The sequence below is a fragment of the Humulus lupulus genome, chromosome 1 (assembly GCF_963169125.1).
Source record: "Humulus lupulus chromosome 1, drHumLupu1.1, whole genome shotgun sequence".
Taxonomy (NCBI): Eukaryota; Viridiplantae; Streptophyta; class Magnoliopsida; order Rosales; family Cannabaceae; genus Humulus; species Humulus lupulus.
In genome coordinates this window covers 139,643,325-139,715,413 of record NC_084793.1, presented here as the reverse complement: position 1 = coordinate 139,715,413, position 72,089 = coordinate 139,643,325, and the positions used below count along the sequence as shown (strand labels likewise).

At 38.1% G+C, this 72,089-nt stretch overlaps 2 protein-coding genes and 1 long non-coding RNA gene across 4 annotated transcripts; 2 read left to right on the top strand and 1 right to left on the bottom strand.

Annotated features, from left to right (window-relative positions):
• Positions 1 to 40,357: 40,357 nt before the first annotated feature.
• LOC133798354 (uncharacterized) lies at positions 40,358 to 41,056 on the top strand. Its single transcript, XR_009875830.1, has 2 exons — positions 40,358 to 40,724; positions 40,820 to 41,056. It is a non-coding gene; the product is annotated as an uncharacterized LOC133798354 (long non-coding RNA).
• A 1,850-nt stretch (positions 41,057 to 42,906) lies between these two features.
• On the bottom strand, positions 42,907 to 47,047 carry LOC133822654 (uncharacterized). The gene is made up of 3 exons (XM_062255062.1): positions 46,117 to 47,047; positions 45,314 to 45,505; positions 42,907 to 42,965 (listed from the first exon to the last, which is right to left on the bottom strand). The coding sequence occupies exons 1-3, from the start codon at positions 47,045 to 47,047 to the stop codon at positions 42,907 to 42,909; spliced, it is 1,182 nt and encodes a 393-aa protein (XP_062111046.1).
• Positions 47,048 to 48,061: 1,014 nt separating this feature from the next.
• LOC133798346 (probable CoA ligase CCL6) lies at positions 48,062 to 59,295 on the top strand. 2 transcript variants are annotated; one of them, XM_062236588.1, is made up of 20 exons: positions 48,062 to 48,227; positions 48,324 to 48,472; positions 48,918 to 48,981; positions 49,082 to 49,171; positions 49,720 to 49,776; positions 50,066 to 50,114; positions 50,260 to 50,336; positions 50,545 to 50,584; positions 50,678 to 50,772; positions 50,905 to 51,069; positions 51,261 to 51,371; positions 51,499 to 51,586; positions 51,689 to 51,755; positions 51,840 to 51,915; positions 52,004 to 52,121; positions 57,703 to 57,948; positions 58,294 to 58,433; positions 58,513 to 58,695; positions 58,784 to 58,903; positions 59,018 to 59,295. In XM_062236588.1, exons 2-20 carry the CDS (start codon positions 48,330 to 48,332, stop codon positions 59,063 to 59,065), a joined length of 1,977 nt encoding a protein of 658 aa, XP_062092572.1. In that variant the 5' UTR covers positions 48,062 to 48,227; positions 48,324 to 48,329; the 3' UTR covers positions 59,066 to 59,295. The 2 variants fall into 2 exon arrangements, with proteins under 2 accessions (XP_062092572.1, XP_062092581.1); XM_062236597.1 differs by lacking the exons at positions 48,062 to 48,227; positions 48,324 to 48,472; positions 50,066 to 50,114 and having other exon boundaries at positions 48,932 to 48,981.
• Positions 59,296 to 72,089: the final 12,794 nt, after the last annotated feature.

The window sequence follows — 72,089 nt, the reverse complement described above, 5'->3', positions numbered from 1 at the left end:
ACCTAATGGATATATTGATTTGCATCAACCTACTATTGTTTGTCGCCTAAATTGAGCACTCTATGGACTCAAATAGGCTCCACGTGCCTAATTGGATACTTTACGTTCCTTCTTGATTTTATTTGGCTTTCAGAATTCTAAGTCCGACACCTCCTTGTTCATTTACAAGCATGGCACTACAGTTCTATATCTTCTAGCTGATTATAAAGATGTTATTTATTATACTATAAGGTTTAGATAGAACTAATAAGATCATGACACTTGTCATGTGCATGTTTGTTGGGAAATTAAGTATATTTTAGGAATAGTTTTATAAGAGAGATATTTGAAAACCCCAGAATATGCCAGCAGCTTTAAAAATGTTATATGACTCAGTCAAAGTTGTTTACCCAATTCAAATTAAGCTGAAAAAGTGCAATTACGTGTATAATATTTCAGCATATGCCGATATATCGCAGCTCTAGGGGCGATATATTGCCACAAGGGGAATACGAAAAATACGTAACTTCGCACAAATGCATCGACAAACCCTCGCGATATAGGCCCAGGCGATATATCGGCCCTAGGGAAAGTTTTTCAAATTTTTTTGAAACCGAGCTCAATTCAACACTCAACCTCTTAGCAAGCCTCTGAACCTTTTGACTGAGTCTTAAGCCTCTGCTGAACGAATATTCAAATGTTTTTCAATTACATGTGCATGTTTGTTGGGAAATTAAGTATTTTTTAGGAATTGTTTTATAAGAGAAATATTCGAAAACCCCAGAATCTGCCAGCAGCTTTAAAAACGTTATATGACTCAGTCAAAGTTGTTTACCCAATTCAAATTAAGCTGAAAAAGTGCAATTACGTGTATAATATTTCAGCATATGCCGATATATCGCAACTCTAGGGGCGATATATTGCAATAAGGGGAATACGAAAAATATGTAACTTCGCACAAATGCATCGACGAACCCTCGGGATATAGGCCCAGGTGATATATCGGACCAAGGGCAAGTTTTTCAAACATTTTTGAAACCGAGCTCAATTCAACACTCAACCTCTTAGCAAGCCTCTGAACCTTTTGACTGAGTCTTAAGCCTCTGCTGAACGAATATTCAAATGTTTTTCAATTACATGTGCATGTTTGTTGGGAAATTAAGTATTTTTTAGGAATAGTTTTATAAGAGAAATATTCGAAAACCCCAGAATCTGCCAGCAGCTTTAAAAATGTTATATGACTCAGTCAAAGTTGTTTACCCAATTCAAATTAAGCTGAAAAAGTGCAATTACGTGTATAATATTTCAGCATATGCCGATATATCGCAGCTCTAGGGGCGATATATTGCAATAAGGGGAATACGAAAAATACGTAACTTCGCACAAATGCATCGACGAACCCTCGGGATATAGGCCCAGGCGATATATCGGCCCTAGGGCAAGTTTTTCAAACATTTTTGAAACCGAGCTCAATTCAACACTCAACCTCTTAGCAAGCCTCTGAACCTTTTGACTGAGTCTTAAGCCTCTGCTGAACGAATATTCAAATGTTTTTCAATTACATGTGCATGTTTGTTGGGAAATTAAGTATTTTTTAGGAATAGTTTTATAAGAGAAAAATTCGAAAACCCCAGAATCTGCCAGCAGCTTTAAAAACGTTATATGACTCAGTCAAAGTTGTTTACCCAATTCAAATTAAGCTGAAAAAGTGCAATTACGTGTATAATATTTCAGCATATGTCGATATATCGCAACTCTAGGGGCGATATATTGCAATAAGGGGAATACGAAAAATACGTAACTTCGCACAAATGCATCGACGAACCCTCAGGATATAGGCCCAGGCGATATATCGGCCCTAGGGCAAGTTTTTCAAACATTTTTGAAACCGAGCTCAATTCAACACTCAACCTCTTAGCAAGCCTCTGAACCTTTTGACTGAGTCTTAAGCCTCTGCTGAACGAATATTCAAATGTTTTTCAATTACATGTGCATGTTTGTTGGGAAATTAAGTATTTTTTAGGAATAGTTTTATAAGAGAAATATTCGAAAACCCCAGAATCTGCCAGCAGCTTTAAAAACGTTATATGACTCAGTCAAAGTTGTTTACCCAATTCAAATTAAGCTGAAAAAGTGCAATTACGTGTATAATATTTCAGCATATGCCGATATATCGCAACTCTAGGGGCGATATATTGCAATAAGGGGAATACGAAAAATACGTAACTTCGCACAAATGCATCGACGAACCCTCGGGATATAGGCCCAGGCAATATATCGGACCTAGGGCAAGTTTTTCAAACATTTTTGAAACTGAGCTCAATTCAACACTCAACCTCTTAGCAAGCCTCTGAACCTTTTGACTGAGTCTTAAGCCTCTGCTGAACGAATATTCAAATGTTTTTCAATTACATGTGCATGTTTGTTGGGAAATTAAGTATTTTTTAGGAATAGTTTTATAAGAGAAATATTCGAAAACCCCAGAATCTGCCAGCAGCTTTAAAAATGTTATATGACTCAGTCAAAGTTGTTTACCCAATTCAAATTAAGCTGAAAAAGTGCAATTACGTGTATAATATTTCAGCATATGCCGATATATCGCAGCTCTAGGGGCGATATATTGCCACAAGGGGAATACGAAAAATACGTAACTTCGCACAAATGCATCGACGAACCCTCGCGATATAGGCCCAGGCGATATATCGTCCCTAGGGAAAGTTTTTCAAACATTTTTTGAAACCGAGCTCAATTCAACACTCAACCTCTTAGCAAGCCTCTGAACCTTTTGACTGAGTCTTAAGCCTCTGCTGAACGAATATTCAAATGTTTTTCAATTACATGTGCATGTTTGTTGGGAAATTAAGTATTTTTTAGGAATAGTTTTATAAGAGAAATATTCGAAAACCCCAGAATCTGCCAGCAGCTTTAAAAACGTTATATGACTCAGTCAAAGTTGTTTACCCAATTCAAATTAAGCTGAAAAAGTGCAATTACGTGTATAATATTTCAGCATATGCCGATATATCGCAACTCTAGGGGCGATATATTGCAATAAGGGGAATACGAAAAATATGTAACTTCGCACAAATGCATCGACGAACCCTCGGGATATAGGCCCAGGTGATATATCGGACCTAGGGCAAGTTTTTCAAACATTTTTGAAACCGAGCTCAATTCAACACTCAACCTCTTAGCAAGCCTCTGAACCTTTTGACTGAGTCTTAAGCCTCTGCTGAACGAATATTCAAATGTTTTTCAATTACATGTGCATGTTTGTTGGGAAATTAAGTATTTTTTAGGAATAGTTTTATAAGAGAAATATTCGAAAACCCCAGAATCTGCCAGCAGCTTTAAAAATGTTATATGACTCAGTCAAAGTTGTTTACCCAATTCAAATTAAGCTGAAAAAGTGCAATTACGTGTATAATATTTCAGCATATGCCGATATATCGCAGCTCTAGGGGCGATATATTGCAATAAGGGGAATACGAAAAATACGTAACTTCGCACAAATGCATCGACGAACCCTCGGGATATAGGCCCAGGCGATATATCGGCCCTAGGGCAAGTTTTTCAAACATTTTTGAAACCGAGCTCAATTCAACACTCAACCTCTTAGCAAGCCTCTGAACCTTTTGACTGAGTCTTAAGCCTCTGCTGAACGAATATTCAAATGTTTTTCAATTACATGTGCATGTTTGTTGGGAAATTAAGTATTTTTTAGGAATAGTTTTATAAGAGAAATATTCGAAAACCCCAGAATCTGCCAGCAGCTTTAAAAACGTTATATGACTCAGTCAAAGTTGTTTACCCAATTCAAATTAAGCTGAAAAAGTGCAATTACGTGTATAATATTTCAGCATATGTCGATATATCGCAAATCTAGGGGCGATATATTGCAATAAGGGGAATACGAAAAATACGTAACTTCGCACAAATGCATCGACGAACCCTCGGGATATAGGCCCAGGCAATATATCGGACCTAGGGCAAGTTTTTCAAACATTTTTGAAACTGAGCTCAATTCCACACTCAACCTCTTAGCAAGCCTCTGAACCTTTTGACTGAGTCTTAAGCCTCTGCTGAACGAATATTCAAATGTTTTTCAATTACATGTGCATGTTTGTTGGGAAATTAAGTATTTTTTAGGAATAGTTTTATAAGAGAAAAATTCGAAAACCCCAGAATCTGCCAGCAGCTTTAAAAACGTTATATGACTCAGTCAAAGTTGTTTACCCAATTCAAATTAAGCTGAAAAAGTGCAATTACGTGTATAATATTTCAGCATATGTCGATATATCGCAACTCTAGGGGCGATATATTGCAATAAGGGGAATACGAAAAATACGTAACTTCGCACAAATGCATCGACGAACCCTCAGGATATAGGCCCAGGCGATATATCGGCCCTAGGGCAAGTTTTTCAAACATTTTTGAAACCGAGCTCAATTCAACACTCAACCTCTTAGCAAGCCTCTGAACCTTTTGACTGAGTCTTAAGCCTCTGCTGAACGAATATTCAAATGTTTTTCAATTACATGTGCATGTTTGTTGGGAAATTAAGTATTTTTTAGGAATAGTTTTATAAGAGAAATATTCGAAAACCCCAGAATCTGCCAGCAGCTTTAAAAACGTTATATGACTCAGTCAAAGTTGTTTACCCAATTCAAATTAAGCTGAAAAAGTGCAATTACGTGTATAATATTTCAGCATATGCCGATATATCGCAACTCTAGGGGCGATATATTGCAATAAGGGGAATACGAAAAATACGTAACTTCGCACAAATGCATCGACGAACCCTCGGGATATAGGCCCAGGCAATATATCGTACCTAGGGCAAGTTTTTCAAACATTTTTGAAACTGAGCTCAATTCAACACTCAACCTCTTAGCAAGCCTCTGAACCTTTTGACTGAGTCTTAAGCCTCTGCTGAACGAATATTCAAATGTTTTTCAATTACATGTGCATGTTTGTTGGGAAATTAAGTATTTTTTAGGAATAGTTTTATAAGAGAAATATTCGAAAACCCCAGAATCTGCCAGCAGCTTTAAAAATGTTATATGACTCAGTCAAAGTTGTTTACCCAATTCAAATTAAGCTGAAAAAGTGCAATTACGTGTATAATATTTCAGCATATGCCGATATATCGCAGCTCTAGGGGCGATATATTGCCACAAGGGGAATACGAAAAATACGTAACTTCGCACAAATGCATCGACAAACCCTCGCGATATAGGCCCAGGCGATATATCGGCCCTAGGGAAAGTTTTTCAAACATTTTTTGAAACCGAGCTCAATTCAACACTCAACCTCTTAGCAAGCCTCTGAACCTTTTGACTGAGTCTTAAGCCTCTGCTGAACGAATATTCAAATGTTTTTCAATTACATGTGCATGTTTGTTGGGAAATTAAGTATTTTTTAGGAATAGTTTTATAAGAGAAATATTCGAAAACCCCAGAATCTGCCAGCAGCTTTAAAAACGTTATATGACTCAGTCAAAGTTGTTTACCCAATTCAAATTAAGCTGAAAAAGTGCAATTACGTGTATAATATTTCAGCATATGCCGATATATCGCAACTCTAGGGGCGATATATTGCAATAAGGGGAATACGAAAAATACCTAACTTCGCACAAATGCATCGACGAACCCTCGGGATATAGGCCCAGGCAATATATCGGACCTAGGGCAAGTTTTTCAAACATTTTTGAAACTGAGCTCAATTCCACACTCAACCTCTTAGCAAGCCTCTGAACCTTTTGACTGAGTCTTAAGCCTCTGCTGAACGAATATTCAAATGTTTTTCAATTACATGTGCATGTTTGTTGGGAAATTAAGTATTTTTTAGGAATAGTTTTATAAGAGAAAAATTCGAAAACCCCAGAATCTGCCAGCAGCTTTAAAAACGTTATATGACTCAGTCAAAGTTGTTTACCCAATTCAAATTAAGCTGAAAAAGTGCAATTACGTGTATAATATTTCAGCATATGTCGATATATCGCAACTCTAGGGGCGATATATTGCAATAAGGGGAATACGAAAAATACGTAACTTCGCACAAATGCATCGACGAACCCTCAGGATATAGGCCCAGGCGATATATCGGCCCTAGGGCAAGTTTTTCAAACATTTTTGAAACCGAGCTCAATTCAACACTCAACCTCTTAGCAAGCCTCTGAACCTTTTGACTGAGTCTTAAGCCTCTGCTGAACGAATATTCAAATGTTTTTCAATTACATGTGCATGTTTGTTGGGAAATTAAGTATTTTTTAGGAATAGTTTTATAAGAGAAATATTCGAAAACCCCAGAATCTGCCAGCAGCTTTAAAAACGTTATATGACTCAGTCAAAGTTGTTTACCCAATTCAAATTAAGCTGAAAAAGTGCAATTACGTGTATAATATTTCAGCATATGTCGATATATCGCAAATCTAGGGGCGATATATTGCAATAAGGGGAATACGAAAAATACGTAACTTCGCACAAATGCATCGACGAACCCTCGGGATATAGGCCCAGGCAATATATCGGACCTAGGGCAAGTTTTTCAAACATTTTTGAAACTGAGCTCAATTCCACACTCAACCTCTTAGCAAGCCTCTGAACCTTTTGACTGAGTCTTAAGCCTCTGCTGAACGAATATTCAAATGTTTTTCAATTACATGTGCATGTTTGTTGGGAAATTAAGTATTTTTTAGGAATAGTTTTATAAGAGAAAAATTCGAAAACCCCAGAATCTGCCAGCAGCTTTAAAAACGTTATATGACTCAGTCAAAGTTGTTTACCCAATTCAAATTAAGCTGAAAAAGTGCAATTACGTGTATAATATTTCAGCATATGTCGATATATCGCAACTCTAGGGGCGATATATTGCAATAAGGGGAATACGAAAAATACGTAACTTCGCACAAATGCATCGACGAACCCTCAGGATATAGGCCCAGGCGATATATCGGCCCTAGGGCAAGTTTTTCAAACATTTTTGAAACCGAGCTCAATTCAACACTCAACCTCTTAGCAAGCCTCTGAACCTTTTGACTGAGTCTTAAGCCTCTGCTGAACGAATATTCAAATGTTTTTCAATTACATGTGCATGTTTGTTGGGAAATTAAGTATTTTTTAGGAATAGTTTTATAAGAGAAATATTCGAAAACCCCAGAATCTGCCAGCAGCTTTAAAAACGTTATATGACTCAGTCAAAGTTGTTTACCCAATTCAAATTAAGCTGAAAAAGTGCAATTACGTGTATAATATTTCAGCATATGCCGATATATCGCAACTCTAGGGGCGATATATTGCAATAAGGGGAATACGAAAAATACGTAACTTCGCACAAATGCATCGACGAACCCTCGGGATATAGGCCCAGGCAATATATCGTACCTAGGGCAAGTTTTTCAAACATTTTTGAAACTGAGCTCAATTCAACACTCAACCTCTTAGCAAGCCTCTGAACCTTTTGACTGAGTCTTAAGCCTCTGCTGAACGAATATTCAAATGTTTTTCAATTACATGTGCATGTTTGTTGGGAAATTAAGTATTTTTTAGGAATAGTTTTATAAGAGAAATATTCGAAAACCCCAGAATCTGCCAGCAGCTTTAAAAATGTTATATGACTCAGTCAAAGTTGTTTACCCAATTCAAATTAAGCTGAAAAAGTGCAATTACGTGTATAATATTTCAGCATATGCCGATATATCGCAGCTCTAGGGGCGATATATTGCCACAAGGGGAATACGAAAAATACGTAACTTCGCACAAATGCATCGACAAACCCTCGCGATATAGGCCCAGGCGATATATCGGCCCTAGGGAAAGTTTTTCAAACATTTTTTGAAACCGAGCTCAATTCAACACTCAACCTCTTAGCAAGCCTCTGAACCTTTTGACTGAGTCTTAAGCCTCTGCTGAACGAATATTCAAATGTTTTTCAATTACATGTGCATGTTTGTTGGGAAATTAAGTATTTTTTAGGAATAGTTTTATAAGAGAAATATTCGAAAACCCCAGAATCTGCCAGCAGCTTTAAAAACGTTATATGACTCAGTCAAAGTTGTTTACCCAATTCAAATTAAGCTGAAAAAGTGCAATTACGTGTATAATATTTCAGCATATGCCGATATATCGCAACTCTAGGGGCGATATATTGCAATAAGGGGAATACGAAAAATACCTAACTTCGCACAAATGCATCGACGAACCCTCGGGATATAGGCCCAGGCAATATATCGGACCTAGGGCAAGTTTTTCAAACATTTTTGAAACTGAGCTCAATTCCACACTCAACCTCTTAGCAAGCCTCTGAACCTTTTGACTGAGTCTTAAGCCTCTGCTGAACGAATATTCAAATGTTTTTCAATTACATGTGCATGTTTGTTGGGAAATTAAGTATTTTTTAGGAATAGTTTTATAAGAGAAAAATTCGAAAACCCCAGAATCTGCCAGCAGCTTTAAAAACGTTATATGACTCAGTCAAAGTTGTTTACCCAATTCAAATTAAGCTGAAAAAGTGCAATTACGTGTATAATATTTCAGCATATGTCGATATATCGCAACTCTAGGGGCGATATATTGCAATAAGGGGAATACGAAAAATACGTAACTTCGCACAAATGCATCGACGAACCCTCAGGATATAGGCCCAGGCGATATATCGGCCCTAGGGCAAGTTTTTCAAACATTTTTGAAACCGAGCTCAATTCAACACTCAACCTCTTAGCAAGCCTCTGAACCTTTTGACTGAGTCTTAAGCCTCTGCTGAACGAATATTCAAATGTTTTTCAATTACATGTGCATGTTTGTTGGGAAATTAAGTATTTTTTAGGAATAGTTTTATAAGAGAAATATTCGAAAACCCCAGAATCTGCCAGCAGCTTTAAAAACGTTATATGACTCAGTCAAAGTTGTTTACCCAATTCAAATTAAGCTGAAAAAGTGCAATTACGTGTATAATATTTCAGCATATGCCGATATATCGCAACTCTAGGGGCGATATATTGCAATAAGGGGAATACGAAAAATATGTAACTTCGCACAAATGCATCGACGAACCCTCGGGATATAGGCCCAGGTGATATATCGGACCTAGGGCAAGTTTTTCAAGCATTTTTGAAACCGAGCTCAATTCAACACTCAACCTCTTAGCAAGCCTCTGAACCTTTTGACTGAGTCTTAAGCCTCTGCTGAACGAATATTCAAATGTTTTTCAATTACATGTGCATGTTTGTTGGGAAATTAAGTATTTTTTAGGAATAGTTTTATAAGAGAAATATTCGAAAACCCCAGAATCTGCCAGCAGCTTTAAAAATGTTATATGACTCAGTCAAAGTTGTTTACCCAATTCAAATTAAGCTGAAAAAGTGCAATTACGTGTATAATATTTCAGCATATGCCGATATATCGCAGCTCTAGGGCCGATATATTGCAATAAGGGGAATACGAAAAATACGTAACTTCGCACAAATGCATCGACGAACCCTCGGGATATAGGCCCAGGCGATATATCGGCCCTAGGGCAAGCTTTTCAAACATTTTTGAAACCGAGCTCAATTCAACACTCAACCTCTTAGCAAGCCTCTGAACCTTTTGACTGAGTCTTAAGCCTCTGCTGAACGAATATTCAAATGTTTTTCAATTACATGTGCATGTTTGTTGGGAAATTAAGTATTTTTTAGGAATAGTTTTATAAGAGAAATATTCGAAAACCCGAGAATCTGCCAGCAGCTTTAAAAACGTTATATGACTCAGTCAAAGTTGTTTACCCAATTCAAATTAAGCTGAAAAAGTGCAATTACGTGTATAATATTTCAGCATATGCCGATATATCGCAACTCTAGGGGCGATATATTGCAATAAGGGGAATACGAAAAATACGTAACTTCGCACAAATGCATCGACGAACCCTCGGGATATAGGCCCAGGCAATATATCGGACCTAGGGCAAGTTTTTCAAACATTTTTGAAACTGAGCTCAATTCCACACTCAACCTCTTAGCAAGCCTCTGAACCTTTTGACTGAGTCTTAAGCCTCTGCTGAACGAATATTCAAATGTTTTTCAATTACATGTGCATGTTTGTTGGGAAATTAAGTATTTTTTAGGAATAGTTTTATAAGAGAAAAATTCGAAAACCCCAGAATCTGCCAGCAGCTTTAAAAACGTTATATGACTCAGTCAAAGTTGTTTACCCAATTCAAATTAAGCTGAAAAAGTGCAATTACGTGTATAATATTTCAGCATATGTCGATATATCGCAACTCTAGGGGCGATATATTGCAATAAGGGGAATACGAAAAATACGTAACTTCGCACAAATGCATCGACGAACCCTCAGGATATAGGCCCAGGCGATATATCGGCCCTAGGGCAAGTTTTTCAAACATTTTTGAAACCGAGCTCAATTCAACACTCAACCTCTTAGCAAGCCTCTGAACCTTTTGACTGAGTCTTAAGCCTCTGCTGAACGAATATTCAAATGTTTTTCAATTACATGTGCATGTTTGTTGGGAAATTAAGTATTTTTTAGGAATAGTTTTATAAGAGAAATATTCGAAAACCCCAGAATCTGCCAGCAGCTTTAAAAACGTTATATGACTCAGTCAAAGTTGTTTACCCAATTCAAATTAAGCTGAAAAAGTGCAATTACGTGTATAATATTTCAGCATATGCCGATATATCGCAACTCTAGGGGCGATATATTGCAATAAGGGGAATACGAAAAATACGTAACTTCGCACAAATGCATCGACGAACCCTCGGGATATAGGCCCAGGTGATATATCGGACCTAGGGCAAGTTTTTCAAACATTTTTGAAACCGAGCTCAATTCAACACTCAACCTCTTAGCAAGCCTCTGAACCTTTTGACTGAGTCTTAAGCCTCTGCTGAACGAATATTCAAATGTTTTTCAATTACATGTGCATGTTTGTTGGGAAATTAAGTATTTTTTAGGAATAGTTTTATAAGAGAAATATTCGAAAACCCCAGAATCTGCCAGCAGCTTTAAAAATGTTATATGACTCAGTCAAAGTTGTTTACCCAATTCAAATTAAGCTGAAAAAGTGCAATTACGTGTATAATATTTCAGCATATGCCGATATATCGCAGCTCTAGGGGCGATATATTGCCACAAGGGGAATACGAAAAATACGTAACTTCGCACAAATGCATCGACAAACCCTCGCGATATAGGCCCAGGCGATATATCGGCCCTAGGGAAAGTTTTTCAAACATTTTTGAAGCCGAGCTCAATTCAACACTCAACCTCTTAGCAAGCCTCTGAACCTTTTGACTGAGTCTTAAGCCTCTGCTGAACGAATATTCAAATGTTTTTCAATTACATGTGCATGTTTGTTGGGAAATTAAGTATTTTTTAGGAATAGTTTTATAAGAGAAATATTCGAAAACCCCAGAATCTGCCAGCAGCTTTAAAAATGTTATATGACTCAGTCAAAGTTGTTTACCCAATTCAAATTAAGCTGAAAAAGTGCTATTACGTGTATAATATTTCGGCATATGCCGATATATCGCAGCTCTAGGGGCGATATATTGCAATAAGGGGAATACGAAAAATACGGAACTTCGCACAAATGCATCGACGAACCCTCGGGATATAGGCCCAGGCGATATATCGGCCCTAGGGCAAGTTTTTCAAACATTTTTGAAACCGAGCTCAATTCAACACTCAACCTCTTAGCAAGCCTCTGAACCTTTTGACTGAGTCTTAAGCCTCTGCTGAACGAATATTCAAATGTTTTTCAATTACATGTGCATGTTTGTTGGGAAATTAAGTATTTTTTAGGAATAGTTTTATAAGAGAAATATTCGAAAACCCCAGAATCTGCCAGCAGCTTTAAAAACGTTATATGACTCAGTCAAAGTTGTTTACCCAATTCAAATTAAGCTGAAAAAGTGCAATTACGTGTATAATATTTCAGCATATGCCGATATATCGCAACTCTAGGGGCGATATATTGCAATAAGGGGAATACGAAAAATACGTAACTTCGCACAAATGCATCGACGAACCCTCGGGATATAGGCCCAGGCAATATATCGGACCTAGGGCAAGTTTTTCAAACATTTTTGAAACTGAGCTCAATTCCACACTCAACCTCTTAGCAAGCCTCTGAACCTTTTGACTGAGTCTTAAGCCTCTGCTGAACGAATATTCAAATGTTTTTCAATTACATGTGCATGTTTGTTGGGAAATTAAGTATTTTTTAGGAATAGTTTTATAAGAGAAATATTCGAAAACCCCAGAATCTGCCAGCAGCTTTAAAAATGTTATATGACTCAGTCAAAGTTGTTTACCCAATTCAAATTAAGCTGAAAAAGTGCAATTACGTGTATAATATTTCAGCATATGCCGATATATCGCAGCTCTAGGGGCGATATATTGCCACAAGGGGAATACGAAAAATACGTAACTTCGCACAAATGCATCGACGAACCCTCGCGATATAGGCCCAGGCGATATATCGGCCCTAGGGAAAGTTTTTCAAACATTTTTTGAAACCGAGCTCAATTCAACACTCAACCTCTTAGCAAGCCTCTGAACCTTTTGACTGAGTCTTAAGCCTCTGCTGAACGAATATTCAAATGTTTTTCAATTACATGTGCATGTTTGTTGGGAAATTAAGTATTTTTTAGGAATAGTTTTATAAGAGAAATATTCGAAAACCCCAGAATCTGCCAGCAGCTTTAAAAACGTTATATGACTCAGTCAAAGTTGTTTACCCAATTCAAATTAAGCTGAAAAAGTGCAATTACGTGTATAATATTTCAGCATATGTCGATATATCGCAAATCTAGGGGCGATATATTGCAATAAGGGGAATACGAAAAATACGTAACTTCGCACAAATGCATCGACGAACCCTCGGGATATAGGCCCAGGCGATATATCGGCCCTAGGGCAAGTTTTTCAAACATTTTTGAAACCGAGCTCAATTCAACACTCAACCTCTTAGCAAGCCTCTGAACCTTTTGACTGAGTCTTAAGCCTCTGCTGAACGAATATTCAAATGTTTTTCAATTACATGTGCATGTTTGTTGGGAAATTAAGTATTTTTTAGGAATAGTTTTATAAGAGAAATATTCGAAAACCCCAGAATCTGCCAGCAGCTTTAAAAACGTTATATGACTCAGTCAAAGTTGTTTACCCAATTCAAATTAAGCTGAAAAAGTGCAATTACGTGTATAATATTTCAGCATATGCCGATATATCGCAACTCTAGGGGCGATATATTGCAATAAGGGGAATACGAAAAATATGTAACTTCGCACAAATGCATCGACGAACCCTCGGGATATAGGCCCAGGTGATATATCGGACCTAGGGCAAGTTTTTCAAACATTTTTGAAACCGAGCTCAATTCAACACTCAACCTCTTAGCAAGCCTCTGAACCTTTTGACTGAGTCTTAAGCCTCTGCTGAACGAATATTCAAATGTTTTTCAATTACATGTGCATGTTTGTTGGGAAATTAAGTATTTTTTAGGAATAGTTTTATAAGAGAAATATTCGAAAACCCCAGAATCTGCCAGCAGCTTTAAAAATGTTATATGACTCAGTCAAAGTTGTTTACCCAATTCAAATTAAGCTGAAAAAGTGCTATTACGTGTATAATATTTCGGCATATGCCGATATATCGCAGCTCTAGGGGCGATATATTGCAATAAGGGGAATACGAAAAATACGGAACTTCGCACAAATGCATCGACGAACCCTCGGGATATAGGCCCAGGCGATATATCGGCCTTAGGGCAAGTTTTTCAAACATTTTTGAAACCGAGCTCAATTCAACACTCAACCTCTTAGCAAGCCTCTGAACCTTTTGACTGAGTCTTAAGCCTCTGCTGAACGAATATTCAAATGTTTTTCAATTACATGTGCATGTTTGTTGGGAAATTAAGTATTTTTTAGGAATAGTTTTATAAGAGAAATATTCGAAAACCCCAGAATCTGCCAGCAGCTTTAAAAACGTTATATGACTCAGTCAAAGTTGTTTACCCAATTCAAATTAAGCTGAAAAAGTGCAATTACGTGTATAATATTTCAGCATATGCCGATATATCGCAACTCTAGGGGCGATATATTGCAATAAGGGGAATACGAAAAATATGTAACTTCGCACAAATGCATCGACGAACCCTCGGGATATAGGCCCAGGTGATATATCGGACCTAGGGCAAGTTTTTCAAACATTTTTGAAACCGAGCTCAATTCAACACTTAACCTCTTAGCAAGCCTCTGAACCTTTTGACTGAGTCTTAAGCCTCTGCTGAACGAATATTCAAATGTTTTTCAATTACATGTGCATGTTTGTTGGGAAATTAAGTATTTTTTAGGAATAGTTTTATAAGAGAAATATTCGAAAACCCCAGAATCTGCCAGCAGCTTTAAAAATGTTATATGACTCAGTCAAAGTTGTTTACCCAATTCAAATTAAGCTGAAAAAGTGCAATTACGTGTATAATATTTCAGCATATGCCGATATATCGCAGCTCTAGGGGCGATATATTGCAATAAGGGGAATACGAAAAATACGTAACTTCGCACAAATGCATCGACGAACCCTCGGGATATAGGCCCAGACGATATATCGGCCCTAGGGCAAGTTTTTCAAACATTTTTTAAACCGAGCTCAATTCAACACTCAACCTCTTAGCAAGCCTCTGAACCTTTTGACTGAGTCTTAAGCCTCTGTTGAACGAATATTCAAATGTTTTTCAATTAAATATTCATTATTTTTATTCAAGCTAAAAGAAGATCTTTTCACTCCTTGAACTCTATAAATAGAACCTAGTACCCAGTCATTTCTCTCATTCTTCAAGCTGAGTTAAGAGCCTTCAAGCTGCTAGGTTTACTTTTGAGTGATAAGCACTTGGGTTGGGGTTATAAGCTTTATAATTTTAAGCTTTAAAAACACTTGGGAAGTAAGGGTAATAGTGTGTTTTTCGGTATCGAGGTGTAGTTCGGTTCTAGTACATTCAAAGGTATTCCTAATCTTAAGTTCATTGCAATTTAATTCTTTAAGTTTTCTTTAGTTTTTATTCAGATCCTAACTTATTTTTTTCAAATCTTGGTTAGGTATTTAAGTTCTTTGAACTTAAGGTTTCCTTTTGGTAAGCTCTTCTTCTCGGTGGTTTAGTTCATTTCTTTATCATCTCTTTCTTTTAGAAATACTCACCTACTTATTGTTGGTTTTAGGAGCGTTCCAAATCCCGTCCTTGTTCTCATAAATCCTGGTATTGGTAAGGAAAGTAGGATAGAATTTTATATGTTTATATGATATGTTTATATGTTATCTTATCTTATGTTATGATTATGTTATGTAATGTTATATGTATAGTATGTTTATAGCCTTGGGCATATGACTTGTCTAGCTAGCAAGCCCCAATGATTTATGGGCATATGACTTGCTTAGCTAGCAAGCCCCACAAATCTATTGGGCATATGACTTGCTTAGTTAACAAGCCCCAAGAGGTATGATGGCCATTGTAGTAGTATATGACATATGTTATAGTATATGTTTATGTTTATATTTTATGTTTTATAGTAGATTTTCCTTGTTATGCATTAGGCTCATTCCTTTATTTTTATGTATGCAGGAAAATAGTTATGGCGGCGGAAGGATTCTTGGCAGCTTGGGGTTGTGTATTGAGGAAGAATGGATTCTGTGGACTGCGTGAACGATTCAAGGACGACATTGTTTTCATTCTTTTTTAATTATGTTTCTATGTATTTTCTGCACTTGGTTTTGTAAACAATTTTAATTAAGTTGAAGTTATGTTTTATTTTTCAAATAATGGGATCTCATACCCCGTGTTTATGTATTTCAACTTTTACTTTATAGTTTTTAATAAAGTTATGAATGTTTCGTATGTATGTTTTCTTAAGAATAGAGTCTATGTATAATAGTTTTAATGGTCCAAAGTCTTAGAATTAGTTGGGTCATTACAGATGGTATCAGAGCAATGGTTCATTCGCATGAAGTTCTCCTTGATACACACGCTCAAGCTCTAAATCTAACCGCCAAGTAAGTGTTTATACTTATAGTGATTATGTTTATATGTATTGCTAACGATTTCAGCCTTTATGTTTTCAATTAAGAATGAATGAAGCATTAACTTATGAGGATATCCGAGCCATTAAGGCCTTAAAAAGAATTAGAGAACCAAGAAACACCGTAGGAGTGCTAGAAAGAATCACTTGGAGACTACTTTTGTTCCACAGGGAGATAGGTCACCTCCAAGAAACTAAGCAGATCATGATGAGATCAACGGAGCAATATGTTTTAGTAATTAGACTTTTTAAAGACTATCCTGCTGTAATTGCAGCCTTAGAAGATATTTGGGAGACAATAGATGATGAAGATGAATTACTGGTAGCTATGAGATATTATTTTCTCATACTTAGGTTCATTTCTAAAATAGAATTTCAATTCACCAATGAGCAAAAACATAGAATTTTCACGACTCTTCCTCGAGGGAATTTTGAGGCTCAAGATAATGATGACTATGAGGAAGTAGATGATGATATGTTAGATGAAGGATCAGATGTAGAAGATCACAATTTTTAGAATAGATTAGTTTCCTTGTTTATTTTATTTATTTGCATTTGTGATTGTAAATAGTGATAACTTTTTTCCAAATAAATATCATTGTTATTTTGCTAACATATATGACTTTGATTTTTATTTTGCAATCATAATATATAATAAATTTAATAAATAATGACTAAGTTCGGTGAGGGTGGATATAAATCAATGGACCGGGTTCTCCCTCAATATGGTTAACTTTGGAACAACGACGAGTTTCGAGCCTGAGAATTAAGTCATATAGGATGATTGGAAACAGACTTAGAAAATAATAAAGATGGCTTATTTTTCTAAGTATAGCAACCCACTCTAATGATAAAGAAGGCTTATATAATTTTCATAAAAAATCATAATTAATAGGTCCGAGTTATGTTTGTTTAGATAAAGTTTTTGCCTTAGAGCCTATTAGGGGTAAAGTTCTAACATGTTTTTCTCAACTGTTAGAACTCTGCTGAAGATGTCGCTCTGAAGATCCGCTCGCAACAATGCTAATGTCTCCAACGCTGCTCCTGAGAGCAATGAAGCCCCTCCAGTTCACAGAAGGGGAGTGTGTAGTACTGCTAACTGGAATGCACCGCCGCCGCTGGTTGACAACACTGCAGAAATTTCTAGACTACGCAGCAGGTTGAGGAGTTACTGCAGCAACAACGACAACAGGCTCAGCTTCAGACTCAGCCTTCGGCTCCGCCTTCGCCACAGCCTCAGCAAATGGCCCCAGCACCCCATCAAGTTGGTCCATATGGGGGATGGCTAGTGGCGAACTATGCGCCATACCCAGCTCAGCACATGGAGCCAGTTTATCAGCAGTTTCGTAAGCAACACGCTCCGAAATTTGAAGGGACTACAGACCCCTTCGAGGTGGAAGAATGGCTCAGAAATGTGGAGCCAATCCTGACGCACATGAATCTTTGCAACGCGGACCGTATATCCTGCGTTTCGTCTCTGCTCAAGAAAGATGCTAGAATATGGTGGGACTTAGTTCAGCAGACTCACGATGTCGTCACCATGACTTGGACCCAATTTGTGGAGCTGTTCCACTAAAAGTACCATCGCTTCAAGAGTTGAGGAGTTCGCTGGTCTGAAGCAAGGGAGTTTATCAGTGGAAGAATATGCTCGACAGTTCAACCTATTAGCCAAGTTTGCATCGGAAATGGTTCCAACTGACTTTCTGAGGGTGACCAAGTTCGTTAGAGGACTTCGACCAAAGATTGAGCTAGGGGTTACGCTAGCAAACCCAGGAAATACTACCTATGCCGATGTTCTAGAAATGGCAATAGAAGTAGAAAGGCTTCATGCGAATGTTAGCAAAGAAGAAGCCAGTAAGCCTGAGCCTAAACAGCAGAGTCAACCTCAGACTAGTCAGAACAACAACCACAACAACAACATCAATCAGTCCAGCAACAACAGTGGTCAGAAAAGAAGGCATCCTGACAATTAGCAGTTCGATAACGATAAAAGGGCACGAACAAATAATGGAAGTAATAGGCCGGGTTATGTAGAATACCCGTAGTGTGCTAAGGGCCAGAAGAAACATCCTGGTGAATGCCGGGCAAACACCAAGGGATGCTACAGCTGTGGTCAGGAAGGACACCGGAAGAGAGACTATCCCCAGCTCAAGCCAGAGGGGAAAAAGGAAGACAAGATGGTTCCTTCCAGGGTATTTGCCTTAACCCAAGGAAAAGCTGATGCTAGCAATAAAGTGGTCACAGGTCAGGTTTCTATCCTCAATAATATATGTTCTATATTATTTGATTCGGGAGCCACTGTAGTGCCTTGAATTCTCCGATATGATTTAATGGCAAGATTAGTCAGTCGGGAGGGCCATACTTGTTTAAATATGCCATTAAATGATAATATGCATGTATATGTGAATTATATTATAATATGATGTTAAATGCATGCATGAGGGTCCACACTTTAATTACAGGGGTGTGATGGTAATCTCGCCTGTTGAGGGTATAATTGTATGCATGTCAGTGATATGTTGTTGAGACCACATTATAATGTGGGTTTGTTTGAGCTATTCGGCATGAGACGATCATGGATTATTGATTAGCGGTCTAGTCATAACAGGTTTAAGTTCGGGGCTCGGGATGAGTCTCGGGGTGATTTTAATGATTAGAGCATTACCGGGGATTAAAGGGTAACGGGATATGAATTATTGGTGTTTGAGATTATCGAGAATAGCGGGAATTGGAGAGCATTAATTATGATTAACAAGATAGGTGGAAAATACCAATTTTTCCCTTGGGAGCCTTTAGAAACTATTAATTGACCTAGGGGTATTTTGGTCTTTTCACCCCTAGGATAGATAAAACCATTTTTGAGCTGAGAAAGAGGTAGAAAACAGAGTCTGCTTGAAGCTTCTCCTGTACCACCCTTTCCTTCATTTTCCTTTGAGATTTTTGAATCATTCTTGAGGATTCAAGCTAGGGAAGTAAGCCTTGGGAGTTTGGGAGTGTGTTCCTCCATTGAAGAGCATCATAAGCTGAGCTTTGGGTAAGTTTCTAGGTTTGCCCTGTTTTAGTATTGTTTTACAGTTGTGATTTCTAGGTTGAATACTTGTTTTTGTTGGGAGGTTTCAGGGGGTTCCTGGTCTGGAGGTAGCACTATAGCGCCCACCTTATTACAACGCTACTCAGGGGGCATTTAGGCGTGTTGGGGGTTCTGAGAAAAGCGCTGGGGCGCTAGGGGTCAGCGCTGTAGCGCTACTTTATTCCTTCAAAGTCCCGTTTTGAGTGTTTTTAAGGGTTTTTGACTTGGGGTCTCAATCCTTAAGGCCCGGGATCGAATCTACTCACCATGTGGGCATGTTTCGAGGTCCAGAGAGTGGTGCTTAGGTTAAGACCCTTTCATTGTAGAATTCCATTAATGGAGTTTATAATTGGTTGTGATTAGGTAACCGCTAAGGAATCAAAGGTCGATCGTTCTCAGGAGTCGTTCTTATTATTATTTCTCGCTCGAACCAGAGGTAAGAAAACTACACCCCATATGTGACATGCATGATTATTCTTGAGGCATGTTGATGGTGTAAATGTGGACATGGATTGATTATCGAATGCTTAGCACATCTTGCTCACTTGTGTATGGCACTGACTCATTAGTTAGAATTGGCAAAGGTGTCTGTATCAACTGTGAACCTATGACTCATTAGTCAGGTTCGGCAGTGGTACAGGGCACTGGTCACACGGTGCTGACTCATTAGTCAGGATGGCCTTAGCGTGTTCAACGCAAGCCAATAAAGATTAGATCTAATCGACATCTGCATTGGATGACTCAAAGAGCATTAATGCCAGACCGACCTCAAGTTCAATGAATATTATAAGCGCTTGTGTGGCTTACCTGTAATGCCCCGACTTCTTCGGTATGGCTTAATGGCGGGATTAGTAGGCCGGGAGGGCCATACTTGTTAAATTATGCTATTAAATGATATTATGCATGTATATGTGAATTATATTATGATATGATGTTATATGCGTGCATGTGGGTCTACATTTGAATAGTTATGCTATTTTGATAATTTGGCCCATTGAGGGTGAATATGTGTATTTGGGTGCATAACTTGATTTGTGAATGAGATTCCATTACTATGTAGATATATTCGAGCTATTCGACATGAGACGGTCATATATAATGGATTAGCGGTTTTGTCATAACGGGGTCAATTTTGGGGTAGTAGCAATGTTTATTTGATGATAAATTGGGAATATTTGAGATCAGGGTGAAATTTCGAAGGTTTTGACTATAATGTCCCCAGGGGTATTTTCAGGACCCTGAGCATTAGGTTTTATTCGAGGTTACTTAAGCTTGAAGTAACTGTCAGATAGAACGTACGATTAGAAAACTTCTCGTTCTCCCTTTCGATAGACCGTTTTACCATTTGAGCATTTTTGAAGATATCTCGAGTTCTAGGAGTCGGAATCAAGCGAGGATTGAGGCATAGCAATCCTAGGAAAGATTAGAAGCTTCTTAACTGAAGGATTTGACAAAAAACAACCCAATCAAAGGTAATTTAAGTTTAAAGTTTTGAGTTTTCCGAGTTTCTAAGCTTTGAATTGGACTTTGTGAATTGTTGAGTTTTTGGTGGGTTTGAACCTTGGGTTTTGAGGGTTTTGGTGTCTTGGGAAGCTTGGGAACCTTGTTTTGATGATTGGGGATGGTTTGGTATGATTTTGGAAGCTTGGAGAAGTTGAAAACACGTTGGGAATGGCCCAGGGTTGGGGGCCGCGGCTCTGTTCTTGGGCGCCGCGGCCCTAGCTCGAGGTTGGGGGAGAGGTTCTGTTTGCGCTGGGCGTCGTGGCCCTTGGGTTGGGCGCCGCGGTGCTTGCCTCTGGATTTTCTGGGGGCCGCGGCCCATGGTGCTAGGGCCACAGCCCTTGCCCTGTTTTCACCCCGTTTGCTTATTTTGACCCCGGGAACTTAGCAATATGCCTCGGGAGTGTTCCTACTACTGGGATTAGTTGGGATTGATCTTCCGGAGGTTAGATATTGGTGTGGGAACCTATGTTGATCATTATTATTGATGATGTCCCATGTTTGGTTATGATTAGGTGACCGCTAAAGGACTAAAGGTTGATCGTTCTCACGGGTCGTTCTTTTAATCTTTCTAGCTCGAATCTGAGGTAAGAAAACTGCACCCTGTGTATATATGACATGTGTGGTTATTATTGAAGCATGTTGATTGATAAATGTGGACTTGGATTGCATATTATATGCTAGCGAACGTGCTATACTTGTATATGTACTGACTAGTCAGGGACACTGACCTAAAAAGTCAGATATGGCATAGCGTCATGAACGTCGAGCCAAATGAAGATTAGATCTAATTGATTTCAGCGTTGAATGACTCATATGGAGTATTAATGCTGGACCGACCCTAAGGTTGATGAACTTATGAGCGCTTGTCTAGTCTAAGACTAGTTATTCAGAGCCAGGGCATATGTCCCCGGTGACTGTTTGTCACGTGGCTAGGGAACGCTGTTCCAAAGTTATGACTCTATGGTCATGAGGAAGGTTATGTTGGTGACCATTCACCATACACCTATCCTATTCAAACTTATGAAAGGTTCACTTATCGGTTAAGCCTGGTGACCCTATCGTCACATAGCTAAAGGGTGCTGTTCCCTTATTAGTGACTTTTGCGACTGTCACCTATTTGCTTGGACTGTTGGTCCTGAAGGGTTATTATGATCATTGCTGATATTATATCATGCTTTATTATGTTTTTTTTCTTGATGGGCCTTGGCTCATGGGTGCTATGTGGTGCAGGTAAAGGGAAGGAAAAGCTCACCCAGCCTTAAGTGGAGAGCTTAGGTGGTGATGTGTACATATGCGGCCGCTTGACCACCACGGCCAAGGCGTTCTCAGAGGAACTAGGGGGTTTACCCTATTTTGCCGCTTAGGTCGGCGGGATTGTAAATTTGGAACTGTAATGACCATTCTGTACTGGGAACAACTTGTGAATGTTTTAATTAGCTCTGCAGAGCATTTTGTAATGAAAATATCCATTTGCTTTTTATTAGTCTTTCACCTTAACCTGTTAATTACACCTAGAGCACGTTTTTGACCAAAGGACTCGGGTAGCGGGTCAAATTTCCGGTCCACCGTTCACCGTAACTGTTCTGGGGTAACCAGGGCGTTACAACTTGGTATCAGAGCAATGCCAAGGTTAGGGTTCCTGTAGACTGGCTGGGCATGTACACACATCACTGAGGTCAAGCTCGACTCATGGTTTGGTAACTATTTACGTAGTTATACGCGTGAATGCTTAAATATAGCATATATGCTTTACCTGTATGCATGAAGCACTATGTTAAACCCGTGCCTTGAAATATTATATCCTCAGCAACTGTGTGCTTATTAGTACTGGGAATTGCTGGAACATGCTTATAAGTATGATTGGTTATGAACCATTATGTGATACATGCTGAGTGCTAAATGCTGTAGACATGTATCTGTTCGTATATCTGTATGACTGGGGAATGTGATAGTTGTCTGCTTGTTCTTGGACCGTGGAGGCGGCAAGAGGTTTAGTTATTACTACCTGATTGGCCGTATTGATTATTATTTCAGCAAGGTATCAATGACAGCATTATGATCCCAGGACAAACAGACACTTCAGCTGGCCAGAGTGATACCACGGGGGCCTCCTGTCAGGGCCAGAATAATAATAATAGCCAGGGTCAGGAAAATGACCAGTCTCAAATTCCACAGCCAGCTCCTATTAACTGGCAGCAGATAGTCAGTGATCTACAGGCTACTATATTAAAACAGAGGGAAGAGCTTCGTCTCTTGAAGCAACAGCAAGGGCCTTAAGTGGCCAGTGTATCTGAGGCACCTCCTGTGTCGGTGCCAGCAGCTGGGCAGCAACCTGAGATTGGAAATAAATGGGAGCCTTTGTATGAAAGGTTCAGGAAACAACAACCTCTAGTATTTGAGGGCAGTGCAGATCCTGCCAAGCTTGAACAATGGATGAGCATGATTACCACTATCCTTGACTTTATGAGGGTATCTGGTAATGAGAGGGTGGCCTGTGCTACCTATATGTTTCGGGAGGATGCCCGGATCTGGTGGGAAGTGATTACCCAGACCAGGAATGTGAATACTTTGACTTGGGAAGAGTTTCAGACTCTATTTAATGAGAAATATTATAATGATGCCATTAGAGCGGCGAAGGCCGAGGAGTTTATTAGGCTACTTCAGGGAAGTTTATCAGTTAATGAATATGCCTTAAAATTTGACCGTTTGGCAAAGTTTTCCAAGGAACTGGTGCCTACTGATGGGACCAAGAGAGAGAGATTTTTGCAGGGGCTACAGCCCAGGTTAGCCCGAGATGTACGTATCACCACTGTGGCAGGAGTTACTACTTATGCACAGGTGGTGGAGAAGGCACTCACAGCTGAGAGTGCAGAGATCAAGATCTGGCGTGATAGTGCAGCCAAAAAGGATTTCAGGAGGCCAGGTCCTCCATTTGTGGGTTCAGGTAGGGGTGTTGGCCCCAGTGATCAGAAGAGGAAGGTTCCTGACACCTTCCCAGTTTCAGGTCCTGACAGGAGGCCCCTGTGGTATTTCTATGGGTCGTCCAGGAGGTCTTATCCTTAGCGCCCAAGGTGCAAGAGGCATCACTTGGGAGAATGTAGGGCAAAGGCCTGCTTCTCTTGTGGAGCGGTGGGTCATCTTAAAAAGGATTGCCCTAAGGCAAGAAAGGAAGAACCCAGAAAGGCGGACAGCTCGGCCCCAGCTCGAGTGTTCGCGTTGACTCAAGCAGAAGCTGAGGCTTCTCCCTCAGTTGTTACAGGTCAGCTTCTTAGTGCTGGAACCCCTTATAATGTGTTGATTGATTTTGGTGCTACACATTCTTTTGTTGCTAGTTGTGTTATTTATATACTGTGTAGGCCTTGTGATTTTTATGCTATGGGGTTTGGTACCTTGTTACCCACTGGGGGGTTAGTGGTATCCAGGAGGTGGGTCAGATCTTTGCCAATGATAGTGGAGGGCAGAGAGTTGTCAGTGGATTTAATAGAGTTGGTTATGACTGACTTTGATATGATACTGGGTATGGATTGGTTGGCAAAGTATGGGGCAACCATTGACTGCAGAAGAAAGATGGTCACCTTTGAGCCTGAAGGTGAGGATCCTTTTGTATTTGTTGGTGCTGTGCATGGACCTCGCATTCCTATGATTTCTGCATTGAGGGCTAGGGATTTACTACAAGGAGGTTGCATTGGATTCCTAACCAGTGTGGTTGATGCCACCCAGGTCGTGCCAGTGAGACCAAAGGATACCAGGTTAGTTTGTGAGTTTCTGGATGTTTTCCCAGAAGATTTGCCAGGGTTGCCACTGCATAGAGAAATTGAGTTCGTTATAGAACTGGCACCAGGGACGGAGCCAGTGTCTACAACGCCTTACAGAATGGCCCCAGCTGAGTTGAAAGAATTAAAAGTACAATTGCAAGAGCTGTTAGACTTGGGTTTTATCAGACCTAGCTTTTCACCTTAGGGCGCGCCAGTTCTGTTTGTTAAGAAGAAGGATGGTTCTCTGAGAATGTGTATTGATTACAGGGAACTGAATAAGCTGACAATCAAGAATAAGTATCATTTGCCAAGGATAGATGATCTGTTCGATCAATTGCAAGGAAAGAAGGTATTTTCAAAGATCGACCTTCGTTCTGGTTATCATTAGTTGAGGGTCAAGGAGGGAGATATACCCAAGACTGCTTTCCGTACCAGGTATGGGCATTATGAGTTTTTGGTTATGTCATTTGGTTTGACTAATGCCCCTGCTGCTTTCATGGATCTGATGAACAGAGTGTTCAAGGATTATCTAGACTAGTTTGTGATTGTTTTTATTGATGAAATTCTGGTATATTCTCAGTTAGAGACAGAGCATGAGTATCACTTGAGGTTGGTTTTTCAGGAACTGAGGGAGCACAGACTGTTTGCTAAGTTCAAGAAATGTGAATTCTGGTTGTCTCAGGTATCTTTTCTTGGACACATTGTTAGTAAGGAGGGGATAAAAGTTGATCTAGCAAAGATCGAAGTGGTCAGAGATTGGCCAAGGCCAAAGAATGCTTCTAAGGTTATAAGTTTCATTGGATTGACAGGGTATTATAGACGTTTCGTGGAAGGGTTCTCAAAGATTGCTAGCGCTTTGACTGAACTGACACGCAAGAATCAGAAGTTTGTGTGGTCAGATAAGTGTGAGAATAGCTTCCAGGAACTGAAGCAGAGACTGATTACAGCTCTGATTCTGAGTCTTCCGACAGGTCAGGAGAAGTTTGTGATTTACTGTGATGCTTCTCATCAAGGTTTGGGCTGTGTTTTGATACAATCAGAGAAGGTTATTGCCTATGCTTCTCGTCAGTTGAAGGGGTGTGAAAAGAAGTATCCTACTCATGATTTAGAGTTAGCAGCTGTGGTTTTTGCTCTGAAGATATGGAGGCACTATCTCTATGGAGAGAAGTGTGAGATTTATACAGACCACAAGAGCCTGAAGTACTTCTTCACCCAGAAAGACTTAAATATGAGGCAAAGACGTTTGCTGGAGTTGGTAGAAGATTATGATTGTGAGATCCTGTATCATCTAGGAAAAGCCAACGTGGTAGCTGATGCTTTAAGCCGGAAGGGTCCGGGGCAGGTTCACGGTATGAGGGTGATAGCCAGGGAGTTAGCAGATGATATGACCAGAGCTGGTATAGAGTTGCTGGTGGGCCAGTTGGCTAATATTACGCTACAATCTACGCTGCTGGAGAGAATTAAGGAGGGTCAGCTGAGTGATCCACAGCTGATCAAGATCAGAGAGGATGTTCTGGCTAGAGCATCCAGAGATTATTTAGTGTCTGAGTTAGGCTTGTTGAGATACAAAGGGCGGATATGTGTTCCGTTAGACACTGCTATGAGGCGAGAGATTCTGGATGAATCTCATACTACACCTTACTCTTTGCATCCAGGCACCACGAAGATGTACCAGGATGTGAGATCATTATATTGGTGGCCAGGGATGAAGAGAGATGTAGTAGAATATGTGGCTAAGTGCTTGACATGTCAACATGTCAAGGCTGAGCATCAGAGGCCGACAGAGTTATTGCAGCCTCTGGATATTTCGGAGTGGAAGTGGGAAGACATCACAATGGATTTTGTGGTGGGCTTACCCAGGACTGTTGGTCAGCATGATTCCATTTGGCTGGTAGTGGATCTTTACACCAAGTCAGCTAACTTTCTGCCAGTGAGGACTACTTATACAGTTGACCAGTATGCAGATCTCTATGTGAGAGACATCGTGCGACTCCATGGTGCGCCTAGGTCGATCGTGTCAGATCGGGACCCCACTTTTACTTCCAAGTTCTGGGGGAGTTTGCAGAAGGCCATGGGGACACAGTTGAAGTTCAGTACTGCTTATCATCCTCAGACAGATGGGCAATCTGAGAGGACGATCCAGATTTTGGAAGACATGCTGAGAGCATGTGTGCTGGACTTTGGTGGATCTTGGAGTAAGTATCTGCCTTTGATAGAATTCTCCTACAACAACAGTTATTAGTCTACCATTGGGGTTGCACCTTATGAGATGCTGTATGGTAGGAAATGTAGGTCTCCTATTCATTGGGATGAGACAGGTGAAAAGAGATACTTAGGTCCTGAGGCAGTTCAGAGGACCAATGAGGCCATAGAAAAGATTAGAGCTAGAATGCTTACTTCTCAGAGTAGACAGAAGAGCTATGCAGATCCCAAATGCAGGAACGTGGAGTTCTAGGTAGGAGACTATGTCTTCCTTAGAGTCTCGCCATGGAAAGGGGTGAGAAGGTTTGGGAAGAAAGGCAAGCTGAGCCCCAGGTATGTAGGTCCATTTGAGATCCTGGAGAGGGTTGGTCAAGTGGCTTACAGGTTAGCTTTGCCTCCGGCGTTGTCTTCCGTGCATAATGTATTTCATGTTTCAGCTCTTCGGAGGTATGTGCCTGATGTTAATCATATTCTGAGCTATGAAGATCTGGAGCTTGAGGCAGATCTCTCCTATGAGGAACAGCCTGTCCAGATACTTGACAAAAAAGATAAGGTCCTCAGGAACAAGACGATACCTTTGGTTAAGGTATTGTGGAGGAACAGCAAGGTCGAGGAAGCGACCTGGGAGCTGGAGTCAGACATGCAGAAACAGTATCCCGAGCTGTTCAGGTAAATTTCGAGGACGAAATTTCTGTAAGGAGGGGATAGTTGTAATGCCCCGACTTCTCCGGTATGGCTTAATGGAGGGATTAGTAGGCCGGGAGGGCCATACTTGTTAAATTATGCTATTAAATGATATTATGCATGTATATGTGAATTATATTATGATATGATGTTATATGCGTGCATGTGGGTCCACATTTGAATAATTATGCTATTTTGATAATTTGGCCCATTGAGGGTGAATATGTGTATTTGGGTGCATAACTTGATTTGTGAATGAGATTCCATTATTATGGAGATATATTCGAGCTATTCGGCATGAGACAGTCATATATAATGGATTAGCGGTTTTGTCATAACGGGGTCAATTTTGGGGTAGTAGGAATGTTTATTTGATGATAAATTGGGAATATTTGAGATCAGGGTGAAATTTTGAAGGTTTTGACTATAATGTCCCCGGGGGTATTTTCGGGACCCCGAGCATTAGGTTTTATTCGAGGTTACTTAAGCTTGAAGTAACTGTCAGATAGAACGTACGATTAGAAAACTTCTCGTTCTCCCTTTCGATAGACCGTTTTACTGTTTGAGCATTTTTGAAGATATCTTGAGTTCTAGGAGTCTGAATTAAGCGAGGATTGAGGTATAGCAATCCTAGGAAAGATTAGAAGCTTCTTAACCGAAGGATTTGACAGAAAACAACCCAATCAAAGGTAATCTAAGTTTAAAGTTTTGAGTATTCCGAGTTTCTAAGCTTTGAATTGGACTTTGTGAATTGTTGAGTTTTTGGTGGGTTTGAACCTTGGGTTTTGAGGGTTTTGGTGTCTTGGGAAGCTTGGGAACCTTGTTTTGATGATTGGGGATGGTTTGGTATGATTTTGGAAGCTTGGAGAAGTTGAAAACACGTTGGGAATGGCCCAGGGTTGGGGGCCACGGCTCTGTTCTTGGGCGTCGCGGCCCTAGCTCGAGGTTGGGGGAGAGGTTCTGTTTGCGCTGAGCGCCGCGGCCCTTGGGTTGGGCGCCGTGGCGCTTGCCTCTAGATTTTCTGGGGGCCGCGGCCCATGGTGCCAGGGCCGCAACCCTTGCCCTGTTTTCACCCCGTTTGCTTGTTTTGATCCCGGGAACTTATCTATAGGCCTCGGGAGTGTTCCTACTACTGGGATTAGTTGGGATTGATCTTTCGGAGGTTAGATATTGGTGTGGGAACCTATGTTGATCATTATTATTGATGATGTCCCATGTTTGGTTATGATTAGGTGACCGCTAAAGGAATAAAGGTTGATCGTTCTCACGGGTCGTTCTTTTAATCTTTCTAGCTCGAATCTGAGGTAAGAAAACTGCACCTTGTGTATATATGACATGCGTGGTTATTATTGAGGCATGTTGATTGATAAATGTGGACTTGGATTGCATATTATATGCTAGCGAACATGCTATACTTGTATATGTACTGACTAGTTAGGGACACTGACCTAAAAAGTCAGATATGGCATAGCGTCATGAACGTCGAACCAAATGAAGATTAGATCTAATCGATATCAGCGTTGAATGACTCATATGGAGTATTAATGTTGGACCGACCCTAAGGTTAATGAACTTATGAGCGCTTGTCTAGTCTAAGACTAGTTATTCAGAGCCAGGGCATATGTCCCCGGTGACTGTTTGTCATGTGGCTAGGGAACGCAGTTCCAAAGTTATGACTCTATGGTCATGAGGAAGGTTATGTTGGTGACCATTCACCATACACCTATCCTGTTCAAACTTATGAAAGGTTCACTTATCGGTTAAGCCTGGTGACCCTATCGTCACATAGCTAAAGGGTGTTGTTCCCTTATTAGTGACTTTTGCGACTGTCACCTATTTGCTTGGACTGTTGGTCCTGAAGGGTTATTATGATCATTGCTGATATTATATCATGCTTTATTATGTTTTTTTTCTTGATGGGCCTTGGCTCATGGGTGCTATGTGGTGCAGGTAAAGGGAAGGAAAAGCTCACCCAGCCTTGAGTGGAGAGCTTAGGTGGTGATGTGTACATATGCGGCCGCTTGACCACCACGGCCAAGGCGTTCTTAGAGGAACTAGGGGGTTTACCCTATTTTGCCGCTTAGGTCGGCGGGATGCTAAATTTGGAACCGTAATGACCATTTTGTACTGGGAACAACATGTGAATGTTTTAATTAGCTCTGCAGAGCGGTTTGTAATGAAAATATCAATTTCCTTTTTATTAGTTTTTCACCTTAACCTGTTAATTACACCTAGAGCACGTTTTTGACCAAAGGACTCGGGTAGCGGGTCAAATTTCCGGTCCACCGTTCACTGTAACTGTTCTGGGGTAACCAGGGCGTTACATTACCCATCAGTCACTTATCTGTTAAGTTAGAGACTTACCTATCAGTCTCTCATCTGTTTAAGGCTAGTGGCTTACCTAGCAGCCACTCTTCTGTTTACATTAGTGACTTGCTTGTCAGTCACTCAGTATGGTTTTCTAGAACCTCAAGTGATATTCACTCATCTGTTTAAGAGCTATAAGCTCTGTGTGATTATAATGATAATCATTTGATAATGTTTATATCCAATACTTTGTTTTCTTGCTGGGCTTTGGCTCGTGGGTGCTATGTGGTGCAGGTAAAGGGAAAGAAAAGCTCACCCAGCCTTGAGTGGAGAGCTTAGGTGGTGATGTGTACATATGCGGCCGCTTGACCACCACGACCAAGGAGTTCTCAGAGGAACTAGGGGGTTTACCCTATTTTTGTCGCTTAGGTCCGCGGGTTTGTAATTTTGAAACTGTAATGACCATTTTGAGTTGTAAATAACTTGTAAATGTTCTTGTGGGCCCATGAACAGTTTTATGTACTTAATAAAATATAACCTTTCTTTTTTGTTGATTTTTCCACCTTAGCCTGTTAATAACACTTAGAACACGTTTTTAACCAAAGGACTCGGGTAACGGGTCAAATTTCTGGTTCACCGTTCACTGTAACTGTTCTAGGGTAACCAGGGCATTACAGCCACTCATTCGTATATCTAGTTAGGAATGATAGAAAAACTAGACAAACCTTGTGAAAGATTTAGAACTAGGTTTGTAACAGAGTTGCCTTCGGGCAAAGTAGTTCTATCATCACGGATAGTACGAGGCGTACCGATCAAGATTGAGGACGTAGAGCTAGAAGGGGACCTGATAGAACTGGAGATCAAATACTTTGACGTGATACTAGGCATGGATTGGTTAGCAAGGCATGACGCAACCGACTGCAAACACAAGAAAGTGACGTTCGAGACTCCTGACGGCCAGAGACTGTGCTTCATGGGACAAGTTTCAGGACTACGCACCCCCGCTAATATAATCTCTCAAAGCTCAAAGGATGATAGAAAAAGGATGTTAAGCATTCTTAGCCAGCATCACAGATGTGGTAAAGGAAACACCACTTAAGGTTGGAGACGTCTGCATTGTAAGAGAATTCCCAGAAGTATTTCCCGACGACTTGTCAGAGTTGCTGCCGACTCGGGAAATTGACTTCACAATCGAATTAGTACCGGGCATCAAGCCTATCTACAAGGAACCACACCGAATGGAACCTACCAAACTCAAGGAGTTAAAGACACAGCTACAAGAACTCCTAGACTTGGGTTTCATTAGACCGAGTCATTCGCCATGGGGAGCACCAGTTCTATTTGTGAAGAAAAAGGACGGAAGCATGCGGATGTGCATAGATTACTGCGAGCTGAATAAGGTAACAATTAAGAATAAGTACCCGCTACCCCGGATTAACGATTTATTTGATCAATTCTGAGGCACGACCATGTTTTCAAAGATTGATCTACGGTCCGGGTATCATCAGCTCAAGGTGCGGGGAGAGGATATTCCTAAGACAACTTTTAGAACTCGTTATGGGCATTATGAGTTCTTGGTTATGTCTTTTGGTCTTACCAACGCTCCAACTGCGTTTATGGATTTAATGAATAGGGTCTTTAAGGATTACTTGGATAAATTCATCGTTGTGTTCATCGACGACATCTTGGTGTACTCAAAGGACGAAGTCGAGCACGAGGAACATTTAAGGATGACTTTGTTACGACTAAAGGAGCATCAACTTTACGCCAAGTTCAAGAAGTGTGAATTCTGGCTTTCGCAAGTAGCATTCCTTAGGCATATTGTATCCAAGGACAGAATTGCAGTAGACCCATCCAAGGTAGAGGCTGTGAAGGATTGGCGAAGACCAAAGAACGCGTCAAAAGTAAGAAGCTTTTTGGGATTAGCAACTTATTATCAGAGGATTGTAGAAGGCTTTTCTAAGATAGCCACTCCACTTACCAACCTGACCCGGAAACAACAAAGGTTCAACTGGATTGATAAGTGTGAAGAAAGCTTCCAGTTGCTTAAGGGTAAGCTGTGCTCAGCACTAGTACTCTGTGTACCGACACCCAACGAAAAATTTATAGTCTACTGTGATGCGTCAAAGCAAGGATTGGGTTGTGTGCTGATGCAGAATGACAAGGTGATAGCCTACACCTCAAGGCAGCTGAAGGAGTATGAGCAACATTATCCAACACACGATATGGAGTTGGCAGCGGTGGTCTTTGCGTTAAAAATCTGGCGCCATTATCTTTATGAAAAATACGTAACTTCGTACAAATGCATCGACGAACCCTCGGGATATAGGCCCAGGCGATATATCGCCTACAATGGGCGATGTATTGACCCTAGGGCAAGTTTTTCAAACATTTTTGAAACCGAGCTCAATTCAACACTCAACCTCTTAGCAAGCCTCTGAACCTTTTGACCGAGGCTTAAGCCTCTGCTGAACGAATATTCAAATGTTTTTCAATTAAATATTCATTATTTTTATTCAAGCTAAAAGAAGATCTTTTAACTTTTTGAACTCTATTCATTATTCATTATTCCTAATCTTAAGTTCATTTCAGTTTAATTCTTTAAGTTTTCTTTAGTTTTTATTCAAATCCTAACTTATTGTTTCAAATCTAGGTTGGGTATTTAAGTTCTTTGAACTTAAGGTTTCCTTTCGGTAAGCTCTTCTTCTCAGTGGTTTAGTTCATTTCTTTATCATCTCTTTATTTTAGAAATACTCACCTACTTATTGTTGGTTTTAGGAGCGTTCAAATCCCGTCCTTGTTCTCATAAATCCTGGTATTGGTAAGGAAAACAGGATAGAATTCTATATGTTTATATGATATCTTATGTTATGATTATGTTATGTTATGATATATGTATAGTATGTTTATAGCCTTGGGCATATGACTTGTCTAGTTAGCAAGCCCCAATGATTTATGGGCATATGACTTGCTTAGCTAGCATGCCCCACAAATCTATTGGGCATATGACTTGCTTAGTTAACAAGCCCCAAGAGGTATGATGTCCATTGTAGTAGTATGTGACATATGTTATAGTATAAGTTTATGTTTATGTTTTAAGTTTTATAGTAGATTTTCCTTGTTGGGCATTAGGCTTATTCCTTTATTTTTCTGTATGCAGGAAAATAGTTATGGCGGCGGAAGGATTCTAGGCAGCTTGGGGTTGTGTATTCAGGAAGAATGGATTCGGTGGATTGCGTGAACGATTCGAGGACGACGTTGTTTTCAATCTTTTTAATTATGTTTCTATGTATTTTCTGCACTTGGTTTTGTAAACAATTTTAATTAAGTTGAAGTTATGTTTTATTTTTCAAACAATGGGATCCTATACCCCGCATTTATGTATTTCAACTTTTACTTTATAGTTTTTAATAAAGTTATGAATGTTTTGTATGTATGTTTTCTTAAGAATAGAGTCTATGTATAGTAGTTTTAATGGTCCAAAGTCTTAGAATTAGTTGGGTCATTACATCAACGTTGACGATATTCTTCTTACAGGTGCCTCTAGCAAAATGTTCCCTGCATGAACCTGTTGTTGTCTCAGGAGGCGGATTTCTTTTTCCTGCCTTGTTACTCTAGCTTGTAAATCAACAAGCAAGTGCTTCCATTTTTCAGGAGCTGGTTGAGGGGTCTGACCCTGGTCATTATCCTGACCCTGTTTGTCATTCTGGCCCTGATCTTCCTGGCCAGCTGATGAATCTATCTGCCTTGGAAGCATACTATCAACTTATACCTTGCGGCAATAATCAATACGATGAATTAGGTAGTGATAACTAAACCTCTTGTTGCCTCACAGTCCAAGATCATGCAGATACTCATCCATGTTCTACAATCATGCTAACAAACATGTTGATTTATAAACGTAACAGTTAACATTTAGCACTTAGCGATTAACAATTAATAATGCTAATAGGCATGTTATAGCAATATCAGTGCTAATAAGCACGTTCTTGCTCATCATGCAGCAGTTAAGGGCCAGCCCTATTAGTGTATCTCATGTAGGCAGATAAAGCATTTATATTCTATTTAAGTAGTTAAACACATAACCACATAAATAGTTACCAAACCATGAGTTGAGCTTGTCTCCAGTGGCGAGTGTACATGCCTAGCCAGTCTACAGGAACCCTAAATCTTGGCATGCTCTGATACTAAGTTGTAATGCCCTGGTTAGCCAAGACCATCACAGTGTGTACTTTAAATAGTGCTTAACTCGCTAACCGAGTTTTAGGCCATAAACGTGCAACTAAGTGTTATTAATAGACTAGGGTTAAAATCTCGGTCAAAAGAAATGGATATATTTTACTAAAAATATTAAACTGTACATGGATCCCATACAAGTGTTTAAAAAGTTGTTTACAATACAAAATGGTCATTACAGTTCAAAAGTTACAATTTGCCGACCTAAGCAGAAAAGATAGGGATAAGCTCTAGTTCCCCTGAGAACACCTTGGCCATGGTGGTCAAGCGGCCGCATATGTAGACGTCGCCACCTACACTCTCCACTCAAGGTTGGGTAAGCTTTTTTTCCCCTTTACCTACACCACATAGCACCCATGAGCCAAGGCTCAATAAGAAAACTTATTACTGGATGTATACAAGTTCTATCTGGGGTCCTGTGCCTTGGATAGATGACTATTACGCCTTTCTAGGGTCCCATGCCCTGAAAATATAACTAATGAGACATCTTGGGGTCCTGCGCCCTGAATAGATGACTAATGAGGCATCCTGGGGTCCTGTTCCCTGAATAGATGACTAATGAGGCATCCTGGGGTCCTGTTCCCTCAATAGATTACTAATGAGGCATCCTGGGGTCCTGCGCCCTGAATAGATGACTAATAAGTCTTTCTGGGGTACTGCGCCCTAACCCATGTGACTATCAAGTCACCTAAGCCTTTTAGCCCTAGCTCTAAGTAACTAGTCATAGATTAGCCAAGTACTTTAGTTTTCTTCGACCAATAGTTCGGTCAAGCATTTAATGCTCATGTTGATTAGATCTAATCATTTCGGCCATTGTTCAATACACTATTGCCGCTCTTGACTCATAAGTCAATTCCATACGACCAGCGCTCAGTATTGTTGCCGATCATGACTGATAAGTTAGAGCTTCACGACCAGTACTAAACACCATTGTCATTTCTGACTAATAAATCAGTGTCATTCACAAGTAAGCAATGCTTCCAGGAATTTACAATGCAACCAATGTCTATATATATAGCACTCAACATGCCTCATCAATAATCATGTATGTCATATACTGGGTGCAGTTTTCTTACCTCAGGTTCGAGCGTAAAATAAATTAGGAATGACCCTTGAGAACGATCCTGTCCTTAGGCCCTTAGCGGTCACCTAATCATAACCAAATATGAAATCCCATCAATAAAATGAGTAATAAATGTTTCATGGACTAAAATCCAACCCCGAGATCTCAAATCCTACTATAACGGTTAGTAGATTCAATCCCAAGCCTTAAGGTTCGAAAGCCCGCGCTCAAAACTAACTAAAACCATGTCTAACTTAAAAGAGACAGGCGGGCCGCAACCTGCTCCCAAGGGCCGCGGTGTGTCCCCCAGACAGACAACCCCTGTCTGGGTGCCGTGGGCGGGCCGTGACTTGCTCTTGAGGGTTGCGGCGCGCCTACCAGCGGAGCCTAGTGAAGGCTCTAGGTTTCACTCAAGTCACGACTTGCATGAACTTAGTCGTGACTTGACCCTGCGAACTCAGGTCCCCTACATTTTCCTCAATCCAAACTCAGCCAAAACTCATCAAACAACTCCCAATATCACAACCAATCATCAACACAACATTATCACCAATGTAACAGCAAAACCCAAGCTTTGTATCACTTAAAACATCATCAAACACCCAATCCTAAGATCAAAATATCAAGCTTACAAACCACCTTAAAAACAGAGTAAAACCAAAGGTTTAAACTTAGAATCCTTACCTAAAATATGAATTGAACCCTTTCAATTGTTGAACACACTTCTAAGCCCTCAAGCCTCAAATCCTTAGGCTTCAATTCTCTATTTCTACCTCAAAATCTCAACCGAGAGAAAGAGATAAGTAATCGAGAGAAAGAGAAGAGAAACCTTTGTTTTTTCCTTAGTCCTTCTAGAGCCCACACTGGCTGAGTTTATCTAATGGCCTAAATGACCAAATTTCCCTAGGGCCAACTAAAACATTCAAAGCCAAGCAAGGGCAAAATTATCATTTCCTCCTACCCCGTTAATCATAATTAACATCCTCAAATTCTCGTTAATCCCAATATCCTCAAATAATTATCAAATCATATCCCATTACCCGCTCATTCCCGGTAATGTACTAAGCATCAAATTACCCCTACGCTCACCCAGAGCCCGGTAATTAACTTCGTTATGACCAAACCGCTAACTTGCATCCAGGATCGTCTCATGCCGAATAGCTCAAACATATCTGTAAGTGTCATACTTTTTGTATTTTGTATTTTGGCAATTTTATGATTCATCTGTTACTTTTTCAGTTGCATCTGTGTTTTGTAATTTGACAATATTTCGACTTATCTATTATTTCGCCAGTTGCATCTGGAAATTTGGTGTTGTCATAATGTCTTACTGTTGCTTACGTGGCATGGTTTAAAATGTCTGTTATGGTTAATTGACTGGTATTTTTGGTTTTGGGTTTGGTGTGTTGTGCTAATTTGTTTTCTAACGAATTTCTATTTTTAGTGTGTCTGGATTGGTTGAGTTTGTTAGAACTCAGATCTGTATTCTTGAGAAACTTAGCTCTGCTGGGTTTTGGATTTTTTGTGTGGGTTTTTCCTTTTTGTTTTTTTTTACAAGCAGAAGAACTCTATTCTTTGAAGGATGTTCATCTATGGAAGATAGTGTTGTTCTTCAGGTGAAGTATTGGAAGAAAGTTAGATCTGCAAAAGTTCAAGTGTAAAGACTCAAAGAGATCAATCTAAGGAATATTGCAAGATAGACAAGTATAGAAGATTTTATGTTGTTGATGTAAAATCAGAGAAACTTTGTAGAACTTGCATTTTCTATCTTAGGGGATTTCTTTTTTCTGGATAAGGTCCCAAGGATTAGCCATTACTATGTGTAGTGGTGAACCTTGTAAAAGTTGTTTGGTGTGATTCTTTTACATGTTCTTTATGATTTCTTTAAATCTTGTCTTGCTAATTCAATAAGCTCAATACTTAGGTAGTAAATCACCTTCAATTTGGTATCAGAGCAATATGTAATTATTGATTACTGTTTCCTGGTTGTTTTGGTTTATGTGATTTGATTGCCTTTGTATTTTTTTTACTGATCCATCTCACCCACTCCTAGTGTCATCTACGATAGTTTTGTGTAACTTTTGTTGTGTTGACAGTCATGGATATGTTCAGAGAAGGTGGATCTACCACCAGACCTCCCATGCTTGAAGGGGTTAACTATCCTTATTGGAAAAAAAAGATGAGGGTGTATCTTAAATCTGTAGACAAACGAGTTTAGATGGCTGTTTTTGAGAGTTGGAAACCCCCAACTGAGATTGTAGGAAATGTTGAAAATGCTAAGGCTGCAAGCAAGTGGACGACTGATGAAATTGAAAAGGAAAATTTTAATTCTAAAGCTCTTATTGCCATTTTCAATGTTGTTTCCACTAATCAGATGAAAGTGGTTGCTAATTATGAGATTGCTAAGGAAGCATGGGATAAGTTGAAGACCAAGAATGAGGGTACTTCGGCTATCAAGAAATCAAGACTGAGATCTTTGGCCAGAGAATTCGAAAATCTAACCATGGATGAAGAGGACTCTATTGCTGATTTTCATGCAAAGTTGTGTGATATTTCTAATGAGTCATATGCCCTGGGAGAGACTTACTCAAACGATAAGTTAGTAAGGAAGGTTCTTGGGTCTCTTCCAAGGAGATTCAAAGCCAAACTCACATCTATTGAGGAAGTGCATGATGTTGAAGATATGGACCTGGATAAACTAATTGGATCTCTATAGAATTATGAATTAACCCTCAAAAGATGGAATAAGGGAAAGAAAGTGAAAGACAAGGAAACTGAGAAGAATAGGGGTAGTTTGACTTTTGTTTTAAAAGAAACTCATGACCAAAAAGGAGAAATGTTTGGCGCTTTAACAGAAGAGAAAGTTGCTCTCCTAACTAGGAATTATGAAAAGTTCTTAAAAAAGAATATGAGGAAGAATACTTTTAACAACAAAGAAAATATCTTCAAGAAGAACTTTCCTACTAATCAGAAAACAAGTCAGACTCAAGACAAAAAGAATAGGGGAATTCAGTGTAGAGAATGTGATGGGTTTGGACACATTCAGGCTGAATGTGCTAACACTCAGAAAAAGAAGAAGGCCCTTGTTACAACCTAGAGTGATAGTGAAGAAGATAAAGATGGTAGTTGCAGTGAGAACTCTGATCATGAGAAAAATGTTATTGCTTTTCTGGCCAAAGAAGATGCAGTTGAAAATGAAGTTGGGGATAATGAGAGTAGCTGCTCTGAATCTGAAAGTCTTGATCAGCAAACTGCTTATGAGCAAATGTATCAACAATGGCTGACTACGGTTCAAAAAGTAAAAGTTCTTGAAGAACGAAATACTTCTCTTAAAGCTGCCAACTCAAAGCTTGAAGCTGAGATAAAACATCTGACTAAAGAATTAGAAAAGAAGGAAGAAAAGTTGTATGCGGTTCAAGTTGATCTTGTTCGGGCCAAACAATCTTTGGAGTCAATACCTCCAGGAACAACTGCTTTAAATCATCAACTTCATGTTCAGAAACCTTATGGAGATAGGACATCTATTGGTTACAAGCTTCTAAACAAAAAGGAAAAACCCACACAAAAAATCCAAAACCCAGCAGAGCTAAGTTTCTCAAAAATACAGATCTAAGTTCTAACAAACTCAACCAATCCAGACACACGAAAAACAGAAATTCGTTAGAAAACAAATTAGCACAGTACACCAAACCCAAAACCAAAAAATACCAGTCAATTAACCATAACAGACATTTCAAACCATGCCACATAAGCAACAGTAAGACATTATGACAACACCAAATTTCCAGATGCAACTGGAAAAATAACAGATGAGTCGAAATATTGTCAAATTACAAAACACAGATGCAACTGAAAAAGTAACAGATGAATCATAAAATTGCCAAAATACAAAAAGTATGACACTTACAATCTCCCCCTTGGCAATTTATGATCAGTGCAAAACAAAACAACAAAACAAACGAAAAACAAACAAAACACCCATAATATCCACATAACAATGTGGTCTCACCCATATATCTCATACATGCACACAAATATACAAATATGCCCTCAACAGCCAAAATTACGAAAATGCCATCCTAATAAGAAGTGGTCCCACATGCATGAAAATAACATCATATGATAATATAACTCATATAATCATGTATATAATCACATATTAAATCAATTATGACCCTCCTAGCCCCCTAATCCAGGCAATAAGTCACATTAGGGAATTTGGGACATTACAAGCAGCCACTCCGATTTTCCAAGGAAACAAGCTGTGCCTAAATTGCAGTGAGTATTTTTTAGATATTACACTGTTCAGAAGCACAATAGGAGGGCTACAATATTTAACACTCAGTAGACCTGACACTACTACAAAATACACTTTACATGACACTTTTTTAGGACACACACCTAAATGCAAGTCCTTAAAAATATTTATGGAGTTTTTAGGACACTCATTGAGAGTCCTGAAAAAACACAATTTAGGACTCACAATAAGTGTCCTAAAAGAATATGCGAGTCCTAAAAAAACCTGGCTTATAAAAATAAGTGTTTTACTTAATAATTTTAAGGACTTGCTTTGGGAGTCCTTAATACTCTTTTAGGACTCGTAATGAGTGTCCTAAAAAAATATGCGAGTCCTAAAAAAATCTGGGCTAAAAAATAAGTGTTTTACTTAATAATTTTAAGGACTTGCTTTGGGAGTCCTTAATACTTTTTTAGGACTCGCTTGTGACACTTCCACAAAAACACTATTTTAGGACACTCACTTAGATGTGAGTTCTAAAAACAACTCATGGACTTTTTAGGACTCGCGTTGCGAGTCCTTAAAGAAATTCTTTTAGGGCTCGCGGAGCGAGTCCTAAAAACTACGTGTGTCCTAAAAGTTTGAGTTTTTTTAAAAAAAAAACACGTCCTGGACTTTTTAGGACTCGCATTGGGAGTCCTAAAAACTGATGCGTGCCCTAAAAGTTTTATTTTGTTTTTTTAATATACACCTCTTAGATTTTCTTTTATTTCTAAATTTTTAATATTATATTAACTTTTTATTTATAATAATTTATATATTAAAATTTAAATTAATTATGATATAATGAATAATTTGCTTAAATTTTATTTATTTAACATATTTATGATAAAATTAATTAAAAAGAGTTATTTTATTGATTGGTTAAATATTGTAAAATAATTTTAAAATTTCACTAATAATATTGATGTTTTTATTTTTTTAAATCCATGTTGAAAATGTTTAAAAAAAATAAGCAATAGTTAACACTAAATTATATTTTATTTAATTAAATAAGAAAAGGGATATAAAAATACTAAATCCTAAATGAATCTCAAAAATCCCCTTCTCTCTCCTCTTTCTTCTTCCCAGCCGACCCCTCTTTCTTTTCTTCTCCTGCGTTTCAATCGGCCAGACCAGATGATCCATCTCCGGCCACCACCCAATGACACGCACCCCACCACAAGCTTCCTTGGCCCATGAAACCCCCAACCCGTTAAGCTCGCCTCCCCACTCGCCGGCCTCCGTCGCGGCTGGGTCCCCGAAGTTCCGTCGCCACTGTGAAATTTTGTTATTGTTATTGTTCTCCGTCCGAGGGTTGGGAGCACCAGTCTAGCGCCTATGGTACTCTCTTGCGGACAACGTTTTTTGGGCCAGATTCAGGAGGAGTCGTGGCTCCTGCCACACCGAAGAAGTAGAGCTTGTTGATGAGCCCGCCTAGCCGGAATATATTTCGATACAAGACCAAGACTCGGCAATCAATGCATTCGCTCTCACCGTTTGGGTTCGATGCTGCTGTTCCTGGAGTTAATCATAGCCCTGTCAAGACTCCTAGGAAGGTTGCGAGGTCACCGTATAAGGTGAATATTTGGGGTTTTGTTTTCTAATTTGATTCAAAATTTTGTGCTTTTTTGGTATATTTAGGGGTTTATGGAATGTTTTGTGGTGTGGATAGGTACTAGATGCGCCTACATTGCAAGACGACTTTTATTTGATCTTGTGGATTGGTCTTCGAACAATGTGTTGGTTGTTGGATTGGGTAGTTGTGTTTACTTATGGAATGTCTGTAGTAGCAAGGTGAACTCTATTGTTAGCATGGTCATCAAAAAAGTGTTACAATATTTGAAATTTGGTATGGGAATCTTGGTTTGGTCTATTTATGAGTATTGGTTCTGCTTTATTGATTATGGCATTTGTTTTACAGGTAACTAAGTTATGTGATTTAGGGATGGATGACAATGTCTGTTTGGTGGGTTGGGCTCAGCGTGGAACACATCTTGCTGTCGGAACTAATAATTAGTGTATTATTATTATTGTAGTAGTGTATAGTGAATGAGTTTTATTTGAGAATGTATGTTAGAAATCTTATTGATTTGCTTGATATTGCAAAGAATATAAATGTATACAATCTCATGGGTAGATATGATTTTTATAATATGATTTAGTGGCCTATTTAGCAAGTTTTCTAGCATGTGGATTTTCATGGACTGCTGCATCACATATTTTCCTTTGTTATTTCCTATAATCTTAACATTTGACCGTCTAATTAACAATTAAGTTGATTATAGAATTTTAAATAACATGACTTGGGGTAATAACATGATATGGAACATACATCTAACTTTTTTATTTTTTATAATGTTGATAATAATGTTTAGGTTAATATTTTGAGTGGTCTTGAAGCATTGGATCGGTAGCTAATTGAAAGAGGTATGTTGTATTTAATTTTTTTTTAATTTTCAATATTTTACAATCTTGAATGATAATTGTATTACTTTAGTGGAGTTTGAATATGTTAGATATTCATCCGTAGTGAAGTAGGTTCTGAGAATTCTGTGTGCTGCGGTGATAACGGAAGGTTGAGAACTTGCATGTCTTAGTGAAGTAGGTTTTGAGAATTTTGTGTGCTACGGTGATATATGGATGAAAACCTGTGTGTTGTTTGATTTGATTGACATGTTGGTGTTGAATGTGACAGATGGCTAGGCTAGTAAATTAGGGGATATGTTGTCCGATTTTCTATAGATGGTGACATGTTGGCTTTGCTCTTTTTCTTCTATTTTCAGTGCAAGAAGTGTATTTTACTATGTTTTAATTATCATGTAATATGCTTTTTTTGTAACCTATTTTTTTGTTAAATTTTCATGTAGTATATTTCTGTTAATTGATGTTGTGTTTTGCTTAGATTATGTTGTGTGATTATATCATTATAGCAATTTATGATATTCTACAATTTTCTTGCATAGCACATGTTTGATGAAAGTCCTAAGTTTTATCCTATAATCTTAATATTAGGCTCCAAAATCTAAAGGTTTGAGACACCTTTGAGCATATTTGGGCCAAGCCGGATATTTTTGCGCCTAACAGTATCTACTTCCAGTCTTCCACTTATACAAAGCCTTAAGCTCTTCTTTTTTATCCATTGTTTCCTCATGCAAGCCCAAGGCCTTTCTTTGTCTCTTTTGTAAACACCAATTTTTTATTTAAATTGTTTTTAGCAAATTTATGATCATGAGTATCATCTGGAATGTGTTCAAGAGAGTCTATGAGTTTTAGTTAGCCTCTCGTGGTTGCTTAACTAACATTGTTACAACAGCCATGTGATGGGTTGTTATTTCCGTTTTGGTTTTTTGAGCTTTATATAGTCTCTTGTGCACTAATGAGAACTAACTTTTTCTATCTTTTCTTTGCTTTTCTCTTGTGCACTAATGAGCTTTATACGTACATATATATATTAATTTAAAAATTAATTCTTTTGTAGAAAATATTATATATAAATATATAATTGACCTCAATGTATCAGGTCTTCTTCAATTTGTGTTTCGTGCTAATTACAATATAGAACTAGAAGCAAGTTTTTTATTCATGCAAGTAAATTATCTTTTCTCCAATCGACATGATTTGGTGATCTTCAATATGTATGGGCTTTCAATTATTTAATTGCTTATGCAATATTTTTTTATTATGAATTTATCATGAAATAATTTATTATGTAGTATCAAAAGAAAGTCGTTTCTTTAGTTTTGTTTTATACTATTGGATCTAATTGTTTGGTTTCAAAAACATCATGATTGCTTTAACTGTCATGCCTGAAATGTATCCTGAAATGTATCATAACAAAAGGGTAATGTCATAAATAATGTCTTCTACTTATATGACTGAATAACTTCTTTTTTTATCACAATTTATTGTTTTTGGTTTGATTTTATTGAGCTTTTGTTTAGTACATACAACCTTATATGCTCATTTTCAAGCTTCTTAACAAATCTGAAAATGTATTCAAAGTTTCCAATGTTTGTGTTGCCAATGAGGCACATGTGAACTTTGTACAATAAAGAATGACATCTTTAATGATGGAAATTGAATCTCTATTTTATTGTCTTTCTTTTACTTTTGAAGATAAATTTACACAAAAGAGTGTTGTTGAATAACTAATAGGCTAGTAAATTTGTCATGGTTCCATTTCATTGTGAAAATATTGTTGGATATCTCAATCTATCCTTTCTCTAAATTTGTGAATGACGGTAGAGGTTTGCCATGTCAAGCCCAACACTTTTATTTAATCTTGAACTTAAGACAAAATACGGTAATCTTTTAGGTATTGAGTGACTCTTATTTCTTTTATTGTTATTTGTTCTTACTTGCATCAATTTGCATTACTTTCATGAATATCAATTTGATGTATCATGTTGGCTTCTTTATTAAAATTTGTTGTGCTGCACTATTTGATGCACTTTTAGATTTTTTGTGCTTTTCTTGCTTAGTGCTGCCCCATAAATGTGTTAGATGAAGACCACATAATAAGCTGTAATGAGAAAGGAATTATGATTATCTTGAGTATTTTGCTTGTTATGCATTCTTTTGTTTACTTAGATATTAAGAAACAACTATTATTAGAATAATTGAGAATGGAAACCATAGATTTTTCTTCATATATATAGTGCTCCACCATTTCTTTCTTTCTATTATAATTTTGGTATGAAGTATTATTCTTGGGATTCAAAAGGGTGAAATAAAAATATCACTTAATTATAGTATGTTTTTTTCATTTCTTTGATAAATAAATACTTTATCTTATATAAATATATATGTATGTTATTTACCTATATTTTTTTTTATTCTATATTTAACATGGCAGTATATGGTCCAAAATTTTTTTGGGTGTTTTTTTAGTATTTTCTTTTCAAATTTATTTTAATACATTTTGGACACTCAAAGGGATATATTTTTTAGATCAAAATGAAAATTGTAGCAATTGTGAATAAACTTATTTATGTACACTACAATAAAAATTTAGTTATAATTTTTCATGTTCGGTGTATTATAATGTGATTTTTCATGTTTTAGGGATGATTTTAGAAAGAAATTCATGGCAGCCAATCCTTACTTTGGAAAGGCAGTGACGAGGGTGAGTACAAGGACAAGAGGAAGAAATATATGTTGTTTGACAATGAATTAGTGTTTTATTATATTTGTAATTTTTATTAGAGTAAATGATTCTTGTTTAAATGGTTAATTATTTAATTTGTAAATCTAGTTATATATTTTTTAAGGTCAAGACGATTATAATTTTAATAAGTTTTGTTATTTTAATCTATAAATTTTTAGATTAATTTGTATATAAATGTTTCATTTAAATCATAATTTTTAATTTAAAATAACAATAAATAAATTTTTTTAAAATTAAAAATATAACTTTTAAGGTCACCCAAAGAGAGTCCTAAAAACCTTACTTAAAGGCACTCAGCAAGGTTTTTTAGGACTCGCAGACATTCTTTTGCGAGTCCTAAAAACCTTACTTAAAGGCACTCAGCAAGATATTTTAGGACTCGTAACGCGAGTCCTAAAAATCTTACTTAAAGGCACTCAACAAGATCTTTTAGGACTCGCGTACATTCTTTTAGGAATCGCAACGTGAGTCCTAAAAACATCATTTTAGGACTCGCAACAATCTTAGTTTTTAAGGCTCTCAAATAGAGGACTCGCGCCCTGCGAGTCCTAAAAACTTTTTTAGGACTCGCAATGCTAGTCCTAAAAAAACCTTTTTTGTAGTAGTGTGATATCTCTTTTTTAATGAACAAATTGAGTAGTTTATGCATGCTCCTACACAAAATCATTGGGCAACTTGCAAAAGAAATCTACGATACATCAAAGGAACACTTGGTCATGGACTTTTGTTTACATCAGCAAGATAATTGAATGTGGAAGGTTATTGCGACTCATATTAGGCAGGTTCATTGGACTATCTTTGTTCAACAACTGGCTATGCTATCTATCTTGGAGGAAACTTGATTTCATGGAGCTCGAGGCAATGAAATAAGCAAAGAGCGGAACGAGAAGTAAGCTTACTACGTTCAACATGAGGACGGAGAACAAAACAAGTGGAACCAAAGACTCAATGAAGAATAATCAGGAGTGTGACCATAAAGTTTTTCAAAGGGAGACAAACCTGAAGTGACAGATGACGGAATTCTATTGATGGAATGAACTGCAGTCAGAATGGCTTCCCCCCATAACTCACTAGGAACATAAGCAGACAATAAGAGAGAACGAGCAGTTTCAACAATGTGTCTGTGTTTTCTTTCGGCAACCCCATTTTTCTCTGGTGTATCGATACAAGAGGTTTGATGTAAGGTACCATCTAAAGCAAGCAATTCAAAGAAACGATTGGAGGTATATTCACCACCCAGAACACATCGAAAACATTTGATAACAGCATTATGTTGAGTTTTAAAAAAAACACGGAACATATGATAAATCCTAATGCTCTTGTGGAAGCTAAGTACTTTAAACGTGAACCAGAGACATGTCCAAGACGAGAATGCCAAAAATAAAATCTAGACAAAGATGAACTTAAAAGAAATGAAGACAAATCGACACTAGAAGCTGCAACATCAGGAACTCTCAGCTCATCTAAAATCTAAAGCCCCCTGCCTACAGCCTGTCCCAATTAGCTTCTTGGAATGAGGATCCTGCATATAACAACAAGAATTGGAGAAAATAATTGAGAAACCAGAGTCACGTAATTGACCAACAGAGACAAGATTCAAAGTAAGATTTGGAATATGATATACATCAGAGAATGACATTTTTGGAGTGCAAATCGAGCCAATCCCTGCTAATGGCATGGGAATGCCATCAGCGGTCAAGCAGATACGGAGGGTGCTGATTTAATGGACAAGAAAGAATTGGAATTAGGTGACATATGATGTGAAGCTCCAGAATCAAGGACCCATATAGAGGAAGATATACCTGGTGTGCTACTAGAAGGAAAACCTATGTGTGAGGGGGCTGACATGGCGTGTGGCTGCGAGGCAATGAAATTCTGTAACTGCTTTGTGAGTGTAGCAATCGAGGTACTAGGAGTGCTTCCAAAATCTGCAGGTGGAACAATAGCTGCCATGTTCGAAGACATAGAGTGCAGAGGTCGGTGAGCTTGGTTGCCAGATTTCCAGTGAGGAGGCTGATTCGGTGATTGCGCCCTGTTCAACAGTTTCAGACATTGAGTCTTCCAGTGTCCCTTTTGCTTGCAAAAATTGCATTCGTCGTAGCCAACCTTGGCTTGAGTCTTGTGTTGATTGTTGGAGGCTAGCCGATGAGGAACTGCAAAGACAGGGGGGTTCGGAGAAGGAAGAATCCCCTTTTCCACCCCCACTTTATCAATTCGCGACTTCAAACACATCTCTTCTGCTAACAACTCATTAACCACCGAATCAACCGACGGAAGAGGACTGCGATGCAGGATTGTTCCATGAAGACCTTCAAACTCATCTCGAAGAGCCATAAAAAACTGAACTAGACGCTGTGCCTCTCTCCGAGCAATGTAAGGGGCAAATGCCCGTAACTCCGCTGATTCAGTCAAAGCAAGCTGATCCCACAGATTAGACATAGTAGAATAAAATTCCTGAACGGTCATGCTATTCTGTTGAAGGGCCCGAATGTCAATCTCCAACTGATACTGCTTTGCGAAATTAGACTGTGTATACAACCTTTCCAAGTGCTCCCAAACTTCCTTCGCTGTCTTATATTTCGCGAACTGGATACCGATTGATTGTTGAACTGAGTTGTTGACCCAAGTGATGATTTTCGAATTGTTGGCATCCCAAAGATCCAACTGTTCTACAAAGCTCTCATCCTTATCATCCTTCGGTTTCGTGGAAGTTCCTGAAACATAACCCCACATACGTTTCCCTTTCAGAAAAATTTTCATGACATAATGTCAATACGAATAATTCTGCCCATTCAATTACACATTGATGGACTGAAGCGAATCATCTTTTGCACAAGCCATGACGAACAATCAAAATCCAAATAGACAGAACAAAGTGCGAAATCCCCAAGATTGGTGCAAAATCCACAAAATCGGTGCGGAAACCTCAAAATCAAAGCCTAAGACAGAGCCAAATTCCTAAAAAAAAAAAAAAAATCGGGTCGTTGCCCTGAACCCCACGAGACCGTAATCCTAGCACAACCAAATTGAGGGTACTCAAGAACCTCGCTCTGATATCATGATAAGTTTGCAAATAGACAAAGGAGATTTGAGAGAGAATCAAAAGGGGGCTAGGTTTTCATTATATCAAAAAGATAAAAATAAAAGTCCAAGAACAACAAAATATATAGTCAAAATAATAAGAGGCTAAAAGACTAAACTACTCTTACATATTAATAAAACTTGTATTTTTAACAGTAATATATTTTCATAATAAAACTTATTGCTTTTGGATAACCGATCTCCTACTCCTATTATCTTCTACGCTACATTATTATTACCCGAGTAAAATTAGACCATTACCAAATAATTTTTTTACCATGAAGTTCAAACATGAAACATTAGTGTTAATATTTATAGAATCGCGCCACAATTATTTCACTCGAGGAGTTATTTTTACTAAATAATCTGAGTTCACGTGACTTAGTGCTAACAAAGCGTAATACTACTTGGAAAAAAAAAATCATTTAATGTGTATTTTATTTGGTGAGGTATAGAAAAATTAATAAAAACAATATAACACACTCACCAAACTCCATCTACCATTATAAATGCTGGGTGGATAAGTCACCAGTTAATATAATGTACGTACAGCTATGAGTGAGTGAGAGTGAGCTAACTTAAAAGCCTAATAAACGCCGCAATAAGAGGATGGGGTCACACTCGAATATAAATCTTTTGTTAAAAGTAAACGCAAGAATTTATGGTGTTCAGCTGAACCAACTCTCTCCCACCAGTATCACCCTTTTTGCTGCATCTATACATACTTGTACTCTTATCTCAAATCTTAGTACTTAGTTTTAAGCTTCAGAAAAACTCACATCACTTCCAGTTTGCTTAACATAAGCCAAAAAAGTAAACACAGTCACAAAAAGTACGTGATATATATACACATAAATACTACCAAAAAGACACAAAAAAAAGACATTCATTGAAAGTTGAAACTCAGTTTTTTATTTTTACATTGTAGGTGAAAATGTCGTACACAGTGAAGGTTGAGGAAGCGAGGCCGGCCACCGAGAAAATGCCGTCAGCCGGGCCTGTTTACCGGAGCATTTATGCCAGAGATGGCTTGCTTGAGTTGCCAGAAGGATTACAGTCTCCTTGGGAGTTCTTGAGGTACACAAATACATGTTTATAGCTATCTTTGCCTTCTTCAATTTCGATACATTTGTCCATGTACGCAGAGTGAGTTACATTATTGTGATCTTAATTCTTAAGTAGAGTTTTTCTCATCTAAATCTCAAAGATAAATTATGACAAGTGAAGTCCTGCTGAGAGCAGGTCTAAAAACTAGCTTACAATGGCTACCAATTGACCTTATATCATCATTGCTTTTGGATATTACAAGCTTTTGAACGTAGCAGGCCATAAATAATAAACAAAATCCTTAATGCTGTTCTGTTAAATGCCCTGCATCTAGAAGAGTTCAAACTCTCTGTGACACCTTTATACCAGAAACATCATCGTTCACTTCTTTACAGCCAAGCTTATGTATTGTAATTCCATTGTGAGAATTTATATATGGCTTTCTACAAATGTTCACAACTGATTTTTGTTATAGTGGATCTGTTAAGAGGAGCCCGAAAACTCCAATGCTGGGTCGACGCCAGATTAAAGATTCAGAGGTACCTTTCACTCTGTTTGACTACAGAGGTTGAGATTAAAATACAAAAAACAATAATAAGCTAAATTAAGTCTTTATGCTTGTTTAAATGGAAATCGCAGGCGGGCCCATATGTTTGGCTCACGTATCAGGAGGTCCACGATGAAGCCATTCGTATGGCTTCTGCCATGAGAAGCCGCGGTGTGAATCCTGTAAGTTTGCGTTGATTCTGTAACAAGTTTTGTTTTGTTCTCTTCTTTTAACGAAAATTAGCAATTTAGCACCGTTACTATGTTTGGACCCAAAATCTCTCTAGGGAATTATGAACAGATCTTGGAGACAATGATAGACAAAGAAAGTGATCAAATGGCGAAGAGAGAGAGAGAAACACATAATTTTTTTTTTTTTTTGAGTCAACACACAGAGCTGAATTACTTCTTTATTGATGGAGAGAATTAGGATACAAAAGTGACGGTAATTCGAGAGACTTTCGGCTCTCCCAAAACCAATCCCTAAGGATCCCAAATACCCCAATATCTATTCCATTCCCAAGAGGGACTATAAATAGAACTTAGGTTCAGCTACCAACTAACATAATAGAATAATAACATAGAATTACATAATTAACCCCTAACTTAACTTTATTTTATTTCTTATAGATTAAGTGATGTGTATTGGAGGCCTATTATACTACTTGTACGTGAAAATGGTTTTGGTCTTAAATTAATTACCCTATTTTCTCCTCCTAAATTTTCCGTAGGGAGACCGCTGTGGTATATACGGGACAAACTGTCCCCAATGGATCGTAGCAATGCAGGTATGTTGTAAAATATGGCTGCATTCCCATTTTCCTCCTTTTGTTTCATGTTGACGTCTTATATTAGTAATAACATTTAAGTGAACAAAGTAGTTAATTCACTCATTATGCTTGTGTTTAGCTATTTGGTTTTTGGAATGAACTAGATAAGGCTTGCTCGCATGTTGTAGGAGTTGACTTACAATTGTATCTGTGAAAAGTGGACTGTGATTTAAATCTATATACCTGGTAGGATTGATGTTATGGAGAAATTTTATCTTCGTTCACATGTTCTTTTGGGTTTCTACAGGCCTGTTACAGCCATGCTATAACATATGTTCCTCTGTACGACACACTGGGTATATTTTCCTCGTTTTCTTTTTCGAACATCACCGTGAATTTAGGAAGCGTTTCTAGAATTACTCTGAAAATTATTAAGTGAATAGCAGAGCACTTGTTTAAAGAATTTAACCAAGTATTTTTACTTGAATTTACATGTGACAGGTCCTAATGCAGTTGAATTCATTATTAACCATGGTGAAGTATCAATAGCATTTGTTCAAGAGAACAAAATATCTGCTGTAAGTGTTTATAATAAATAAACAATTTGTTTTTTAAAAAATAACTTTTGATAGTCTTAAGTTGTAACGTTTAACTGTTTGGAGCTCGATAATCACAATAAAAAGAAAAAAGACTCCTGCTTAGTTTCATCAGATCACGTATACAAATCCAGAGCTAGATGGAGAAGACTATATATGCCTCTTTTGATCTATCTAACTATTTGTGCAGATTCTATCATGCCTGCCAAACTGTTCTTCACTTTTAAAAAGTATGTTATTAGTTTTTCTTTTTATATTCTTTTCAGCTAAACCAGGTGCATTATATGAGGCTGCTAACCAAAATACTCCTTTGCTGCTTTCAGCAATTGTCAGCTTCGGTAATATTACAAGTGTGCAAAAGAAAGAAACTGAAGCACTGGGAGTCTCGTGTTTTTCATGGGAAGAGTTCTCTCAGCTGGTAAGATCTCAATGATGTTTTCTCTTCTCTCATACACTATACTTTTTCCTTTTTCTTTTCCGGTGGTTTTTGACTTTTCGATCGGTTAGTTATATCGTAAATAATATTACTAATTATTTTCTAAATACACAGGGAAATTTGAGTGGTGAACTTCCTGAAAAACATAGGACTGATATCTGCACATTGATGTATACGAGTGGAACAACTGGAGAACCAAAAGGAGTTATTCTTACTAATGAGGCTATCATGGCAGAAATATTGTCTACAGACAATATGCTAGAGCTAACAGACAAAGTGGTAAAGATTATGTTTTCATCTGTATAACTAAATTGAAGCTCTAAATAAGGGAAGAAATTAAAAAACGTGTCATCTCACAAGGGTCCCTGTTACATTTTCTTTTTCTTCAATTTTATACATTGGGATCAAAAAGTAATTTCGTAGACCATATACACTTGTAACATATAGACATGGGACGTTTTCAATTACAGTTTTCAGAAGAAGATGTGTACTTTTCATACCTTCCTTTGGCCCATGTATATGATCAAATCGTGGAAAACTATTGCATCTACAAGGGCAGCGCAATTGGCTATTGGCGAGGGGTAAGATTAAGAAATATTTCTTCCTCACCCGAAAAAAAAATAAAAAGAAATATTTCTTTCTCTATATTCTTTTATTGCAACTTTTCAATTCTCCAAGGAACTCAGAATTGGTTTGGACTTATTACAGGATATAAGGTTTTTGATGGATGACCTTCAAGAACTGAAACCGACTATATTTTGTGGGGTTCCTAGAGTTTATGATCGTATATACGCCGGTAAAATTCGATGTTAACAAGATTTAGATTAGTAGAATATGAAACCATACAATTTGTCATGATATGTCAATCAAAAACTAAAATAAATGTCAATCATTGAAGGTATATTCCATAAAGTTTCATCTGGAGGTACACTGAAGAAGATGTTGTTCCAATATGCATATAACTAGTATGAAAACTATAAACCTTGCTTCTTCGTTTTATATCTACCATTACTGTGCTTCTGTCCTAATAAGAAAGAGTCTACTTGCAGCAAGATGGCAAATATGGAAAAGGGTCTTCCGCATGGCCAAGCAGCACCCCTTATGGACAAGCTTTTTTTCGACAAGGCAAGACATCTATGCCTCCCATTTGATTTTAGCATATGCAGTCTTTTCAAAAATAATTTTTCATTCTAAATTGTGTTGGTTTATCTAGATAAAACAAGGATTTGGAGGACGAATTCGGCTCATGTTTTCTGGGGCTGCACCTTTGCCTCATCACGTGGAGGAATATTTGAGGGTCACAAGCTGTGCTGCCTTATCACAAGGATATGGTATGATTAATCTGCTGTAACTAAGCGCAAAGGGTTTTGAAAATATTTAAATAACACTATGGTGTTACAATAGAGTTTTTTTTTTAAAAAATAAATCATCAACTTCATTAACTGAGATATCCTCTAACATGAGAGGCATTAAATCAGAGGGAACATCACTCCCTCTAATAATACAGTTAGCTTGAGAAGAAGATGCTCGAGCAAGATAATGAACAATTTTTTTGGCAGACCGTTTTATAAAAAAGACATCAACATTGCATAAACTACTTGATATTGAACAGTTTATACACAAATCTAATTTAATATTGCCAAACAATAGTAATATGGTAAAACTTACACCTCACTTTGATCTCAAATGAATGTTGCAATTTGAAAAGTCACCACCACCTCTAAGCTTCTAGACTGTTCTAGAAATTTCTATCATTACTAATACTATAGAATTATCTAGAATTATATAATTAAGTTTCATAAAAGTCATAGAACATTCTAAAAGTTTGTAGTGTTTAAAAGAAAGGTGATTTGCTAGATTTTTCTAGTCTTTGGGCCAAGCCACTATCAAGTAGTTTCTAGAGTTCTCTAGCATATTAAAGTTGAGTAGTATAAATAAAGACCTTAGGTCCCTTGGAAGGGTGTCAAAGAGTGAGTACACAAAAAGTGCATCCAAAAGTGTTCCAAAGAGTGTAAGCTAGAGTGTTTAGTGTGTGTGGTCAAGAATTGTAATCAAATCTTGGTGTAATTACTTTTGTATCAATAAAGTAATTACATTTTCACGTGTTGTGGCGTCCAACAAGTGGTATCAGAGTCGGATCGGGGTCGTACCGAAAGAGTCCTTTGTTGAGTTTCTTAGAGTGATTGTGTGTGGTTTAGTACTACAGAGTTTGCACGATGGGTGACCTTCAAGTGGTCGGCGGAATTAAGAAACTTAACAACCAAAATTACAACACGTGGTCGATGCACATGGAGGCATATCTCCAAGGCCAAGACTTGTGGGAGATCGTTGGTGGCAATGAAGTCACACAACCAGAGGATGCAACTGCTTTGAAGAAATGGAAGATTAAAGCGGGCAAAGCCATGTTTGCGATTCAGACCACAGTTGAAGATGAAATGTTGGAGCACATCAGGCCGGCGAAGACACCGAAGGAAGCGTGGGATACTTTCGCATCACTGTTCACCAAGAAGAATGATACGAGATTGCAGCTTTTGGAGAATGAGCTTCTCTCAATCAGGCAGCGCGACATGACAATCAACCAATACTTCACCAAGGTAAAATCTCTTTGTCGCGAAATCTCTGCATTAGACTCTGCTGCTGGCATGTCAGATGCTAGAATTAGAAGAATTATTATTCATGGATTAAGGCCAGAATTTAGAACTTTTATTGTTGCAATACAAGGTTGGCCAACCCAACCTTCTCTTGTTGGATTGGAAAACTTACTAGCTGACCAAGAAGCGTTAGCTAAGCAAACATCTGGAATCTCATTAAAGAGTGACGAAGAAGCACTCTTTAGCGGTGATAAGAAAGGTCGATCTCGACCAACTGCTAGCAAAAATTTTAAGAAAAATGATGACAAGGATAGTCTTCATGGAAGCTCCCAAACAGGGGGAGCTCAAAAGAAAGACAACCGGCGTGGCCAGTCAATGAATACCAATAAATTTGATGGGAAATGCTACAACTGTGGAAAGTATGGCCACATGGCTAAAAGTTGCTGGTTCAAGAAGAAAACTGCAGAAGGTAATGCAGCCACGTCAAATGCAGAAAAGACAAGCAATGAAGAATGGGACGCAGAAGCATCTTTCGCTGTGGAGGAAGAAGAATTAGCTCTAGCAGCTACTGTTCCAGGAAAGATCGACCACAATAATGATTGGATAGTCGACTCTGGCTGTTCAAATCATATGATAGGAGACGAAGAGAAGCAGCAGAACATAACAGAATATAAAGGTGGTCGTGTAGTGGTAACAACCAACAACTCAAGATTATCGATTACTCACATCGGTAAAACAACAATCACGCCGAGATTCAGCTCAAAAGAAGTTTCACTCCAGGATGTCTACCGTGTACCTGGGATGAAGAAAAATTTATTGTCAGTAGCGCAACTTACGGCGTCAGGCCACCATGTCGTATTCGATCCTCAAGATGTCAAGATCTACCAAGATCTTGAAATCTCTGGAACACCGATGATGAGAGGACAACGTTTAGAGTCTGTCTATGTAATGTCAGCAGAATCGGCTTATGTAGACAAGACTCGAAAGAACGAAACAACAAATTTATGGCATGCAAGGCTAGGACATGTCAGCTATCACAAACTCAAGGTAATGATGAAGAAGTCTATGCTGAAGGGTCTTCCTCAACTCGAGGTCAGAATAGAGACCATATGTGTCGGCTGCCAATACGGTAAGGCGCATCAATTACTGTATGAAGATTCAAAGTTCAAAGCCAAAGCACCATTGGAGCTAGTTCATTCTGATGTATTCGGGCTAGTCAAACAATCATCAATCAGCGGCATGCAGTACATAGTTACATTCATTGACGACTTCTCAAGGTATGTGTGGATTTTCTTTATGAAAGAAAAATCTGAAACTTTTTCAAAATTTAAAGAATTCAAAGAAATAGTGGAAGGAGAAGTCGGCAAGAAAATCCAATGCCTCCGAACCGACAACGGTGGCGAATATACCTCAGATGAATTTTCTGAGTATCTTCGAGAACGCCGCATACGCCATCAATTCACATGTGCAAATACGCCACAACAGAATGGAGTAGCGGAGAGGAAGAATCGCCATCTTGCAGAGACATGTCGAAGCATGCTACATTCAAAGAATGTTCCAAGGAGATTTTGGGCAGAAGGTATGAAAACAGCAGCTCATGTGATCAATAGACTTCCTTAAGCAAAGTTAGGGTTCGTCTCACCCTTTGAGAAACTGTGGGGCTGTAAACCTACAGTAAGTCACTTTCGAGTGTTTGGCTGTGTGTGCTACGTGTTTGTGCCAAGTCATCTACGTAGCAAATTTGATAAGAAGGCAATACGGTGTATCTTCATTGGATATGACAGCCAAAGAAAAGGGTGGAAATGTTGCGACCCAACAATAGGAAAATGCTATACGTCGAGAAATGTGGTGTTCGATGAAGCTTCTTCATGGTGGTCACTGCAAAAGGAGGAGTTACCAGATTCTAAGGAAATAGAAGACAATTTGCAGAAGAAGATGGGGGAGCAAATTGTTGAGTTACATTCAACTCCAGAAACAGATGAAGAAGAACAAAGTGAAGAAGACAACGAAGACACAACACAGAGTCCATGGCAAACAGGAGTGCATCAAAGATCAGAAGATGATGCAAATAATGGCCAAACAGATGAAGAAGAACAAAGTGAAGAAGACAACGAAGACACAACACAGAGTCCATGGCAAACAGGAGTGCATCAAAGATCAGAAGATGATGCAAATAATGGCCAACCAGAACTTCGGAGATCAACAAGAGCGCGGAAGCCAAATCCCAAATACGCCAATGCTGCTGTAGCTGAAGAAGAGAAGTTCAGAGAGCCGGAGTCATATGAAGTTGCATACCAGAACTCCAAGTGGCTTGAAGCAATGAAAGAAGAGATAACTGCTTTAAAGAAGAATCAGACTTGGGAGCTGGTGCCAAAGCCAAAGGAAGCAAAACCCATTTCGTGCAAATGGGTCTATAAGGTAAAAACTCGTCCTGACTGTTCAATTGAAAGATACAAGGCTCGGTTAGTAGCTCGAGGATTCTCTCAAAAATATGGGCTAGATTATGACGAGACATTTAGCCCAGTCGCTAAGATTACAACAGTACGGGTTCTACTAGCACTTGCAGCTAGTAAAGACTGGAGGCTATGGTAGATGGATGTAAAGAATGCCTTTCTACATGGAGAATTAGATCGAGAAATATACATGGTCCAACCAAAAGGATTCGAAGATAGAGCTCATTCGGACTATGTCTGCAAACTGAAAAAGGCGCTCTATGGATTGAAGCAAGCTCCACGAGCATGGTATGGCAAGATTGCTGAGTTCTTAGTAAAGAGCGGTTATACCATGGCGCATGCAGATTCAAGCTTATTCGTCAAAGTAAGGGATGCAAAGATCGCAGTTGTCCTAGTATATGTCGATGATCTCATCATTACTGGTGATGATGAAGCAGAGATTCGTCAAACAAAAGAGAACTTGTCAGTTCGCTTTCAAATGAAGGAGCTTGGAGAATTGAAACACTTTCTTGGATTAGAAGTCGACCGAACTGAGGAAGGTTTATTTCTCTGTCAGCAAAAGTATGCTAAAGAATTGTTGCAAAAGTTTGGAATGCTCGAATGCAAGCCCATATCAACACCTATGGAAGCTAATGCCAAGTTATGTGCTCATGAAGGGAAGGACTTGCAAGATGGAGCAATGTATCGGCAACTTGTAGGTAGTTTAATCTACCTTACGTTAACTAGACCAGATATTTCATATGCAGTTGGAGTAGCAAGTCGATATATGCAACAACCGAAGAAGCCTCATTTGGAAGCAGTGCGACGAATGCTAAGGTATGTCAAAGATACCATTAACTATGGCCTCTTATATAAGAAAGGTGACGAGATTAAGATAGTTGGATATTGCGATGCTGATTATGTTGGAGATCACGATACTCATCGCTCAACAACTGGATATGTATTCATGCTTGGATCTGGAGTCGTATCTTGGTGTAGCAAAAGGCAACCAACGGTGTCCTTGTCAACCACTGAAGCAGAATATAAAGCAGCAGCAATGGCAGCTCAGGAAAGTACATGGTTGATGCAACTAATGAAGGATCTACATCAATTTACAGACTATGCAGTGCCACTTCATTGTGATAATCAGTCTGCTATTCATCTAGCAGAAAATCCTGTGTTTCATGCTCGAACAAAACATGTGGAGGTGCATTACCATTTTCTCAGAGAGAAAGTTCTATGAGAAGAGTTAGAGATGCACCAAATAAAGAGTGAAGACCAGATAGCAGACTTATTTACTAAAGGACTCAACACAACAAGATTTCAAAAGCTCAAAGAACATCTCAATATGAAGAGTCGGTGTTGAGGGGGAGTATTGAAAAGTCACCACCACCTCTAAGCTTCTAGACTGTTCTAGAAATTTCTATCATTACTAATACTATAGAATTATATAATTAAGTTTCATAAAAGTCATAGAACATTCTAGAAGTTTGTAGTGTTTAGAAGAAAGGTGATTTGCTAGATTTTTCTAGTCTTTGGGTCAAGCCCACTATCAAGTAGTTTCTAGAGTTCTCTAGCATATTAAAGTTGAGTAGTATAAATAGGGACCTTAGGTCCCTTGGAAGGGTGTCAAAGAGTGAGTACACAAAAAGTGCATCTAAAAGTGTTCCAAAGAGTGTAAGTTAGAGTGTTTAGTGTGTGTGGTCAAGAATTGTAATCAAGTCTTGGTGTAATTACTTTTGTATCAATAAAGTAATTACGTTTTCATGTGTTGTGGCGTCCAACACAATTAACTCTAATGATAACAAATTTAAAAATTTGTCCTTCTTTCCTTCATAGAGTACTGCCATCAACTTACCATATTTTGGTGTTTTTTTTTTTCATGTAAGGGCTTACTGAAAGCTGTGGTGGGTGTCTTACATCCATTGCCAACATTTTCCCTATGATTGGAACCGTTGGAGTTCCCATGACAACTATTGAAGCAAGGCTTGAATCAGTGCCAGAGATGGGATATGACGCACTTTCTGACAAGCCTCGTGGCGAGATTTGTTTGCGAGGAACAACCTTGTTTTCTGGTTACCACAAGAGAGAAGATCTAACTAAAGATGTCCTTGTTGATGGCTGGTTTCACACAGGTAAGACCTTACAAAATGATTCAATTTAAGCTTCATCATGCATATTTTTTGAGATATAAACATCAGCATTTTATTAAAAATATGACTGTTTTTGGAACCATTGTTCTTATCAACAACTCCAAAAAGAAGAAAACATTCAAACTATGTTGCCAAAAGTGATTCACACCACTGAGGAAGAAAAAAATATGTTGCATAGGCAATCAGTTCATAATTTAAGTATATACCAACAAGAAATGCCACGCCTAAATGGGGAAATGCACAATTGATTCTCATAATTTCTCTTAAGTTAAACAAAAGAAGCAAAAAGAGAGAGAAAGGATCGATTACTTGATTTTGAAATGGCAGGTGACATTGGTGAATGGCAACCAAATGGAGCAATGAAAATCATAGACAGGAAGAAGAACATATTTAAGCTGTCTCAAGGGGAATATGTTCCTGTTGAGAACATTGAGGGAATATACTTACAATGCCCTCTCATAGCTTCGGTATATTTCTTTATAGCATGAATTTTCGGCAGCATAGATGAATTCAATTCTATTTATTATGTTTGTGGTTTTTGTATAGATTTGGGTCTATGGGAACAGCTTTGAGTCATTCCTTGTGGCTGTGGTTGTCCCTGAGAGACTGGCTCTGGAGAACTGGGCAGCAAACCGTAATTTGACTGATGATTTCAAATCGCTGTGTGAAAACCCGAAGGCAAGTAAATACATTTTGGATGAGCTCAACAGCACTGCAAAGAAACACCAGGTACGTTGAAAATGGTCTTCCATTTCCACGGTGATAACTTCTGTGTTATCCTTATTCATGTAACTGAAAAAGACATTCTTTACTACAGCTTCGAGGTTTTGAGATGTTGAAAGCAGTTTACTTGGAACCTAATCCATTTGACATGGAGAGAGATCTTATAACTCCAACTTTCAAACTAAAGAGGCCCCAATTGCTTAAATATTACAAGGTATGACAGTCTCTTTCAGAGTTTCAGTCAGTTGCCTTTAACATGTTCTCAAAATAGTGAATGTTGAACTTTATTGTTTTCATTATTAATTAAGTCCTATAAAATTTTCTGCAGGACCATGTTGATAAATTGTACAGTGAAGCAAAAGAAGCAAGGGTATGAGAGCAGTTGAAGTATCAATTTGTACTATTTTGTCTAATATGAGTTGTGTTCTAGTATGATGATTTGTAGAGTCAATTCGTCAAAGGAGTGATTTAGAATATATTTCGTGTGTCTATAAATAAGGATTAACAAAAATTTGTGATTAGAGTATTCAATTTCAAAGTTACTTTTTTTTTTATATTTGTCAATACATTATGAATATAATAAGATATGGGAAGTTTCCATCGCTAGCTGCTGTAGCTCTTGATAAAAATTACATTTACACATGTGACATGATGAGTCACCAAGATTCTTCTACAATATTCTATGTATTACATTATTAATATTTTTGTAAGATAAATTTAAATAAGTTTATATTTGAAATAAAATTATTATTATGTTGTAACAAATGAGAAGGTATTTATAAGAGTTTATATATTTTTGGACCATCTGTTTTTCCAGATTATCTGTCTGGACCTTATGTTTTAAAAAATTTATTTTTGGACCCTATATTTTGTAAAATGGTTCAAATACACATAAACTCAATTTTGATGAAGAAAAAATTGAATATAACAACATAGATTTCAAGCAGAATAATTTTATTTTTGTTCTGAATTGTTAGTTTGGTGAATTATTTGTGATTTTAGTTGACAAAACTTTGACTAAAATCAAGTTTAGGGATCTATTTGAATCATTTTTAAAAACATAGGGTCAAAAAAGTAATTTGCCAAAACACAGGGTCCAAAAAGGTATAAACCCTATTAATAATATCTCATGTCCCGAATTACCAAGTCTACCCCTACACTTCACTATATATAGAGTTGAAGTGCATTTGTAAAGGGGACTGGAATTCTAATTCTCGAAAGAACAAACTCTATTAATTTGTAATCAATTTTCTCTATAGTGAAAACAGTGGATATAGGCTCGAGATTATGGCCGAACCATAATAAATTCTCTGTGTTCTTGATTTATTTTTCACAAATTTTTACTTTGATTAATTTTTCTAGCATAAGTCTTCTTCTAGAAGTTTGTGCACCTCTAATTGCAATTTCAAACGTCAACAATTGGCACTAGAAGGATGGCCCTTGTTCCTATTTTTAAGAGCAAGACCTTAGAAGAATACTAAACCTGTTCTTATTCTCAAGAATTGGTTAGCAACCACATGAATCATGCCACCGAAAGGTCGCAATTTCGCTCGCCGTACCCATACAACTCTTGCTAGAAGTATTGGAAGTACAGAGGTGCAACAAAAGCTACAACTGAAGTGTCAGTCACTGAGGTACGATTCAATCCAATGCTGAAAAACCTCAATATAGGAGTGATGAATTAAACTCTCGATACAATTATGCAACATCTAGACGCAGTTAGTAAGCAAGGTCCGCAAAGAGCACAAATAGGAGGAAATCGACAAAAAGAAGTTCCGCTTGAGAAGGATCAAGATGAATGTCCTGTAGGTAAGAAGGCAGGTAGTTCAAAAACTAGCACACGACAACGAGATGCTCGAAAACCTCATGCCAACCGTGAACCTGGAAAGTTTCACAACAACTGTAAACCTAGAAAATCCCATGACAACCGCCAACAGGAGAAGTCCTACAGTACTTGTCGGGCTAAAAATGATGACCCACATGCACGTAAAGAAAAGAACAAAAATGATTTTGACAAAATCGAAAAGCATGGCGCCCCACCTGCCGCACAAAAAGGTGACTTGAGAGATCACGTGAATAAGAAAAGAGGTTCTCCAGAGCAAGCACTACGAGTTAACCAAAATGAGATACCACTAGAGGACCTAAGAAGAGCTTTGGATAAGCTCGCAACAAAGGAAGATGAACTAGTTGTGAGCTATAAGAACTCACCTTTTGGTCATACAATAAGGAAAGCAGACCTCCATTCACACTTAAAAATTCCACACGCTGACTCATATGAAGGGAAAACTAACCCTTAGAAGAATCTTGATATTTTTAACGATTTGATGGACTTGCAAAGAGTAGATGATTTCGCCAAATATCGATGCTTTTCCGTTACACTTGTTGGAGCTACAAAAAGATTGTTTAGGCAATTCCCACCTGGATCCATAAACTCATGGGGAATTCACATCCATGTTTCTCAGACAATATCAAGCTACAAGGGAATTCTTTGTTCCGATAAGTCACATGGGCAACATCAGGCAGAGACAAGGAGAGTCACTGACATCTTACCTGGACCGATTCTCCCAAGCACGAGAAAGTCACATATGCCTCAGAAGAGTCACTTTGTGCTTTGATTTTTGGAGGAGTTCTTCCTCAATCAGACATCTGGAAAGTTGCAGGGAGAAGAATACAAGACCCTTTGTCATTTTTACAAAATGGCAAAGAAATAGCATCAAATAGAAAGCTCAGTTGTTGCGTTGGGAACCACAGATGTGAAGCCAAATGTCTTTCCACCTAGAAACAACGAAAGCAGTGGAGATAATAAGAGGAAGAATGAAGAAACTTGGCCTCATAGCCCTAAGAAGCAATGAGTAGAAGAATCAAAGAAAAATCCTGCCCCACTTCCTCAATACACAAATTTTATTGCTTTGATTTCACCAATAGAGCATATTTACTCAGTCTTAGAAAACCTGACTCTTTGCAGTAAACCACCCCTATGAGAGGAGACAGAGTAAAGTGGGATCCACAAAAGTACTGCCAGTATACACTAACAAGTGTTATGCTCTAAAGAACGTAGTTGAAGACCTGATTCGTCGAGGGTATCTGAAGGAATTTATCAATAAAGGACAAGCACTTAATACAAAGGAAGCCACCAATGTTGATACAAACACTGAAGGGAAGGTAGCTAGAGTAATTCACATGATATATGGTGGCCCTCACATTGGAGGAGAGTCTAAGCGAGTCCAGGACTAGTATTCCAAGGAAGCTCGTCAGAATCCACTCACAAATGTCTATCATTTAGAGAAACGACCTCCAGAACTCTTTAAGGGATAAATAGACCCCATAACTTTTACTAAAGAAGATGCTTGATGGGCACGCCACCCTCATACAAACGCTATAGTGACTTTTTCCAACATATGTAATAACACAGTGCATTGATTCCTTGTTGATAATGGAAGTGCTTCAACATTCTATATGCTTCAACATTTCAAAAAATGGGATTGCCTGATCGAACCTAAATCCAACTACTACACAATTATATGGTTTTACTAGAGACTTCATTATACCTCGAGGGTCAATAACTCTCCCAATCAAAATAGGAGAAAGCCCACAATCTACTATCATGATGGAATTCTTTGTTGTAGATGCCCCTACAACTTTTAATATGGTGCTTGGTCGCCACTCCTTGAAGCCATATTATGAGCAATCACCTCAATATATCATTTTACAATGAAGTTTCCAACCCCGAATGGTATTGGTTCTGTAAGAGGTTCACAACAGGATGTAAGTGATTGTTACAACAAATCACTTAAAATTGTAAATAAAGGAGGCAAAATACAACAAGCAATGGTTATTGGGCATGGCGAAGTACATCAAGAACTCAGGAAGATAAACTCGCACTAATAGTACCTGATGAGCATCGTCCTACTAGACCCTTAGAAGACACGTTGGATCCAAGAACATTGGATGAGCAGCCTCCCACCAGACCTGTTGAAGACTTAGTGGAAATACCAAGCAATGAAAATGACTCAACTCGAGTATTGAAAATCAGGAAGAACCTAAGCATTGAAATTAATATTGGAAAACACATATACAAGATCTTGATTATTATCATGTGATTTCTAATTTAATCAAACATAAATAGAAATCCTAGAACATGTATCTATTGAAATTAAGCAATAAACATACAAATAAAATAAATTACTTACTTATGTGTGACAGAACTAATAAGACTCCACCCTTTAATTTCTCTAATCTTTTGTCATTTTCTTATTGCTGGGAATTGCCAAGAGCTTAAACACGAACGCAACCAAAATATTTCTCGCCAATCTTTGATCAAGCCTAAGTGGTGTGGGAAATTGTCTCATCACATGAGATAGAGATATAGAAGAGAAGAAGAGAGAGTGGCTAGAATAGTGTAATCTAGGGATTTCTTTAATTGAGCACTTACTAAAAACTAATTTATGAAAACCCTAGCTATAACATTCTATTTATAGAAACATCCATGGGCTTATTTTCTTAATTAAATTAATTAAAAATAAAATGTAAATAAATTCCTATCATGGCTTACCAACACTATGTGGGTTGGGCTCATGATATGTGTGAATGCCAAAAATCCGCCAAGGAAAAAAATTCTGGTCCCTTATTGAAATAAATGACTAAGGGTCACTTAGTCATTCCATCGGGGTCGCGCCTATGGGTCTCACAAGTACATAATCTAAGAAACACTCCCATGTCACGAGGCCCTCAAGGGTGATGTCGCAAGGGCCCAGTCGCATCACGAGGGCAAGGTGAGAGGCCGTGTCGTGAGGGTCTCAAAGGCTTGATCCGTATGCCCATCTCGTGAGGCGCCTACCTCGCGCATCCATCTCGCAAGGCACCCCCTCCCTTGCGCATGTCTCGTGAGGATGTGTCGCGAGGGCCTCAATTCTGCATGCCCATCTCGTGAGGTGCCTACCTCACACATCCATCTCGCGAGGCGCCCTTTTCCTCATGCATGTCTTGCGAGGCTGTGTCACAAGGGCCTCAATTCTGCATGCCCATCTCGCGAGGCGCCCCCGCCTCGTACATCCATCTCACTAACTGCCTGCCTCATACATGTCTTACGATGTTTTGTCGCGAAGGCCTCATGTGCATGATTCGTATGCCCATCTTGCGAGGCACCCCCACCTCGTGCACTTCGACCATGTCGCTTGCCAGGCATCTGCGCTTGGATGCTGCTAAAGGACAAGGGGCCTCATGCTTAGTTGCAAGGCGCCCTTCATTGAGGACCTCACTATGCGAGGCCAGGCTTGCAAGGCATCCGTGCCTGGATGCCGCTGAGGGACGGTGGGCCTCGTGCCTGGATATCATCGAGGAGCTACTGGACTCACGTAGAGGAGAGAAGACACAATTATGGACGAGACTCTAGCTATGCAAGGCCCGACACCCCTCTATGCATCAAGGAGACCCAGGCTACCCCGCTGAAGAATCCATAAGTCATTCAACACTTAACCAAAGATAATGAAACTTTGAGAAATGGTGTATCTTGGACATATAAGAACAACCATAAAGTACAGGGTGAACGTACAAGCACGAGATGTATGACCATGTTAAGGATAGAGGCATGACTCAGATATTCGTATCATACATGTAGTGGTTGTACAAATTAGTACAAAGAATGGAGCCACTACTTGCACACCTCTGACCATATACCAAGACCGACATCACAGCCTCCTGCACCACTACGTCTGGTGCCACTGCCCTGACAATGTACTTATGTATAATTTTGTCCCCCAGGACCACAATGTATCAGGAGCCAATAGAGCTCTGCTATAAATAAATCTTCACCCCTCCAGCAAAGGGGTCAGAAATTTGGACATTGTAATCAGATATTATTGAGTAATACAAATATTCTCCCCATCTTCACTCTACAACTTGATTCTAAGTCCATATAGCCATCCTAAGTTCTTCTACAATTTTTACCACTCTCTGTTTACTCTTAAGCTCGTAAGTTTCCCGATCTAACTTGGTTGACGAGTTCTCACTATCAACAATATGTCTTAAATTTAAGGCACAATGGTCTCAAATTCAAGACGCTTTTATTTATCCATTTTATAATTAATTAATTAAATCCTTATTTAAATTAACTATTTATAATTTGAAACTTAATTTAATATTATTTATTAATATTAACACCAATTTTTTTATTATTAATAAATATGCCCAATATTTTACAATAACTCTCTTCTTTTCTCTAATTAACAATTCATGCAAATAACACAAAATTGACCTACTCAATATGATATTCTAAATTGATAATTAAATCATTTAGACTTGATTTTATCAAAGATGATGTGGGGACCATGGATCCATTAATACAAGCTACAATAAATTCTCTTGAGTTTATTTATAGAATAAATTATCTCACAACTTATTAGTTCCTCGTGACTCCACTATAGACTCGGAATTGGACTCTTGAATTCATAGAATGAATTTACACTAATGTATATAAACTATCCATTATTATAACCGTTACTGTTAGTCGATCCTCTATCGATGACTTACTAATGAGTCAGATGAATTTTACCGTTTTACCCCTCATTTGTATTTTATCCTTATCTCCCACTAAGTTCCACATAAATGATAATTTCATAAACTTAATTACAAAAATGAGTATTCAATCATTTAACCATTTGAACTAAGTTATTAAGGAAATCATCTTTTTCCTTTCTATTATGGAAGCTATAGATTTCATATATATGATAAATTGTCTCATTCAATTGCACCATTGAATCTCCGAGATATAAGTATAGGGTATTGCATAGGGTAAAATTTAGCGAACAAGTCAAAAGATTAAGATAATATAATTTATATAAATATTATCACTCAGAATTGAGATCGACTTGACCTATGGTCAACTTTGTGACTCTGGTTAGATTTGATAATAACGATACTTATTTATCTATCAATAAACATTGTCAGTCCTAGTCTGATGTAACTAAATACATCCAATCTTATCTACTTGGTCAATGTCTTGGATAAGACACCACACCATTGTGTAAGTAGATCATATCATAGATTACTAAATCAAAGAAAAGCATGTGCACTAATTTAATCTTAGGACTAATTCTTTTTGAACATGTAATTACAATTATAATCCATTGTGACCTAGTCACCATAATTGTAACTAGTTACACATGTTTATGATTTTATAGACTTTTTTTAAATAAATACTCACGTATTGAAACACGTGAGCAATGCAATTGATAAACAAAATGATTTATATTCTTTATTGATTATAAAATGTCTTACATAAGAAATATGGTTTTAGAAGGGCATGACATGCAAAAAACCCCAACTTGCACTTTTAAAATTAATGAGACATGTCTCTTAAACCCAGTCACTTTACATGCTTCACAAATGTGCTCTCTGCTAATGTCTTTGTAAAAGGATCTACTAGATTGTCTTCTGACACTATCTTCATTACCTTTGCATCGCCCTTTGCCACATATTCTTGGATGATGTGGTACATCCTCTCTATATGCCTACCCCTCTTGTGGATTTTAGGTTCTTTTGAAATGGTTATCGCCCTATTATTGTCACAATACAAAAAGAGGGGTTTATCCATTTCTGGAATAACCATAGCGTATAGGGTTCCGAAAAACCCTCCCACTATGACAAGGCTTTGTACCTCTCTGACATGGAATTGTGGTTTTTTTTTTTACTTTCCACGCGTAATTTGACTTGCATCGGTTGAAGAGGAATAGTAGGAATATCCTCGTTTCCATCGACTTACGTCGGTGGAGTAGGAACAATAGGAATGGTAAAGTCGAATTGCATTTCTTCTAATACTACTTTGCATCGATGTTTAAAATTTTGTATATAGTTGTTCACTCAAAAAGTAGCATTTGTCGAAGCAAACATTTTCTTGTCTATTGGACTATAAAAATGACCACCCTGAGAACCTTTAGGATAGCCAACAAGCATGAAAACTTTGGTTCACGGTTCTAGCTTTCCTTCCTTTTTCCTTAGGACGTGAGCGGGACACCCCCATATTCTATAATGAGGTAAAATAGGTTCACGATCATTCCATAGTTCTAAGGTGTTTTGGGGTTAGCATTAGACGGGATGACATTTAGAATGTTGTTTACGGTCTCTATGGCATGTCCCCGAAAAGAAGTTGGTAGAGTCGAATAGATAATCATGGACCAAACCATTTCCATTAACGAGCAATTGCGACGCTCAGCAACACAATTTTGTTGCAGAGTCCCTTGGGCGGTGAGTTGAGACAATATCCCAAGCTCAATTAAATGATCTTAGAACTACATATCCAAATTTTCTGCACCCCTATCAGATTGCAAGTTCTTTAAGGTCATTCCTATCGATTTTGAGCCATTGCAAGAAATTCTTTAAACTTGTCAAATTTTTTTGATTTCTCATGCATTAGGCAAAGACATGAGTATAGTACTCATAACCACCCCTCACTTGAACATTCAGTAGTCCACATATATCATAATGAACTAACCCTAGAGGTTCTTTGGCCATTTTTCCTTTTACAGAGAATGGACGCTTTATCATTTTGCCTTCGAGACAAGATTCACAGACGGGTAGGTCACCCATAGTGTAACGCTTTGGATAGCCAAGACCATTACACTGTGTATTTTAAATAGTGTTGGACTTGCTAATCAAGTCATTTGGACTTAAACGTGTAACTAGAAGCAATTAACGAATTAGGGTTAAAAATTTTGGTTAATGAAATATATAATTTCATTAAAAAGTTTAAGTTTAAACATGGGATCCCAAAATAAACATTTATATAGTCATTTACAATCCAAAAAGGTGGTTACAACACAAGACGACCTAAGTAGCAAAATTAGGGTTTAACCCTAGTTCCTCTGTGGATCCCCAGTTGTGGTGGTCGACTAAGCTGGATATGTACACATTGCCACCGAAGCTCTCGAACTCATGACTGGCCTAGCTTCCCTTTTCCCTTACCTGCACCACATAGCACCCGTGAGTCAAGGCTCAACAAGAAAACTTAAACATCATCATAAGCAGTTAATAACATATTATAGAATCATAATTAGCATGCCTAGCAATAATAACCCTACTCATGCATGCATTCAATCCAAATAGGTGACTATAGAGTCACACCGGGGCTTGTTGTCCTAGGATATGTAAGTGTAGAGTCACCCAGGGGCCCATTACCCTGTCCTCTATTTAAAAAGCCTTAAAGCTGGCCAAGCGTACCTGGCGCTTTATTTTCTAAGTGACCATAGGTTTGGTCAAGTGTATAACACGCTCCTGGATAGACCTAACCATATCGTCCTGCGCTCAGCGTGCTATTGCCGCTCTTGACTTATAATTCAAGCCTTTTAGCCTACACTCAATATGCTATTGACACCCTTGACTTATAAGTCATGTCTTTCAGGCTGCGCTTAGCGAGCTATTGCTGTGCTTGACTCATAAGTCACGCCTTTCAATCAAGCAAAATAGATAAGCATACATTATATATTACAAGTATGCACAACATAGTTAACATGTCTAATAAAATAGTACAAGAATGGTCATAACCATGTGTAATAATCGGACCAAGCCCTAATCACATACTGGATGCAATTTTCTTACCTTTGGTCTAAGCACTGGGTAGATAAAAATGACCATCAAGCACGATCTTGTCCCAAGCCCTAGCGATAACCTAATAACAACCATAAATGATATCCTCATTATGATTCAATCCCATAAACAAACTCCAGGACCAATCCCGTGCCCTCGGGGCCTCCAATTCCATCCAACGGGGTGGTGGAATCGTCCCCCAAGCCTCTAAGCTCTAAAAATAAGGCTTGCTGAAATTGACATAGGGCAGTGGTGCCCAAAGCAAGGGTAAGGGCATCTAACCTAATTAGAAAGTTCCCAAGAACTCCCCTGCATAGCGCAAGGGCACCCAGAACAAGGGCAGGGGCACCCAAGCAAGTTAGAGAGCCCCCAAAGCCCTCCCCTTCTTAGCGCAAGGGCGCCCAAAACCAGCGCAAGGGCGCCACCTCGCAAACTCAGAATTTCTGGGTTTCCACCTGCGTTTTCTTTGAGCTCAACTCACCAAAACTCATCCCAAATGTGTTCCAAGGCAACAATTGAGTCCCAAAACCCCAATAGTACACCTCAAGCAACATAGAAACATAAAAAACTTAACCAAAACACATCAAAATTCCATAATCACAATTTGAGTTTCAAAAATTCAACTTCCCCTTTAAATCCTAAAATCAAGACTCAAAATCATGTTTCTAATTACCATAAGCTTTAAAATTAGTTTATAAACTAATTCCCAACCTCAAACCAACCTCTATACTCTACCACAAGCATCAAATACGAAAATTGGAATTCAAAACCCACCAAACCAAGAACATCATGAACATCAAGGATAACCCAGGAAATTCATACCTTAGCTGTAAAATTTCATGATTCTAGACCTAGGATGATCACCTAGCAGTGCCCCAACTCCAACTAATTTCACTCCTCTTCAAGTAACTCCAACAAATTTCCAAGATGAACACCAAATCCTCAACTGCTTAACTAAGATTTGAGAGGGAAACCACCAAGAGAGAGAAATGGTGAGAGATATGGAAAGCAATGTTTAAGTCCCTCAAAGTTCTCAACACTTAACTCAAATCCCTCAACCCACTAGCCAAAAGACCATTTTGTCCTTACCTCTTAATCCTTTCCAAAGCACTCTCAAGGGTATTTTGCTCTTTATCCCAAAATCCCCACTAATCCTCAATTAACATCATATTTTCCAATTAATTCCAATATTCCCAAATGATCACCAAACAATTCCCATTACCTGATAAATCCCGATAATGTACTAAATTACTCAAACACCCCTAGGCTCACCTTGAGTCGGGTATTTAATCCCGCTGTGACCTTTCCGCTAACTTTCTCACTAGGATCATCTCGTGCTGAGTAACCCAAACATATCCACATAATTATGTGATCTTAATCACAAATTACATATATTTACAAATTTATACCCTCAACGGGTCAAAATTATGAAAATACTCTTCTAATAAGAAACGAACCCACATGCATATTTAATACACTTAACACATGCATAAATAGTCATATCATAATATAACTCATGTAATCATGCATATAATCATAAACATGCACATACTATCCATTTATTCCCTCCCGACACACTAATCAAGGCACTAAGCCTGATTAGCGAATTTGGGATGTTACACATAGTGAGTTCCCTCAAAGGCCCAACCTTTATTAGTCTTTGAATCCTATCATAGCTAATATGAGCAAGACGAAGATGTCAAAGGTATGTCATCTCGTCGTTATCGATCTTTTGTCTTTTAGTGTTCTTAGGTTTAGCTATTTTAAATAACTCATTACTAAGCATGCAGGGTTCATTTGGTCGCAAAAGGTAAAGCCCATTCTCCATACATCCAATAGACAATTAACACCCATGGAAAGAAATAGATATATTAAAACTTCTGAAAGTGACATCGAAATGTTATTGATGTAATAAAGAGACTGAAATTAAATTTCTATTGAAATTTTGAACAAAATAAACATCTTCTAAAATAATGAATTTATTCCCAAAATTCAAATAGCTCGTCCATCTTTCCTTGAATGAAACGAACATCCTGTTTCTGACTCTAAAATTTAGCTCTCCATCCTTCACGACTTCCTAGTTGCTAAGTTGATGTAAAGATGTACACACATGATTAGTACATCATGAATCAAGGATCCAAACCGAAAAATTATTTTCTAAACTTCATGCATCCAAGAAAAATATTTTATTCCTTGGTTTCCATTTCCCTTGAGAGCCCGGAAATTACGTTTCCAATGCCTAGTCTCCTTGTAGTGGAAGTATTCCCCCTTATCCTTCTTTGCAATGGGGCTTTGCTCCAGCATGCTTTTCAGCAATTGGTGCCTTGCCAATGGATTTCTTGATTTTGTACTAAAGTCATCACGTATTGGTATTCCCCTTATCTGGCTTTCATTTCATGAAGTTTTCGCTAATTAGCACGTCTTTCGACAAAAGAGAGAGAATGAGGTTGGAGACCCTAGAGAACTAGGATTATCGATAAAATAGAAATCAATCCATTGCTCAACAAACATCTAATCACATAAAATTCAGAAATAACACGACATATATAATTATGCAGAAATATGAAAAATACTAAAAAAACACATATCGCTATTTCTAAGGTATTTTAACTAGTCATGAAACATGTGTCCCGATACACGAGAGTCATATAATCACTTAGTTAAATAGAGAAACATCTTAATTAATGAAAAGTCTATTACTTTTAATTAATAACTTCCCATTCAATCAAAGTAACGAAATCAAATTATGTTTTACTCTATGAGCTTGACCCATGATTTTGATTATCCCAGACTTAGTTCTTAATAATCATCGTAGGGATGAATTTACCATCTATCTTAAGAAGTTAATCATGTTATGAGTCCAATGAACACCATTCACATGGAGACGAAATCAAAGCGCCATAAGGCCTTACTAAACTCTAACCATGTTAAATTAATGGTGGAGATCAAATATTAAATATAAATAACTCATTATTTTAATTTTCTCTTTCAGTATTTTATTCTTTAAAAATTACTAACTTAGGTTTCCCAAATTATTAAAACAATTAATAAACCAAAGTTTATAATTTTCCTACTAATTCTAAGATTACCCATTGAAAACCAATTAAAAAATTAGAACTAATATGTTTCTAATCAATTATTAGATCCAACTAAAATGTTTAACCTAATACAATTAAGTCAAACTCAAGTAAATTGGTCATAACGTGTAGGCCTACATGGAGAAGGGTTGAGTCTAGTTTGTCGTTCCCACTACAAAGGCCCCCTATCTTCCATACAAGATCCAAAAGACTGGAGTTTAAACCTTCGTCTTATTAATTGTTATAAATTGATTAGGCCAAATTTAATCATGCAAAGCAAATGAGTCTTCATAAGTGGAACCACTCACAGGAGAGGCATTTAAACTTCACATTTTCTATTGGGCCCAATTAAATCCTAACATTTCATTGAAAGTTTTATTTGAATTTTCCACATATTACAAAAATATGGGCCATCACTATAACATACATCTAAGCAATAATTGGATGGGTTTAGCTTATTATTCTATATGGTATGTATGTCATTTATTTCAAAAATAAACAATATTACTAAAAATAATAAATCCTTTCTAGGTTCGCTGTCTACAAATTGAGGTAGGTTAGATCACAAAATAGTATATGATAAACCATCTTGGTCCTATGTCTACTAATCGGGGTAGGTTTAATCAGAACTCTAATCTGCGATAATGATAAAAATCTTGGAATTTATTTGCTATCTAAGCAACTATATTTCCCAAGTGACTACAACATAAATCATATATATACATATATAAACATAACATAGCA

Bases quoted from the DNA above. Each gene is read 5' to 3' on its own strand.
- LOC133822654 (XM_062255062.1), bottom strand. From the start codon at position 47,047: ATGTGGGGTTATGTTTCAGGAACTTCCACGAAACCGAAGGATGATAAG. The intron at 45,506-46,116 runs GTATATCTTCCT...TGCTTGCTTTAG, and splicing joins TCCTTCTAGTAGCACACCAG to ATGGTACCTTACATCAAACC. The intron at 42,966-45,313 runs GTTTGTCTCCCT...GATACATTTCAG, and splicing joins TCCGTCATCTGTCACTTCAG to GATACATTTCAGGCATGACA.
- LOC133798346 (XM_062236588.1), top strand. From the start codon at position 48,330: ATGTCGTACACAGTGAAGGTTGAGGAAGCGAGGCCGGCCACCGAGAAA. The intron at 49,172-49,719 runs GTAAGTTTGCGT...AATTTTCCGTAG, and splicing joins GAAGCCGCGGTGTGAATCCT to GGAGACCGCTGTGGTATATA. The intron at 58,904-59,017 runs GTATGACAGTCT...AATTTTCTGCAG, and splicing joins AATTGCTTAAATATTACAAG to GACCATGTTGATAAATTGTA.